Genomic DNA, 62517 nt, shown 5'->3' with positions numbered 1-62517 from the left:
CCCACATTTCCCCTACTACTTGCTGCTAGCAGTCCCAACCCCATCATCAGTGACCATGCCAGCCCCTCTCCTCCCCCCCAGCCAACGCTCAGTAGGAACATCAATCAGCCCACCCCATTGGTCCAATCAACCAACGGCCCCCAGCCCCCGATGCTAGTTTGAGATCTCAGCCCCACATTGAAGATATACATCACCTCTTTTCCCTCAGCAAGATCGTAGTTGCGGTTTGGACTCACTTTGCCACTCTATTCCAAATGCCAATCAGCCAAAACCAGTCTATCCATGCTTTAATTCACCAATGGTCAGCAGTTGCCTCAACGTCTTCCCTTCATCGCTTTCTCATTGGCTTGGCCTCAGCTATCATTGTCTGGGAGATCTGGGTTGGCAAGAATGGAGCCAAATTTGACAACAGGACGTTCAAGGCAGATGCAATCATCTCTAGAATATCAAACCGGCTCACAGAGATAGGCTCCTTACTCCTTAATATCGATGACTTTCGATGGCAAGACATTGTTCGTAGAGGCCCCCAAGCAATTCATTCCGCCCCTTCATCGTTTACAAGCACCTCTATTGTCAAGTGGGTAAAGCCGCCTGAGAACTGGATCAAGCTAAACATTGATGGATCAGCCAAGCGCAATCCTGGAGCAGGAGGTGGGGGAGGCATGTGCCACGATCACCAGGGTAACATGATCTTCGCTTTCCACAACCAATTTGGTCAGGTCTCAAACATGGTGGCAGAAGCTCGTGCCATCGCTGATGGCGTCCACTTATGCAATGTCTTGGGGTTCTCCTTCATAATTGTTGAAATGGACTCTCGCACCCTTTATGACGCGATCTATTCCTCATCTTCTACTTGCGGCTGGAGTCTCTGGTATATCCTCAGTTACATCCAACAGCAATCTCACCCTTGAACATACACTTTTCATATACGCTACACAAAGGGAACGTCGTGGCTGATGGGCTGGCGAACCTGACTAGCAGTGGTTCCCCGAATCACCTATATCTCATGCCATCAGAGCTTCCTTGTGTTTTTAGAGGCAACCTCGTTCTAGACAAAGCTGGCCTGGGCCGTCTACGACACCGCAAAATCAAGAAGGGAGTCGGGTAAAAAGCGCCTTCCTCACCATCTAGCCCATCTCAGCCCCCGTCTCAGCTGTCCACACTAGCGCTAGCCTCTGTTTCCATCTCGCGGCTCCATTTCCTATCTCCAGCTATGTTTTCGTCCCCCCTTCTTTTTCTTTTTGTTTTGTTTCGTATATGATAGTCGGGGGCCGTCTATTTTTCCTGTCTTTTGAGGCCCTGTCCGAAAGATTGTACATTGAATCATCAATACAAATACTCTTTCTTAAATAAATAATTTTAAAAAAAAAAAGTCGACCACACTATACAAAAAATGAGTCCGAAAATGTAGCAGATTCGATATTCAGGTGGACCACACTGCTTGAAAAATGAGCCAAAAAATGTAGCGGATCTAATACTCAAGTGGACCACACTACTTGAAAAATGAGCCCAAAAATGTAGCAGATCCGATACTCAAGTAGACCACACTACACGGAAGAGTATGGAGAATAACACCCAAAATGCAGCAGATCTGATACTCATGTGGACCGTGCCATACGCAACAGTTTGGATAATAATACCACTGTTGAAACCTTCTTAAGACTCACCCTAATGTTTATTTGGCATCCAGCTAGTCGATGAGGCCAACCGACATACATAAAGGAAAAATACAAATATCAACTTCATCTAAAACTTTTGTGGCCTTCAAAAAGCTTCTAACAGTAGACGTTCAATCACCGCACTTGAGTTTTAGATTCACTTCATTTTTTGATTCATGTCAAGCTAGCAAAATGAATAAACTTTGATAAAATACATGTAACATGATGGGCCCGACGGGGCCCTAACTAACATTGTTGTTGCTTTCTATTCGTTGCTTTCCCAACTTGGTAGCGTGATAAGTGTAGGTACGTCAGAATTGAATTTGTGGATCAATCTAAACTAAACAAGTATAACCCCGAGTGCCGAGATAGGAAAATATGCAGTATATGATCGAGATTGAATGATATCCACCACTTATTCAGCCACTCGCTCAGTATGTAAACAGGATTAAGCGATATTCAGAGGATATCTATACAAAGAGACTTTTCAGTACAGATAAAAGATTCAAAAAGAAATCCTTATAGTCGATCATGAAGAGCAATTGTGGAACGACTTCCTGAATGGTGAATTGAATCTAGCATATGAGTGTAGATTTAAATTACAGCGATCACTACTACAGGTTATACTATGAAATGTAAATAACCGTTCTTCAACCGGTCATTTAATGGACGTGGTGCCATTACTTAATGCGCTTTAATTATATTACGGTAAAATCTTCTTCATGTACCCCCACAAATTTCCAAATATTCAGATCACACGTAACTTACCAATTAGCTTTCATATGGATTGGGATTAACAACCACTTCGGAATAGTTTGCAGCATAAACTATGCAATTTATTCCATATATACATATATTTATTCGTTGCACGTGCTCATTCGCATGCCATGCCCATTGATCCAGACCGTCCAATCGACCATCTGCCATTTCAATATCCCTGGCACGGCCGCATATAGGGAAAGGTGGATTGGCATGACTCCACGGTCACTGAGGCCTCTCAACGTGTTTATATTTTCATATTCTAAAGTACACGTGGCATGTTCAAGTATCTATCAGTACCGTCCATCAAATGTTATTTTATAATGGATGGTCCACTTTTCAAATTCGCACTAATCAGAAAATCCCAGCAATCGATTTGATTCACTTCTTCTCGACGAATTCCTGACCGTTAACATTTCGTTTTTGATACAATCATACAATCCATACAGTATCTTAGACCATCTTCCATCCACACAAAGGAAACTAAATCGACGGTCTAGATTAAGGTACTCTGCCACATGAACGGTGAAGATACGAGCTATCTACCATTTTCCCGTTCTACCCGTTCCACCATACTACAAACTCATCTGAAAATCCAAGAGAAGGGTAAATTTGTCATTATAAAACATAGCTTTCTATGCTGTGGTCCCATTTTCATCTCACGTCGCTTTCGACATGTAATGAATACGGCCCCATCCCTGTCGCCGGGAATCTTATCTAGCGTCAGATCACGGCGACTTAACTCTCCACAGGGGAAAGTAACCGGCAACTGTGTCAGATTCCGGCTTTTTTTATTCCAATCATTGCACCCGGACGTCAGCCCATTGTTTTACTGGAGATTATTATATCATACTCTGACAGACTATGGAATGTAATACGCACGCACTATCTTACTCTTTATCCTTGCTTCTATATAACTCAATCGAGACCGTCCAATTTGTTTTTTTATGTACAGAGACGTTATTAAAATACTAGAACTGATACAGGATGATAACCCAGCGATGGATGGTCATCAAATCAAAAGGAATTGTACTTCTGTTGTTGGACAAGGTTAGGGTCTTTTAATTCATATGAATTTTGATAATATTTATATGTAGAAGTAACATGATTTGGACGGTTTGGATTAATATTTTCAATGAAAAGTGTACACTTGCGGTCTGTAGTTGTATGTATCAAGGTAATCTTGAGGAATACGGTATAGTTCCTAATTTTCATGGACAAGACCGCTGATACTACGGAAAAGCGAGACAACCCATACGCGTGCACACAGCTCCCGTAACCTAAAATAGATACTGACAAACTAAATGGTCCAGATTTTTGAAGCCTTTACGCATCATTTATTCAAAATTATATAAGTTGGAAAAATATATATACATACACACGGAAACGCCCATCTGAGAACCAGTTCGTACGTACTACATATCAACTTTTCTTCGTACGTACTACATATCAACTTTTCTCATCATAAGTGATGTGGATACAAAATCTGAACCGTTCATGTGAAGCAGCACATCGTGAAACCTCCCAAGACCAAGTTTTACTTTGATCTAAAACTTTGATGAGCCATGAAAAATGAAAACAGTTTTCTCTCTTGATTTACATTTCTCTTTGCTATGTTCCACCAGAATTTTAGAGCAGCGTGAAAATTTATCACATGTTTCATGGGATTCCGCATCACGTGGACCGTTCATATTAGACACCCATGACATGTGTGCAAAGGTGCGCACATGCATAGGTGCACAGGGGAGCATGACTATATATATATATGTGTGTGTGAGAGAGAGAGAGACAGCTTAATTTACATTGTTTTAATAAATTTGAAATTATCCATACAATAAATGTTCTAAAATATGGATAAATAAGAACATCTTTTTCTAAATTTTAATAAATCAATTCAAAAACCATATGGACTACTTCGTGAACGGTTTAGATTGAGTTAATTAGCTTCCACGTATGAATTTTCTGCGTGCACGCATGTGTAGGTTCATACTCTTCATTTATTTGGAGCAGTATGAAAAAACCTTTGATACTCTGCCAGACTTTGATGGATGATACACATGCACTTATAAATTACTTAGAAATTGAATATTTAAAATAAATAAAAACTTAATTAAACTGTCCAAATTGTGTATCTCAGTTTAAATGCATTATAAACCCAATATTACACTTATTTAAGTATCTGAGTATCCGATTGGTAGATATTTAAGTAACGGTTAAATTAAAAAAATCCAACGGTCTTAATTCATCCAAAAAGTGGCCATGCATCAGAGGATAAGATTACTTGAACAATCTGATTTTGGCATAGTTATCTATTCACAGGAATTTCCACAGTATAGTCAGTTTCATTTGAGTTATTATATATTGCATGACAATTTATAAGTGCATGTGTATCGAGTGTCATGCCCAGGCAGAGTATAAATGAATTTCCTTCGTCCTTTGTCTAATCTCACCCTATCTATTTAAAAACTCGGGCAATCATTCTGCAATAATTCAAATCTGATTGGAGGAGCTTCCAACTTCAATTCCTTCACAAACTGAAGATTTTCGAAGGAATTGAAGAGAACCCAAATCACGATTTCTTCAAATTCCACTTCTCCAATTCTAAATTATCATCAATGCTTGGCAAGCGATCTCGACCGTCCGTTAAGCGGGTACCCGACGCAATAATCCCCGGCGATCGGGCCACCTTCCCCGATACCGTCTTGAGCCCAACAAGGCCACTTGAATTCAGAATCCAATCTCCGAAGGGTTGGAAGAATCACGATTCGGGTGCGATCGGGTTGGGAATTGTCGTCGCCATGGAGAAGGCATCTACCGGCAGCGATTGCGAAATTCGGCCGAAATTCATCGTGGGTAGCTTGAATTTGAGCCGTTCAGATCCGATCCCGATTGCTTCAGCGAAAATCAACGGTGGATCAAGGGATTTCAATGGAATTCAGTGCTCTGAGAGCTATACATGTGTGACATCTCATGGACCCGATAAGGCTACTCGGACCCGAGTCTACTGTGATGGAGGTGGTGAATTTTTTGGAAGTGAATTTGATGGGAGATCGAGGAATGTGGGTGTGTTTTGCGCGTCCCCACCAAGATTAACGGATGAATTTCCACCGTTCCGGACTGCTGATTTCCTCAAATCTTGCTACTTGTGTAGGAAAATGCTACATGGGAAAGATATATACATGTATAGGTATACTTCTATCTGAATTTTCATTTTATTTTATCATTTTTATAATTACACTGTTTTATTTATTTTTTAAAATTAGAAATAGGAGAATTTCAGTAACATTTTGTCCTTTTATTTGATAGATTATGGTTATTTGTATTTAAACATGAATAGAAATTTATTTGAAAATTTTGGGTGTGTGTATATATATATATATATATATATATATATATATATATATATATATATATATATATATATATATATATATTCTTGGGTGTCTTCCTATCTTTATGAAATATGCAAATTTTCATTGTTAAGTCATCTTTCTTGATTTAGATGTGTTATTTTATTTTTTTTAATTACAGTTTAAAAAAAATAATTAGAAAGTGTCCATTTGAAATCTTTTATTTTGGGATGGATGGTTTTGATTTCTTTTGTAATTTTTTGGAAAAGACTGGTTACATTATCAGATTTTGGTGTCCTTTTGATCTTGGGACCATTTGATTTTTAATACATGCATCCAAACAGGTTGGAAAATGGGGGTGTTTTTATGTACTTTGCTCCATCTCAAAGAAAACAAGCATAACAATTCCTATAATTAACTATGAATTACATCTGGACACTTGGACATCCCAATCGATCAATCTAGGCCGTCCATTAGTTGCAGCACAGGTTTCATGAGCTATGACACGAAAATCATGCCGATGGAACGATTCCGACCGTCCGATCAATAGCTTATAACCGGACAGTTGATATTGTGTATGGAAAGTGGACAGTTAAGATTGTTTAAATTGACATATCATGGATTGCTTATGGTTCCAAAGGATCACTTCTATCAAACGATCCTAACCGTCCAATCCATGGCTAAGAAAAATGGATGGTTGTAAGAAAATTGGGATCATCTAATGTCCAAGGAGCACTATCATCTCTCATAAATGAACCCCATAAACCTTAAGAACCAGCTAACCTCAGCCGTTGAATAGAGAGAGGTCCATAATCATCTTGTAGCTGATATACTCCCACATTAAAAGGCAACTTTATAATTTTCACTTTCTGGGAATTTTTAAGAGATTACAAAATTGAATTGGGGTGTGTTTGGGTACTGCACTATTAATCTGGATTGCTATACTTAGTACAACAAAGGAAAATTGACCAAATTGCAATTACCTTCCCTAGCATTAATATAGAGGTGTTTGGTTCCAAATCACAATTATTTTACTTTCAAGTTGGACTTGAAAGGAATTTAATTACAATTTCAAGGTTCTCAGTCTTTCAAACACTAGCTAAGTCCCCAATTTGTGTATCCAAACGTGCCCAAGGGATTTTTTATTTTTTTTTTTTTGGAAAATTTAAAATTTTCTTTTAGTATTTATTTCTTGCAATGGAAAGAGTCATTCTTATGTGAATTTTCATTAAAAATCTAAGTTTATGTAAATTTTAATATAATTTTTTTATGGTATGCAGAGGGGAGAAGGCATTTTGTAGCGTGGAGTGTCGGTACCAACAGATTGCGAGTGACGAATATAAGGAGAAATGTGGATCCGAGGCGTCCAAATCTTCGGACATTTCACCATTGCTCTACTCTTGGAGCCGACTCTTCTCTCCGGGCATTGTTGCAGCTTAGTGCCACTGGAAGCAGATGGAGATGATCTGGATGATGATAATGGCACGCGGGCATGGAAAATGCGCGGCAATAACAATATACATATGAGAATATAACATAGGGAAAATTTTGCATTTGAGCTCAAAGCTTAAATTGTAATAAAAATTATAGAACTAAATCAAATGAGGTGGAGATGGAAATTATCCTCTCTTTTAAGTGGCAAAATTAAGCTCTTCATGTGGGTATAACCAAAAATTAAAAAAAAAAACCACCTAAATGTGTCAGATTGGTCATCAAAGGAGGCCATTTTGGGTGGGCCCATCATCGCATGCTTCAGCTCTCTCTCTCTCTCTCTCTCTCTCTCTCTCTCTCTCTCTCTCTCATGTTACTAAATTCCCATTGATATAAATCTCCCTAGGGTGAAGAATTTTCACCATTTCTCGAGGGATGTATGGATTAGGCAAAGTTGCATCTTGACAAGCAAGCAGAGCAATTGCACGTATTTATGGCTTGTCAATCTCCCATGCGCAAGAATCAATGCAAATTGTCGGAAACATCTGACTTATATACTATGGATTTAGTATCTTTAGTGAAGAGATGTAACTAATTATCAATAATACTTTATGATTTTGATATGCACAAGAATCACAATTATCTGTTTAAATGCATGATTTGTTCCAATATGCCATATGAGCAATTATCCAAGTTCATGCTTCTCATGTGTGCATGTGTCACCCTCAATCTTCATTTGCTAAAAATGTGGAACATGTCAAGCGTGCACATGTAGATGTAAATGTTCCACCCATCAATCTTTAAACTCCCCACATGTGCCACAATTTATCTTCTTCATCTTTAAGGGTGTTTGACAAGCTAAGTACAGAACAACTAGTCAACAATAACATGTCCATTGCTAGCTCTTACAGCATGCCATGGTTGCTATTTGCAATACAAATTCGCTCAAATCCAAACAAGCCCTTAGATTCGTGAACTATATTCAAGTCAGTGAAATCTTCCAACTAATCCTTTTTTTTACTAAGAATGTTTTATGAAAACATTCAACCTTGGTGTTTTGAACATCATACTTAGTGGTTTCCTCTCTAAGAAGAAATTAACTCATTTTCCATTTTGGACTGGTTTTGCTTTCCCTACTCCATCTATTGTGAAACATGTTTGATGAGTATTGAGAGTAACACTCATTTGAACAGTTTTACATATGGAGTTCCTTTCAGATTGCAAGTTAGATTATTCATGTTTGTCAATATATAATCCAAATTTTTTATATAGGATACCGTGGGACTTTAGACTTTGGATGCGGATTATCTTTCAATAATCAACACCATTTATATGATGGGCCTTAATTTAATTGTGATAGTGAAAAGATCACAAGTCTTTATTTGAAGATTATAGCCTTTTGATATTTTACTTTTTTTTCCATTGAAAATAGAAGATTTTCTTAAACTTAAAATAATTGAAAGTTTGAAACATTTCTAGTTGAGAGTGCATTGTCCATTGGGGAGATCCATCATATGAATGGTTTAGGTCATTGATAAGACCCTAATCCAATGGCTAAGCTTCCCATGTATCCTATTGCCATAAGGACATTATATTATAGCAAACCTCTAGGTTATTAACATAGACCAACTTATGAAACCCTTAGTAAAAATCACAAGTTAGAGAGTAGGAAGGGTGTCTACAATATGATATAAAAATAAAACAAAATAAAAATAAAAATAAAATCCCAGTTCAATGAGGATCAGCTAGATAAGATTAGATTCGATTGGGTAATATTTTCTCTTTATTATATTCTTCGGAATATCCAAATCTTATATGAATTCTATCCTTATGAATTCCAAATATTGAATAAATCCTAGGTTTTTTTTATATATTAGTTTTAATTTTTTTTTATTTTTTTTAAAAGGAGATTGATTTTCATAAACCATTAAAAGGGATGTTTGGCGCAACGTATTAGATGGGATTAGGTGGGATAGAATTGCCTTTGGTCCCGTGCAAATTTCATCCAGTATTTGGGGAGGATGAGAAAGGTTGGGATTAAGTGGGATGGAATTGCATTTGGTCTCATGCAGTATTTTCATGGATTTTGAAATCCATTACACATGGCCCTACATGGATGCATGCATTTATCCATGCCATCCATCCATATACACCATTTACACATGACATTCTAATTATATGTGTACAAGTAAATAACATCTGTTGTGAATTTGGTCAATTGATTACAATTCCATGGTCCACCAAACAAGATTTTGCTCAATCCAGTAGCCAGAATTTTATCCCAAACATGGGATTGGATGGCTAAAATGCTACGGTATTTCCAAACATGCAATCATTGTGCAATATCTATGTTAATCCCATCTAATACAATTCAATACCATTTTATTCGACGGACCAAACACGCCATAAGTGTCTTGTGCACTAGGAGGTATACCATGGACCAATTTTGAAAAGGTCTTGTGTGTCATTTTTAAACCAACCGAATATAAAGATTTTGATGGTACATTCTTAAAATTACAACAAATGGGAACCAAAATTCAAATGTTCCAACCCACTACTTTGGTGGCCACAACTAAGCTGGTGCGCGTGCAAGAATAAAAACTCTAGTGAATTTTTTGCATATTGGAGACCCAATTGACATCTAACAGTAGATTACTATTCAAGTAGGGGCCACTTCCCTATAAATAAATAAATAAATAAAAACCTCTCATGGGCAAAGATGCAGGCACGTTGCTATAAGAAGTTCACCCTAAACCATCATTGTAAGTTGTAAGAACTGTTCCTGCTACATCGGATGTCAAATAGGAAATTGAGTAGGAAGAATAACCGAAGAGAGAACGAACGTTAAGGACAAGGTTCTTCAGAGAGGGGTAAAATAGTAGGATCCAAAAATTAAAATAAAATAAAAATGTAAAAATAAATCCCCAAATGGATGGGGACGATTCTATTAGGTGATGTTTTGTATTAATCATTATGGAATATTTAAATCTTAAATGGGTTTTTATCTTTGAAATTTCTAAATATTGGAAAGATCCTATATTTTTTTTAATGTTTAGCTCTTATCAAATGATAAAGTAAAGAGTTATTCCATAAATTATTAAGTGTCCTATGCACCAGGAGGCAGATCCTCCTTGAAGAGGATTAAGCACTTGTCTTTGCTCCTAAAGCAAGGACCATATATATCAGGCTGCAACTTGTGTTTTGGTCAATCCAAATCCAATTGACCCAACCCGAGCTCGAGTTTGGTTGTCATGGCCGTTAGTTGGGTTCTTATTGGAAAATGCCAACCTGATTTCACATGTATTTGGGGTAGGTTGGGTCAAGTATACATGAATTCAGGTTGAGTTTAGGTTAGACTTCGAGTTGGGTTGGGTTGGGTTGTGGGTCAGGTTGCAGCTTGGGTATTCTTGAGATCGAGTTGGGCTCAGCTTAGCCCTCAACCCGATCAAACCTGCTCGAGTTGCACTCCTAGAGAATGTCATCGTCGAACACACACGGAATTGTTTGCTCTAGAAGGAACATTTTAGCCCATGGACCATGAAAGGTGTCATTGCCAATAAGGCCATGGAAGGAGACTCTTCGTCCTCAAATCTCCTTATCTATTCTAATTAGTATTATCCTTCTCAATCAATGAATTGGTTGTTTGGGTATAGAAATCATTTTAAAGTTGGTTTAGAAGGAGATATATCTATATATATATATATATATATATATATATATATATATTAGAACCAAAAAATTCAACATGCTCTACTCCTAGTGTTTTAAAATCTGAAGTAGACATTAACCCGTTTATGTCAATGGTTCAATCCAAACAAGTTCAACTAAATAAGGTGATGGTACGAGTTAATGTTAAGGCCTTGTAAAACAAAACAAGACAACACGAGTTTAAAATAACTACAAAAATCTCAAAGATGGAATGATTTAGATTCTGTAGGTTGTGATTGATATAAAGATAGGTGATAAGATACAAATAATAAGAGAGATTTAAGAATTTTCAATATCTAACCAGTACTACCCCCTCAAGGTGATGGGTTGATATGAGACCTTCAACTTGCATGTGTCATGGTCATGTCTTTGTAATGATAATCCTTTAGTAAAAATGACTGTAATCCAATCCATAGTGAAAAGGTACTCGACTTCAAGCTTTTTTTAGCAATAAATTCAAGAACAAAGTGAAAGTCAACTGTGGCATGCTTTGTGTGAGAGTGAAAAATCGGATTGGTCTTGCGGTAAATGGTGCTTAAGTTGTCACACTAGAAGGTTAGTGGTCACGACACCTTGCATCCTAAGTCATGAAGGAGGGAGAAAACTAGATAAGTTCAATTGTGGCATTGATCAATCCTCTATATTCAACTTCAATTATGCTTGATCGTGTAACCCTAGTTTATTTATTGGAGCTATAATAAATAACATGTAGCCCAAGATATATATATCCCATAACCAGAAGGGATTTGCAATCATCAATGAAACCATGAAGAGTGGTAGAATGAAACGGTTGTATAAAAAGACCATATTGAATGGAATGCTTGAGGTAGCAGAGAATTCTGTTTCATGGCAACCCAATGATTGATCACTAGTGGGACGGTACATGAATTGACAGACTTCGTTGACCACAAACACAACATTGGGATGTGTGAGTGATAAATACGTAAGGATATCCATAATATTTCTATATTCAGATCCATCAAAGAGAGGTGTTGATGCATGACAATTAACCACTTGCTCTAAATGCTCGGACTGTTAGAGTATGGCGAATCAATCCCTTTATCTCATAGCCCAAGCCCCACATCTCATTGGTTAGGACCTCGGCCGAACCCCCCTCGTGGGCCCCAGATCACATGGGTACCGCCTCACACAAGCCACCCGCCTCACACAGGCCACCCATCCCTAGTGTGCTCCTGCATCCCACGGGCAACCCCACTTGATCCTGGTGTGAAAATGCTCCTGCATTAGGTGTGCCCGAGTTTCTGAAAAGATTATTTTTGCTAGCAATAGGTTTGTGACATGGTTTCGAACCATCCATCTTAAACAGCAAGAGTAAGTCCCAAATATAATTTTTTTGACAGAGATGAAGGTTTAGTCTAAGTCTTATAATTCCACACCAAGAAAGTAGTGTAATGGACTGAAATCCTTATTTGAAAATTCTTAAAAAGTGAATGAAGCAAGCGATCAATATCCATTTGATGTGAGCCAGTAAGGCTGATGAGAGTACGTTTTCCATTATGTTGAATGAAAAGAGGGAAATTATTTTTGGACCCATGAAAACCCAATTCAAGAAAAGAGATTTATGAAACTTGCAAACATGAGATGAAGTAGTCTGATCATAGAAGTCTGGTGGTTGGGCCATATAAACTTCATCATTCAGAACGCTACGTAAGAATGCATTTTGAACGTCAGGTTACTTGATGATCCATTTGTTCATAAGAACTTATGGTTTAACAACGGAGTTGAATGTTTTATCATAGTCAATGCCTACTTGTTGGTGAAAATCCTTTACCACCCATAGAGCTTTGTACCGATCAAGAGCACCATTTGCCACTTTTTTATACGAAAAATCCATTTACATCTAATAACATTCATACATAGATGACAAAGGATGAGAGTCCAGGTACTATTTTGTATAAGTGCATTATATTCCTCCAACATGGCTTGACATCAATGTAGATGTTTGTTAGCGTCAATAAAGTATATTAGTTCACTTATTTCGGTGAGACATTAGTTAGCGAGAGCAACAGGCAAGAGTTGCTTAATAGCCAAGAGGTTTCAAGGCTTGGTAATGTTGGATTTTAGGCTAGTAATCATGGGATGTGTATTGGAGGAATCAGGAGGTTTGCAGAGAAATGGGCGACCGTTATCGAGTGAGCATGAGTGTCGGGGTGTCACTGTAAAGGAGGGTATAAGTTTGAGAGTTTGAAGTGGGTGGTCAGATAGGATTATGGGAACCATGGACAAGGTGCTCGGTCGAGATGAGTTGGCGTGGTCAGTTAGGGATGAGGTAGTATGGTCATTTGGAGGTGTAGTAAATGGTTCATAGTTGAAGAATCAGCTGTTTCATGTCTATAGATCATGATTTGAATATGAAGTGGATATCAAGGACATTTGCTTCTATAAACACAAGAAATGGTCTTGTAGACTTACAAAACAGATTTGAGTACTTGCCAGTACACGCTGAGCCTCCTCAATGAGATGAGGTACCTCATCAAGGATTACAGGAATCAAGGAGTGGTGTGATGGGCAGGCAAGGATGAGGGGGAAAGTAACTGTGAATTAAAAGAAGGCATGTTAGGTGAGGGTGAAGGATATGATGGGATTATAGGTGGGATTAAGATATGGAATGGAGGGGATATGAGTGAGGTGGTTGATATAGAGGTAGAGGGGAGGTTGTGACAAAGTGGAAGATATATTCATAAAAAATAATATACCTTGATATTATAATGCGAACAGTTTGGATATTAAGGCAGCAGTACCTACTATATGAGGAATTATATCCCATAAAATGCATTTAGCATAGTGATATTGTAGTTTATGTTTGAGTACAGTCGAAAAAGTGGATGACTCGAATAACCAAATATTTTAAGTATTGTGTAATTGGGCGTGCAGTGGAATAAGATGTGAAATAGGCTCTTGTTGATTTTAATCGGTGTGGGTAGTTGATTTATGTGAAAAACAATAGTTTGGAAGGCTTCATACCAATACCCATGCGGCATTGAGGTATGGGCCAAAAGTACGAGCTCAGTTTCAACAACATAGCGATGTTTACATTCAATGGTTGTATGTTGTTCAGGTGTATATGGGTAGGAAAGCCGATGTGTGATTCCATTAGCTTCTAGGAGAGGCCTAAATGACAAATATTTGGTACCACCATCCATTCGGAAGAATTTTATTTTGCAATCAAATAAATTTTTAACCTAAAGTTTAAGCTTGAGAAAAGTATTATATACATCAGATTTTTGAACCACTGGATATAGCCATGAAAATTTACTGAAATCATTTACAGATTGAATGTAAAACTGATATCCGCGAAAAGAAGTTATTGGCGTGCAGAAGTTGTGAACTAGACTAAGTATTAAATAATTCAAAGGACGTTATATGAATTTTTTCAAGCTAACAAGATGGAGAAAAAGAATAAGTCTTATTTTGTCACATTAATGGTAACTTATTATTAGTAATAATAGAATGTACTATGCATTCCATAGGAATGCCAAAGGTGTCCATGACTTTGTTCAAGAGATGCTCTTTTACCAATAAGCGTCCATTTGGTATGTGTGTCATAGGCAAATGATAGAGACCGCCTTTAGTTTTTCACTGAAGAAGGATCCGTCCCATGTCCCAATTCTTAATATATGTAAAAATCATCTACATGAAATTCACAATAAACATTATTAACCTTGGTCAGCTGAGAAATAGATAATTTTGGGAAGAAAATAGTACGAGTCTGGAGACTTGGCTATGGAATGGACCAACTCTACTAACGCCGCCCGGGATCCCGAGGCAATAGGCTTGACCGAGGGAAGCATACCGAAAGCCTAAAGGAGAGACTTAGCTCGGTTTATAAGAGACAAACCTTGATCGAAGCTTACAAAGTCCAGAGCTATAAGGCAAAATCTGTGAGATGCACGAAGTTGACTCGGTAAACGAGGCAGCAACTTCCAAAGAGGCCGACTAAAGCCCGAAGCTCAAATGCCACACAACCGACCATAAAACCAACTCATTTCAGGGTCGGTTACTAAGTCAACAATCATATTAAGAAAGTACACTGGTTACAGATCAGTGTCATCTCATCCGACAGAAGGTAAGTAGCTCTACCTTTTATAGCTAGCCAAGACTCACTCATCAGTTGAGTCGGCCAGGCTTGATCCGAGCAAAATAGAAGCAGTGTAAAATATAACACTTTCCCGGAAATCCAGTAAAAATATCTCCGATCCCGAATATCTCAGGATCAGCTGCAATTCAAAATTGGATTGACATTGAATCTCCAAGAGATTAGGAAAAGAATTCTGACAAGATGGAATCCTCCCCTTTCTATAAATATGAAAAACTTTAAAGATGAAAGGTATGCAAAAAACTATTCCTAAAACCCTTTTAAACGATCCTAGTCTTGACTTTGGCATCAGAAGGTCCCCGGCTCTAGCCAGGGTGTCCTTTGTCTCCTTCTTGTGCAGGTAAAAGATCCGAGGAGGGGTGCATCAGATTTTTGCACCAACAGATAATAAATTCTTTGTAATATAAGACACATGAATGATATCTTTCAATTTCAAGAAAGATAGAATTTTCAAGATAGATGAACCAATATTAGCAATTCGGTTTAGGGTTTGGGCGGTCCAAAAAGGCCAAATGCTTGATCAGGTTGTGTGGACCAGTTGGAGCATTGAGTTTGAACTTGGAACAGTACCTTGCCCAATACTGAATTATAGGCTGTTAAGCCATTTCGATAGCAGGTTCTGGCCTACAAATTTTAACAATTGCATGTGTCTAAGGGCATAGCAAAATGCCACTTTAGCATGGGCGTGTGAGAAAAAGGTGCAACCACACACTTTGATTCGTTCCTATAGCAAGCGGTCGAGTAGCCTTAGCAACAATTGAAAAAGATTTTTATTAAAATTTTCAAGATTTTCAAATTTTACAAGCTTATTTCTCTACTTTATATTTTTCGCTGCAAATTTTCCTAAGGAATATATATTTTACCAAATAATACCTTTAACGGTTGGATGTTATACACATAACGCGTAGGACTACTTTTCACATTTTTGTAATTTCATCTGTCAAAGAGCACTTCTAGTCATCCAAGGCGTTTTTTGGTAAAATATAGATTCCGTTGGAATTTTAGCCATATAACTCCCTTGCATTTAACATTATATTAGTGAGTCGTTAGCTTTAAGATCTTCCGAGTTTTCGAGGCTACTCGGCTCGATGGGCTTCTGATCCAACCCTTTCTTTCCCACCAACCACTAATGCTTAGCTTGAATAGAAAAAATCAAGCACGGTGCACCAATAAGGCAGGCTACACCATGCAACTCAATGTACAACACTTAATTTGTTCAATTCCCATTGTTTCTTTATGACTTTTACATCATCTCTCTCTCTCTCATGCAACTCAATGTACAATTAATTTATTCAATTCCCATTGTTTCTTTATGACTCTTACATCATCTCTCTCTCTCTATTTGTTCAATTCCTATTGTTTCTTTATGACTTTTACATCATCTCTCTCTCTCTCTCTCTCTCTCTCTCTCTCTCTCTCTCTCTCTCTTCAAGCCTTTTGAACTTTCTTTTGTGGACCACACATAATCATGGTCAATGGGATGCAGGGCCCATCCAAAAGATCAGCTCCGAAACAAATGCCAAGCCTTCATAAAGGGAAGATCCGAAGTTCCATAGACCACATTTACATGTCAACGTGTTTAATGAGGTTTGCTTAATCCCACATGCGTGGGATGAGCCAGCACGTGGGTACAACATCCAAGTCATAGATCAGGTGGGCTGCATGCGTAGATGCACTTAAGGGCTAGTCCACAATTTTACAAAACAAATGGGCTGAAAACAAGAGATCATGGCAGCAGTCTGATGTTTTCAGCAAGAGAGTAAGACCCATGTGATGGACCGCTTGGAAATCATGCCGATGTGACGGACCACTCAGATCTCATGCCTGTGTATCACATTAGCGCATGGCGTGAATAATAGCAAACCTCATATATAAAACTAGAAGAGATGCTCCAGTGATCACAGAGACCAGTAAGTTACAGTGATCCCAGTTGCATCGGTTCACTATACAGTCGAACTGATCGATCTCAACCGTGTTGCATAAGAATCATAAGCAGTCCATGATGGTCCCTAACAAGAATTCTTGCTTACACCTATTTTTATGTAACTGATCTAGACCATCAATATCTAGGGCCATTGATCAAATGGTTGATATTTCTTAGGTAAGGAACAACATGTTCATAGGATAAGATGAGTGTAGCTGAAATGGATTAAAAATAATAAAAGGTGTATGCTGCATTGAGGATGTTGAGATGGATGAGTGGTAAGAAGAGGAAGGATATAATTAGGAAATGAATGCGTTAGATGAAAATTGGAGAAGCATGAATGTGTAATAAGATGAGGAAAAGTAGACTTAGATGGTTTGGTCATATGTGCAACAGAGACCAAAAACAGCACAGGTTGGAAAATTAGTAGTGCGAGTTGAGGGCTCTGAAAAGGGCAAGGACAGTAAGAAAAGACTTGATGACCTATGATCTAACTGAAGGTTTGGCCCTTGATAGAGTCAAATGGTGGAACAGGATTCAAGTAGCCAACCCCAACTAATTAGTACAAGGCTTTTGATGATAGATGAGATCTATTTTTTTTTTCCCTTGTAGCCAATGAAATGTGCCTGGACCTAATGAACAGTCTAGATCAATGGATTGGACTGCCTATGTGTCCCAATTCAACTAGAAGCACTATAACTTACAGTACTCTGGGAGCACTGGAGCAGTTCTGAAACTAGAAATTGAATTTACTTTTTATTTTTTTCCTCTTTTGTATTAACCTTCCGATAGAAAGGCAGAAAACGAAAAAGAACAACCATATATCTGAATTCACCAGCTTTTCTGGAAATAAATGTCCAAACCAGCCCAAATAAAATGGATTTAGATTTTCATGTTGAATACTAAATTATCCAAGTATTGGATCAAGAAAAAAAAAAAAAAAACTCAACAAAACTAAAATAGCCAAATTGTCCTACAATCTCTCATTCCTACAAATGCTTCATACCAAAAGCATATATGATATATCCGTACAACCGTAGCAAATTATGGCAAGCACAGCAAGCAGGTGATACAAACTCATAGAACATAGAAAAAGAAAGACATTTCGAGGCTATTTAAGGGTAGGTGATGTTGACTGTCTTTTTTTATGGAACCATGAGAATAGTAATCAAACTTATCTCATTACTGGTAATACATGAGCTGCTGGGCCGCAGCGACGTTCTGGAACCCGCCGTCGTAGATCGCCTGGCTCGCTCCAGCGCCCATTCCCATCGCTGCCTGCTTGAGAGCATGCTGGCCTTGGGCATGCATCAGAGCTGCCTGGCCCGAACCCATCTTGGTCAGAGCAAGCTGGCGCTCGTAGGCTAAGAGATCGTTTGCAGAGAGTCCAGGGAAAGGGGCGGCGGTCGGTGGGGGAAGGGGGGTTGAGCTGGTTCCTGGCGGGGTGGGCTTGCTACCCCAAGAGCACTGCAAGCATTACATGCAACAGTAAGTCTATGAAGCAACCAAGTCACAATATCCAAGCCTTAGATTCTAGATGAATTTATACGATCTCCCAACCCATTCCTCAAGTTGTATGAGTGAGGGAACCATGGTTGGGAGACCAAACTATTGATCTGATGGACCCCAAAAAATCTCCTTGATGGAATAATCTGATCCTATTGGTCGGTGGCCCGCGGATAGATGGTTAAAAAAAGAAATGGATGGCTAGAATCTTCCAATCTTAAATGTCTCTAGGCCATTGTCCATCCAGACTCTAGAGTAAGACCCACAAGATCAACAATCTGCTCACCCCAGCCATGAACTATACTCATACAAACTGAAAATCCGAAGGATAAACCGAAACCACAAGTGCAAAAATAACCATGTGAGAGTGCGGTAAAAAGCATGATTTTGTCAGCAAAAATCAATGTTGATGAGGTATTAACCTCGGAAGATCCTAGCTCACAACAGTAATATAGAATGAGAAGAATCTGAGCATGGAAACCAAATTAGACAGCTTTAGGCCCTGTTTAGTAGATGCCTAAAAATGAGTTCATCTTATTTTAGCTGACAATAATTAAATAATAGAGATCTTGATCTCTAATAAATAATTACTGTTAACATGAACTCATTATGTACTAGAGATCAAGATCTCTAATACATGATTACTGTTAACAGGTTGATCTCTAATAAATAATTAATGTTAACATGAACTCATTATGTACTAGAGATCAAGATCTCTAATATATGATTACTGTTAACAGAGTATTTACAGAGGGTTTGAAAAATCAAACAAGCCCTAGAATAAAAGTGCCGAAAAAGGGTTTTCCAGTAAAAGCAAGTCCAATTCAACTTTGTTGACAGTCGCTTTTCTGAAACCAATCTGATTGGTTTTTGGTGAGCAGGGAATCGAATGGGATTTGCAAGAGTGCATCCAAATGCACAACACCAAGGTGTTTAAAAACGGTTACATAACAGCATTGGTGGTAACCATTATGCATTACAAGACCGTAACAGCCATTACAGCGAAAAAAAAAAGGGGGGCCTGCAATGACCTGTAACACGGCCAGAACAGGTTTTTTCCACACAAAAAAAGGGCCACAACGGCCATTATGGCCAGTGTCGTAACAGTAATAGCAGTGAGAATTACAGCCACCTTTACCATTATGGAATACCTTGGGTTTGGCTCAAAACAGCATTTAGGCATCAAACATCCTTTTGAGGATGCATCAAAATGGGCCCTAAACCAAGCTCATAATTTCTCCACTAAATAAACGGGTCAAAAGATAGAGATATCTTTCATAAGGTGGAAACTGATTTACAAAGGCCATGGTCACTGGCAGAATTCTCAAAGGTGAATTTGGGCATGCCACTTGACGGATTTTCCTGTCCAAATCACAAGTGAGATAACCACGGAGTGAGATCAGGGGAGAATGAGCTGGCTCTTTCTCAATTGTGTTTGGGCCAACCACCAACCAGAAACCCTCGTGAATTTTTTACGAAGGGTTCTGCTCCCCATGCTGTATTGGCTCGCAGCACCGAAACAATTGTGATTCAAGTGCATCCAAAAGGGCCCTACGATAAAAACAATGAATTTTTTTAAGGTAAAATGTTAATAAGAGAACCAATCATCATGAAATTTCTTTTTCGTCAGTAAGGCATATAACTAAATTTTTTAGGACCGAGATTAACCCTGCGCGTCAAAAACATGTTGCCATATACAGAAGTAGCATGCCAATGTGACCATGCAACATTAAAGGTGTTAAAGAAGCATACTTTAATTGGTTTTCCACAAAGAATTCGGGCATTGCCCATCTGAATGGCAAGAGCTGCTTCTGCATGGGTACTGTATCTTACAAAACCAAAGCCTTTGTCTCGCTGTACACGAACTTCCTCAATTACTCCAGCACCAAGTGAATGGAATTGACGATGGAGATCCAGCTGGGTAACCTGAAAATGACTCGCTCATAAGAAAACTTGAAAAGTGAAGAAACTTACACATGAAGAGCAGAAAGATATTAAAAACCAGAAACTATAAATGCGTGCCAATTCGAGTTACGGAAAATAAAGCTTTACTTCCACCGGAGGTTGGCCACAGCTGGAGGTATAAAAGATGGCAACAGCATTCTAACAAAATTCATAGTAGAGAAATGCAAAGGGCTAATGGCCACAGCAAAAGGGGCATCTAGTCCAAAGTTTTTCCAAAGAAAAACACAGGAAAAGAACGACACTTACAATGCTGAAACATTTATAACACTATATACACTAATGGAACAATTTTCCATTTTGATTAACTTAGGCTGTATTCGGCTGCACCATATATCAACCAAAAGGTATTTTTCATGATATTCAGTGCAACCAAAAGCACCCTCTGGTAAAATTACAACGCTTTAGAAATTTTAGAAGGAGAAGTCTCATCAACGTGGATTGGGTGATGCCAAATTCAGTCAACAAATTAATTTGGAAATGGCACGTGAGACGAGTTGACAGATTCGGAAAGGCTGTGTGGAGATTGCTCATTTTTGGCTGTTTTTTGGACCTTGTGGGGAGCTAGGAACGGGTGCTGTTTTAGAAATGAGTGTATACGTGTTGAGGAGGTCATTTGTAAAGTGAAAAGTTTAGTGTCTAGTTGAGTGGCCCTTCTTATGGCTTCTGGCGGCAGCGTTCCTTTCTTATCGTTTTCGCTGCTTGGAGTTGTAGTCTTTGCCCACCTTTGCGGCTTTTTAATTAAGTGTTGTTGCCTTTCAAAAAGAAAACGGATACTTTTTCCCTTCAACACCCACTCCTCAATCCTCATCTGTTTTTTTTTCTTTCTTTCTTTCTTTCTTTTCTCTCTTAATATCCTCATTGTTCTCTCTTCAAACAATTTCTTGAAATCGCAGGAAAGTGGTTCATTTTACTTCGGAAAGCATATTTTGTATGGCCCATTTCTACACCATTTTTAATGGGAACTGGACCATATAAAATCCATAATTATTAGCTAACCAATAAAACACCTATTTCTTTAATAAGCATATCGAGGCACCTGCAGCTACTGGTTTAAAAGTTGCCAGCAGGGACATTACAACAAATAGAACAGGTGTATAACCGAAGGGGCTGTAAGGGAAGACAAGTGGTTGCTTGCCTCAGGAGCAAGGTTGCCCACATAAACAGTGGTATATTGTGGGTTATTCTCTGGAGCATCATCGTTTGTCGTCTCTTGACCATCCTCTGCATAAGAAAAGAAAGAAAATTAAGTTAATTGATTATCAGCATTACAGGATGTCAAAAAATTGAGGAAATCCACCAAGAGTGAAAATTAAATAGAGCCGTAATTCAGTGAGGGGTTCCTCACATGAGGGGGTGGACAGCATGTCAAGATGTGGATGTGCAGCTCACATGTCGGAGATCTAGCCATTCATGAGGTAGGGTATGCTATGGCCATGCCGTGGACCAAAAACTTATTGGTCCTCTGATTAGCCAGGTCAAACTTGTATTGGAAAAAAGGGCAGACGAACAAAAATCCAACAGTCCATATTCAGAATACATGAGTGTACTATCCTGATTTTGGTATATATAATATGTTCACTCCGTACTACCTAATGAATGGCCCAGATGTGGCATGTGTACCATATGCCGAGATCTCTGACACGTTTCTGCCGCCTTACATGAGGGGCCTCTCACTGATTCACAACCCAATTAAATAATCCAAATTCGCAAAATAGAAAACATTATGCATTTATCCCTTCTTTTTTCTTTTCTTTGAAAGGCAGAAAACATTATGTAAACTTGCTTACAAGGTTTCGAAAAGCACCGAGAATTTAAAATACCAAAAGTATCGAGGGATTTAGCTAGGGAAAACATTATGCATACTTGCTTACAAGGCTTTAGAAAGTACTGCAAAGTTGACACCCCAAATTTGCCAAGGGATTCAGTCTAGCTGAGAGAGTAGCTCTCAAGGAAGGAATATTGAAGCCAGTGGATATTCAGTGCTCTTTTGTAGTTTTCAGCAAAATGGAAAATGGAAACCAAAGCTCCTTTTCTCTAATTTTGTGAAGAAGAAGCAAAATAATCAAACAACATACTAACCAAACCATGATTTACTGCGTAGGATTATTTGAACTTTGATGCATCTCAGTTTGAGAAAAAGCATAGGTAGGGATTCCTTAGACTGATTTCTCATATCTAAAAGATTTGTACAATTGGTAGTTTAGCATTAACACCATTAAAGAAAAATCTTGCATATACACACACCTGATGTTCCATTTGTTAGTTCCACGACACTTTTGGTATCTGAGCCTTGTTTTTCGTCATTGGGACCAGCACCTTTTGTTGCCCAGTTGCAACGGATTTGCCTACTACCAAGCCACTTCCCTACATGGATAAATCAAAGCAGCACAGAATGATAAAAATCAATGGTCCAAGGCGCCCCCCCCACCCCCCCAAAAAAAAAAAAAGGCGAAGCATCATGACCGAACTATATCAAGGCATAACACAGTTTTACTTACCAGTTAAGTCATTGATAGCGCTCTGGGCATCCTGCCAGGCAAAACATAAATAATGAATGATGAAAAAAAGTTAAGTCGTATAAAGGAACTCAGACTGTCAGACATGTAAGCATTTCACCTGTTGACTACGGAAAGAAACGAATCCAAAACCCCTCGAACGCCCAGTTTTCTGATCCCACATAACTCTTGCATCTCTGCAACATACAAAATGGTTTATTAGGTAGTTTCAGAAGTTCAGTATCAACCAATCAATTAATAAGGCTTCCATCACAATCGTAGAAGCAGGTATGCATATTTAGGATTAGGAAGCTTATAGTGGCTTAAAGTCTAAGCACTTGAAGATGACTTTATTGAATTTAATTAGATATGCATTGCAACAAATTCAAAATGATTGAGGAAAATGAGGGTCTGCTGGTTGGAGCTTACGAACAACTGGGATATACAGAGAAGCATGCAAACAAGGTTGCATCTGTAACCTCAGGGCTAAGATCGCCAACAAAAATATTGAAATGACCTGCAGACAATATTAACAAAATTAAATGAGGAAACAGACCCGACCTCTGTCCAACATGACAAACTTTTTTTCTTTTTTTTTCTCAGGAGAATTTCGGTCCACATCTAAAATTCAAAGAAAAGTTTAAGAAGATAATGAAAAACTATGTAAACTATAACCTGATGTGTCCTCTCTCTGGCCACTTGCGTATGCCCAATTAACTTTAATAGGCTGGCCAAACCTGAAAATTTATGAGGATACTTATTTTTCTTTTCTTTTTTTTCAGGGATTATAAGGAGCATGACATTCAGGAATGAAAACACAAGTAATTAATAACCAAAAGGATTGAGCTTACAGATGCCTCCCATTAAGAGTCAAAATAGCTAGCGCAGCTGATCTGCGATCATAGTAGTCAACAAAGCCAAAGGACGACTGAACAGCACCACGCAACAATGTTGGACCAAATTAGTAAAAGACACTAACATGACAAATTGAACAAAAGCCACTGAGAAGTGCTCATGGCTGTATGAATTACTTGGCATCGAATATTGCAGTGAATAAATGCCTTGAAAATAATAAAAATAACAACAAAATAATAAAAATAAAAACTGACCTTCTCTTTCCTAATGAGCTTGCATCCTTCAAGGGGGCCAGTACTCTGGAAGACCTCCTGAAGAAGTGCTTCAGTTACTTGCACATGGATGTTACCCACATACCTGCATTTCCTCAAAAGCAAATGTCATGAAATAAAAACCAGGAGCATTATTTCTAGAAAAATGAAAAAATAATAATAGTCATACAAACACGCATTTCACAAATAATTCTGATTAAAAAGAAGGTTAAATTTGAGGGACTAATTGGGATAAGAAATATAAAAAGGAATGGTTTAGAAACTGTACAAAGTAAAACCATTCGAAAGGTCGACCAATATGGCAACTAAAGGCTTCCCACATATTAAGGGAGATAGTTAAACGCCTGGAGCATAATATCTAAGGATAAAAGCATAAACTTAAAATAAAACAAAAATAAGAAAAAGAAAATGTCCCAACGACACTCACACACTGCGGCATGTACTCGAATCAAACCCAGGAGGCAGATTTCCGCTTGGGATTGGCTCTATCTGCAAAATACAAATGTGAAAAAACAGGAAAAAAAAAAAAATAGCTCCCTAAGGAAAAAAAAAATCTAGACTGGTTGAAAAAAGACCAGATCTAAAAGGCATGCATAACTTAACCTACAAACTACCAAGAAAAAAAAAATATAAACACCCAAGATTCCTCAGAAAGAAAAGCAAATGTACTCTCCAAGTAAAAAAGAAAATAAAAACAATAAAAAATACCACTCCCTACTATTTCAAGCAAGATAGTTCCCTCCAAACTCAAATCTGGATATATACCCAACCCCAGTCTAATGTGGCATGTGCTAAAACCATATAAGTGAAATGGGGAATGATATCAACACACCACGCAGGAAGTCTAGAAAAGGATTTTAACCCGTCTCCAGTGTCCACAGCTACAAACATTAGTTCCCAAGCATGCATCTCAATTGGGATGAGTTCAAGCACCATTCAACCAGAACTAATAAATTATCGTGTATGGGTCAATTAAAAAACCTTGGCTCTCCCTCATACCTCATGCAAGCTAGTACTTGGACACTCAAATACAAACTTCAAACCAATCCCTATCCTACGGAATGCATACATTAAACTACAAATCAAATGGTACTCTTAGATCTGTACATTGATTGCCAGGAACTAGACAACATAATCTCTGTACACTCAAGTAATTTATGACACCCAAATATAGATAACATGGATACAATTCTGCATTTCCCAAATTGTAGGGACTGCATCATCATCATCATCATAGCCTTGTTCAAACTATTTGTCACTTGGATGATTGCTTGGAAGAAGTTAGGCGACGACCGTCCTTTCCCCAGGCTTGGAACAAGCTAGTGTGTTACTTATAATTTTGGTACCAGAAACCAACTGCTATAGTTTTTTACACATGCCAAATCTAATGGAAGTATTAATGGTTACAAATGATCTGTTTTGCGGAGAGTGTCAGCTTGCCGCTTTCTCAGCGGCTCCTCTCCCTGTTTTGTTTCGTTCTCTTTGTTTTAATGAAATTGTGATTTTCCTCTCAAATATATATATATATATATATATATATATATATATATATATATATATATATATATATATATATATATATATATATATATTTGCATCACTCTATTTATTTATTTATTTATGTTTGAATGGTTTACTTACATCATTCCTTAACATGCACAAACTTCATTCGAATGCATCAGAGTTTAAGAAGATGATGTAAAACCATAGGAGTTTCAATGAGAAACAGGAGATTGTATTTGGGGAACACCAGAATATTGTCAGGTGTTCAAAACAAATTGTATGTGTTCCAAAAAGAAAAATACCACAACATACTATCATCTATCGTAAAACCATACCATACGAGTATTCACTACTCTTATCTAGTGAGATCAAGATGAGAGGCCAATACAATAAGGCCCAAGAAGCCAATACCACCTACTGTCATTACATACATGGCCTAGACCACCCCCAAACACTCATCTATTTTCTCTCTACTTTGAACCTGAAAGATTTTGAGCCCCACCGCCCAGCTAAAAATCGTCACTAGCCTTTTGGAAGAAACCTCCTGCATTCCTACTTTGTTACAGAATGTCCTATTGTTAAGTTCCTTCCATATTGAACATAATCCGCCAGAAGGGCGAGGGGCCAAAGTGACCTTTTCTTTCTCCCATCCGAGCCCCGTACCATGCCTGGAGGATGTCTTGAATTCAACCTCACATCAACCACTCAGAGACCGAAGTTACCCAAAGAACCACATCCATCAGAACCAAACAACTTACAATGCATGAAAAGATGTTAATCCGACTCATCATTCCAAAGACATGATACACACCTTAGGGATGACCATATTTCTGTTCTCTTGATGATTTATGGCTAGGACTTTATCCCTTACCACAAGCCAAGTAAATGCAATCACCCTTGGGAGAAAAGAAATAATTCATCTGGCCTTTTTGGATTACAAATCGTGTTTCCATTCATTTGAACATTTAATCTAAGTTATCAATTGATTACGCTTCATATGGTTCTTAATGTATTAATCACACCTTTTATTGCACAATTAGTCTGTGTATGAAATTGCTTTTGACTAGAAGTGGCTTTTTTTGCTATCATTAAAAAGTACGTGGGTTGGTTGTTTTTTGTCTGCATTTGGGCCTCCATGTCTTGTGTGCCCAGCACCTTTAGCTACATCGATTCTATTGTGTCAACACCAACATGCTAATCACATACCAGATCCAGGTTTGCCAGATAGTAATTCTACCCGTGCATTAAGAAGTAAATATCCACTCTCCCTTCTCGATGAGAGGGAATGCCCCCCACCGCAATGAGTGCAGGGGAACCTTCGATACATGTATTTTTATTTTTATTTTGGAAATTAGGCAGTCCACATTATTGATCTAGACTGACCATTTCTTCCCAACCAATTCCTCAGATGCCATGTTGAAGAAAACATACTGATCCAGCGACCCAAATAGTGGCAGAAGTTTGATGCCGGCTGCCAACCTGATGGAGTAAATGAATAGTGGCTTGGGCCATCAATGAGAGCACAGAACTCCCACTGGCAGAGTTCAAAATCATCTATTCAATAGTGTCCAGAATGGATGGCCATTGAAAACTATAGGTCCAATCATCAATATCAAATCATTCATTCAAAGAGGCATCAATATCAAATCATTCTTTCAAAGGGGCCAAGTTCGGACTGCTTATAATCCTAATGAATCACTTTGGTCCAACCAACTCTTCAAATACTGACTCGAAAAACCACATTAATCTGGTGATCTTAGCCAATCCAATCAATGCATCCAAAATGAATGGCTAGAATCTTTACAAGAAATAGGTCCAATCGTCAATCTCATTCATTTATCGGGAAGGTCCAATCATTTCAACCTCATCATCACCATCACCACTACCACCATCATCATCAAAGCCACTTTCCAAATATTTGGTTCAGCTCCCAGCCAATCATTTAATGCAGCCTAGGAATCTGACGGAAACTATTTGGAAAAATTGAATAACATGTACCAGAACCAGAGTATTACAGTCAGAAAACAAAGTAAAATCTAAGTGCAAATAATTCTCAAAAATTCAGCAATCTCCCGACAAGAATCAAAAACAAAACCAAATAAATTCCCCCCTTAATCTGCTGCTGTGATAAAGAACCCCCTTCAATCAGCCTGTAAGGGATAAAGTTAAAAAATAAAAAAACTGAAATGCAATTCACTTCAAATTCCATAGATATAACCTCCTCACGCATGGGTAATTCATTTCCAGCAGTTTTGCAGGTTTGGGTTTTCCAAAATCAAATGCAAACAACTGATGAGACTCCTATACAATAATAAACTACTAATAATAAGGAACATATATTAATAGATTCCTACGTGTCATGTGTATGGACCATGGAGAAGTATCCACAATTTTATTTTATTTTTATTTTTTTCCGAAAGGTAGTATCCACAGAAATATGAACTGCTAAATAAATCATACACACAATACACTTTGCTCAAATTTGCTATCTTTTTAAATTTGTCACACACGCGATCAGATGGTGCCTGTTGAGCTTTCCTGACCCCACTCATGTAACTTGATTGCATCACCATTCAATGTAAGGCTTAATTGCATCACCATTCAATCTATGGCCCAGGAAATGGATAATTATATAGAGAAGAGCCATTGAACAGATGATTAGAAACATTCAATGGGGCACGATTGTTTGCCCAAGGGCCCCAGTTTCATGGGCATTGCCGAATATGAACTCTACCCAAATCCCTAGCTATCATAGCATGCATTGAAAATAAACCACTTGGCTCCCTGCTATTCCCTGCAGCCATCTACTTGAGCATGGTCTGATGGCATGTAACATGTATACGCATCAATGCCAACTTGGGTCCCCGTGTTTATCACCTGATGCGAGAGTATTCATCTGCAAATGCCTCTTTTGCCTCTTGCTCTCTTCATTGTGTGTGCCATGAGGCAGATCTTGAAGAAGCAGTTTTGCATCCATGGGTCAGTCAGTTAACTATTGTTGTGGCTCATAGAACCTATCTGTACTTTCAGAAATGGAGGATGCTATTAGCTGAGCTCTAAAACCAATTCCAAGAGCCTGGGTAAAAGAGGAAGATTGACAACTGGTGGGCAAACAATTGCAATTTCTGCCAACCTCGCATTTAAAGGCGGCTCACGCAAATTGCTAAGATAAAAGCTAAGATGATGATGATGATGATGATGACAAGGATATAAATATCATGAAAAAAAAAATGGGGGGGAAACGCCATCTCCAGTCCAGTCTTCGAAGTTGCAAGTAAACAAGTGGGTTTCACAAACATGCACCACAAGAGCTCATTTGGCATCCGAAAAAATTGGATTGTCCACCAACCATAGAACAAACTAAATTTTGATCAAGTTCATTTTTCAGTTCCTGGAGGCTTTTAAGCTACATTAGTCTTGGGATGCAAGAGATACATGAGTTTTGAGATTTCTACTGTTAAAAGAATTTCCAAGAATCGTGAAACAGTGCCCCTGGGGCTATGCAAAAGATCTTTCTTTCCGATAAAACACAAAGAACCTCATTTCGAGAATTTTGGAAATTCTACTGAGTATAAATTCCCAAATCAGAAAATATTTTTCTCCACTCTTGAGATGTCCATGACTCTTACTGAATGAATAGAAACCAGAACAAGCAAACATGCATTTCTTTTTACAGATAAAGGAACTTCCATTAGGGCCTGTTTGGTTTTCCAACCGCAACAGTAAATGGATGTAAGTGGGTAATAATACTTGTAATTGTGTAGTGACATCACTTTACATTTGACTACAATGATGATTTTGCTACACTGTTTGTTTCATCCAGAAATTACTGCAAAAGTGGTAGTTTTATAATGTGAAAATGTAATGATTACAATTTACTTTACCTACTTCCTTTACAAGTGTATTTGACCCTCGATTTATGAGCCATAATTCATGTTTAAACAAACACCTAGAAATAATAATGATGACTCATTTACATTGCATTTCATAGGAAATTGGAAAACCAAACAGACCCTTAAACTAGAGGATAGCTAAAAACAGAAAGAATTCCCTAATACAAATCGAGCCTTGTTGGACACCTATTCCCAAGGATAAGAGTGGGAAGGAAAACAAAATGCTTATCCTATGTGCAATGTCCTTAAACTCAACCAAAATGAACCCCAATTTCTACGGTTCTCAGACTTAGCAACTCCAAAAAATGTTCCCTCAATATTTAACAACCGTCGGAAAAGAATTTGACGAACAAATATTCAAACTTCTACGTAAAAACAAATTTTGATTTTGAGTAACATGGCTTCAAAATACACACACACACACACACACATATCAAAAAACACAATTCATGATCCAGCATATTTTTATTGCTATAAACCATCGCTCACAATAACAACTGCTCTAAAGTTTTTTACGTTAGCAGACCAAAGTGGGATGTATAGCTCACAACTTTGAAAAAAGAAAAATGATAGGCTACATTCAAAAACATCGAATAGTGGCTGTTGAAACATTATAATCTATGCTACCGCATGCATATATACATATGCATGTGTGCATTTATGTGTGCACCTATGCATATGTATGTAGCGTTTGAGATTTGCTGAGACCACGCTTGTGTACAGTGGAGCCTATCTACATGCCACCTCATATGCCAAATCGGCATATGTGCACAACATCCAGGCCATCCATCAGATGGTCCCACCATGGAGGTGTCCTTGACCAAAAATCAAGATCAGTTGGGCTACCATTTACAAAACTGCAAATGACCCAATTTTTCTTTTTTCTTTTTAAAGTGACAAAGATATATTAAAGGAGCAAAATTTCAAAGAAAAGAGGAGATCTCCTGCTGATTTTTCTTAGCTATCCTTTTGCTTCTAGGGGCTGTTTGATGGGTGGACTGACCTGATTTTTAAGACAGTTCATCTACAAGTTGGGATTTGAGACCCACCCAGACTGACTGGATATCAAACAAGTCTGCCACCTTGGCACATGGTGTACCATGAAGATGTCTCCCTTTTGCACTCGTGTGCTACACACACGGATATACATACATACATACATGTATATGTGACCTATGTACACAAACACCCACTGGCGCATGTGTGTGTTCACATATGCTGGCACCAATTTTTCAAAGAAAAAGGGTAACAAAACAGCTATTTTCTACTATTATATAACAGAAAACCTTTTGGCCATCTCAGCTGGATACAGAGAAGGGGGTTACAGTCATTGTTTTCCCCTTCTTTTCATATTTTCATCATTTCTGCAGCAACCACCAATGTCGGCCGATATAAAGGGCATTCAGTCATTTTTTGCCATTTCTTCTCATTCCGATCACTTAAGAAGACCGCCTAACAACAGCGCATATAAGATTTCCCGTCACTGGTGAAAAAACGGCCCCGAAAATCAATTTAGATATCTCTCAATCTTCATAAAACAATAAAATTCCACTTAAAAAATCCATTTCTAAGTAACGGATTTCCACGAAATTCCAAATACTGGTTCCAAATCCAACCCGTAAAATCGAGATCTAAAGGCTTTCAAACCCCGCCGAACCCTAGCAATCGAGAAAATCGAGCACGGAGCAGACGACGGAGAATCGAAATCCGAACAAGGACGTAACGGAATCGAATGGAACTTGAGAGGGAGGATGGGAATACCTGAGGAGGAGCCAAGAGGCCGGGATGGTAGAGGGATTGCTGCTGCTGCTGCTGCTGGAGGAGAGCTTGCTGCATCAAGGCCTGCTGTTTTAGCCTCTGCTGCTGCTGCATTTTCCCAAGATCTGCTCTTCTTCTTCTTCAAGATCAGAGCAGCGAGAGAGGGAGAACGATGGGGTTTGGGGGAGAGAAGAAGAGAAAAAGGGAATGAAAACCCTCGGAGTAGGGATTTTATAGAGAGAGAGAGACAGAGAGAGAGTTTTAGAAGAGATATTTGATACTCTGGCTGCACGTCTCTTGATACTCAGGCACACGCCTCTGGTACCCATTTAATACATTGACTAAATCACAACCGACTAAATTATGAAACCCATAGTGTTTAATATAATTTACTAAAATCATATTATCTGAATCATTTTACCTCTGATTTGTGGACACTTGCTTAATGCAATAGGACCATTGGATTTTTTTCATTCTCAACCGTCCAATAAATGTCCACTAATCTGATATTCAGATAAATAATTAAATAATTTTCAAGTTTGTCTCATGATACATCTAAACTGAGTCCCGTGATTTGAACAGTTTAATTTGAATTACTTGTTTATCAAGTATGCAGTGCCTGTGTATTATTCATCACATTCCGCAGGAGTATCAAAGCTTTCTCTCAGTTTTATACGATGGGAGTCACGTGATACTCTGGCTGAGTGTGACGCTTAATACACAGGCACTTAGAAATGGCATACATTGCATATGTTAACTAAAATTAAAACGACTAAACTTTGGAAGCCGCTGTCCCTGAGTTACGGTCCAAAAAATCGTATTGGTTAAGCAATCCTAACCGCTGATTTTAGCATAATTACTTGTGGAAACAAGATCATTGGATATTTTCATCCTTAACCGTCCAATAATTGTCCAAATATGTACAGTTAATCATTTTCATGGTTACCGTCAATTATATATGAATTAATCAAGATTTTCAGACTTCATCTAAATACGATCATTCTTTTATAAATCATCTATAGTGAGAACCACTGTCTGTACAGTTTACTTTGAGATATACATATGACACGTGTACAATTTTAGAGGGCCAGTGTATTATCCATCACAATCCGCAGAGTAGTAAAATGTTTCTCTGTAAAATGAGCTAAGTCGTAGGTTGAATACTATAATCGGTGACCTGCCTACCCGATGGCAGGTTCAGTTAGGCCCGGAAACACCGACTTCGGTGAGGCTGTGGCCGTATGGCCCACCTTGATGTATCTGCTGTATATCCATGCCGTTCATCCGTTTTTTCAGCTAATTTTAGAGTGTAAGCCCAAAAAAGAAGTAGATAAAAATCTTAAGTGAACCACGCCAAAGGAAGCAGCGGCTATTAAACCATCACCATTAAAAACTTCTTAAGACTATCTGTAATGTTTAATTTTCATTTAACCCGTTGATAAGGTTACACAGACCTGTAAGAAGGGAAAGCACAAATATCAGTTTGATCTAACTTTTGTAAGGCCATAAGAAGTTTTTAATGGTAGGCCTTCAATCAGCATCGTTTTCGATGGTGTGGTCCACCTGAAATTTAGATCTAGTTCAATTTTGGGTTAGTACTATAAATTGATCTGTAAAAATGGATGGACGGCGTGGATACACAAAAATACATCAAAGTGGGCCCCATTGTTACGGTCTCCCCGAAGTCGGGCGGCCTTGCCGAATCCAGTCTATGCTTATCCACAGTCAGCCACGTGTCGATATGGCACAGGTGTGAAAGATGTAGCTTTAGGTAGGGCTGTCAATGGGCCGGGTAGCTCGGACGGGCCTTCGGGCGTGGCCTGTATTGGGCGGGTTTGAGGTGCTGTATCAGGTCCGACGATCAGGCTCCGTTCTTAAATCAGAGAGCCCGATTATAAACCGGGTCGGATCGGGCTTAACACCCCGTAAGCCCAGAAACTTAGCCCACCCAATATTTTTCTCACTTTCTCATTTTCTCATTTTCTTCGTTCTCCCCTCCCTCTCTCTCTCACAAATGAGATATGTTGAAATATCATTTATCCACGGAAATATTCAGAGCTTAGGCTCAGGCAAACACAGGTCAGGTTTTGTGTGAATGTCTTGCGCGGGACTTGAATTGGACTATTTCGGCCTGTCACAAGCCCGCTAAATTTTGGGCATAAGTTTAGAATTGCAGGTCAGCCTCGGACAGAGCTCAGCCCAGCCCTAACCTAGCCCAATGGATTGGCTATGTAACAGCTTTATGCTTTTCATTTCATTCAAAGACATTATCTCAAAACTCGAGCATATTTAAATCTCAAATGGACCACACCATTGAAATAAGTGGTGAATGACCATTAAAATATTTTTAAGGTTATGAAAGTTTTGGATTGAGTTAATATTTGTATTTTACTCTCATCTCCATTGTGGTTGACCATTAAAATATTTTTAAGGTCACACCACATGAAAGAGTGAGAATAGAAACATTAACGTTAAAACTTTCCTGAATCCGGCCATGATGTTTACATGCCATCCAAACCGTTTATAGGGTTACTACCACTCAGATAAACTGTAGCCACAAATATCATCCTGTTACAAAGCTTCTATGGCCCCCACAAAGATTCCAATGGGAATTGTTCAATCCCTGCTGTTTCATATGGTGTAGCCCACCTGAGTTTTGAATCTGCCTGATTTTTGCACTCATGTCCTATTGTGGTCTAGAGAAACTAATGGACGTAGTGGATTTGTCACAGGCATCTCTGTGGGCCTCAAATAGCTTCCAAGGAGGGCACAGGTAATAAAGAATTTGGGCTGGTGGCACATCTGGATGGGGCCCTCAGATGAATGTTTTGATCACCACAGAAGCAATCAGTCCCATAAACCCAAGGTCTCGAGTCCAACCGGTTGGAGCATAAGTTATGGTCCACCTGATGAGCAGATGGGGCTAATTTTTGCACTAGGTACTCTGGTGGGGCCAACCTGTGGGAGGTGGGCAATAGGTTGGACTCACGACCACTTTAAACTCATTTCTCATTAACTCGGTGGCCAGACAAGTGACTATAAGTGAGTTGACTCAGCTCAATGGATTCTCATTTCCAAGTCATACATCATCGAAACTGGAAGATTGAAGATTCAACCAAACCAGCCGAATCACATAGCAAGTCAGGCCACAGCATCACACTCAGGAGTATACCCGTACCATTATGCTATCCCATTCGTGCCCCATTTCCAATAAGGCAATAACTGTTCAACCCGGCAAATGACTCAACCAGAAGATGACTCGGCAAAGAGTCCCACAGGTTTGTGTCAACCCAATATACAGATTATCAAAAGGAAAGCATGCCATCTTGGAATAATTTGAAAATTCCAAAAACCCAACTCAACTCAATCTTCACTGGATCAACTCAGCAAGTCAAAATTGAGAATAAACCTTTTTCTTGCCATAAAACTCTGTCATACTGAGTCAAGTTATACAGCCTCATTTCAGTTCCACTCAATGAATACTTCAAACCAAGCTGTAGCTCAAGTCAAACATCCCAAGCCAGCCTGAGTCGGACTGGATCCGACCAATCGGCGAGTCAAGACCTGGTACGGGTTTGATTCGACAGTTATATATTCCAAACGACATACATTCATGATATAAGTTGCAAGTGAATGATTTCCACATTTCAATTGTTAGGCCACAATGATTCTCTCTATCTTGTACAAATGACTGATCAAATGATCTGGGCCTTTCATATACATCCTTCCCTGCAAAAGATTTCGGGTCTTAAGATTCGGACATAAGAAGAGCAATCATGGCATCGGCAGTCTCTGGGCCGTCATTGTTTACGCTTGGGATTATGTTCTCAGGTGATAGAAACTGCACGAATTCTCTCAATTCCGTAAAGCTGCAATGCTCACTGTATGGGACCTCGTACCTGAAATCGCATGCTCTAAAACACTCAGAATCAACTCAGATTGGGTAGAGGGGAAAACTATGTAAATCCTTCAAAATTTTGGGATTGTTACTGCAAATTCCTGAGATTTCAGATCTCCTGCCAAATAATGCCTAGATGATTCAAAATTTTCAAGTGAACCAACCAATCCAACAAATGCATCCTACCATCATGATCAGACAAACCAAAATTCCGGGGTATCCGATCATAAAGTGGGCCAAACCATTCGAAACAAAACAATTCACCCAAAAGATCCAAATCCATGTGCTGTCTATCTATTATCTAATGATTCAATCAGCCAAATTTCTCATGTGTGATCATCATTGTGGGTTGCATATGTTAGATGGGTTGGATGCCATTCACATAACATGCCGGCTCCACAATTCTCCACTTCATCTCTTTCTAAAGAAAAAGGAGATTTCGGGAATTTCTTCCCTTGAGAAGCACTGCCTAGGAATTTTGATTCCTCGATGCATTATTTGGTAAACTCTGAATTTCTAAGGAATTCTGCAGTGAAATCCATAAAATTTTAATAATTTCTGATTTTGAAATTTCTGCTCAGTAGAATTTCCAATATCGTTAAATAGACTCTCTTGTTATGGAAAGAAAAGAACCAAAGAAAGAAAAATTCTCAAAAATCGCGAATGTTTCAACCGCCCATAGCCTAAGCCAGACACAGCCCCGGCCCATGAACTTGCAATCCCCTCATCAGGTAGGCAACATACAGCCTATATTCAACAAACAAACGTGGCCCACTTGATGGCCGGCCTAGTTTTCAGGACGGAGCATGCTCACAAAGAACCCCACCTGTTACATGGTCTGGATCTTGCATACATGTGCTGTCATGCAACTCCTCAGTCTCTCCTTTGAGTAATTCAATTTTTAGCATTTTTCATATGCTCAGGTTATACTATCTGGTCTTCCACTGTAAATGGTGTAGATTGAGATTCTTAATTTCTACAAGGGGAGCTCATGGTTCAATTACCCGAACCATTGACATGACGAGCCCCACAGTAGGTGGCCATGCACCAAAAAACTTCCAGATATGCAATTTGAGGTCCATATTTTTTTAAAAGGTAACACTACCGGATATTGAACCCTGGATCACTCGCACACATGGCACTATCTCTACCAGCTCATCTAACGAGTGTGAGACCAATTTGACATCCATATTCAACCAAAGAAAGGCCAAAGATTCAACGGCTAGGATCCATCAATCTGGAAGATCATTGGCGCATGATATATCCAAGGTGGGGACCTAATATCATCATTTTAGATAACTAAACCATAAGCCCCACTTGTACAAGCTGAAAAACCGGGCATGGACACATGCACAAGCATGGATTCAATGTACGTGTATATATGTGCAGTACATACCCATCATTTCCAAAATGTTGAAAACATCCATCTGTTAACAACACATTCTAGTTAATCTCTCCCAGGACTCACTTTGGAGTCTCCTCATGGCATGGTTTTATGACTCGACTCAAGGGCATATGAGGTGAGTCTAAAAAATGTGTCATGGACATCTTTTAAAACCATTTCGAGGAAATCCCAGATTCTGCATTTTTTAAAAAAATTGAAAATAGAAGCCTTCGACCAAGATGGTAGTAATATAGGAAGGTCCTGTGTGCATAAAGAAAGATGAAAATTCATACAAACATCACCTGATGACAGTACCCTGTTGCCACTTTCTCCCTGGAGATTTCTTCTTCCCTTTGCCGAACGTCCAACCGGTAGGAGAGAACGCAACAATCAGATTGAAGCGACCCTAATGAGATGAGAATGCATCAGAAATACAAATGGATATGGAGTGTTAGATCTTCGAAGCATAAAGGAAATTAAGAAATAGTCATTTGTCCGAATGAGTTTTGCTAAGCACCCATAAACCTCTCTTCTAGAACACCTCTAAATGTAGACACACACCAATTTTGCATGTGTATAATGCACTAACAAGGACTGGAACCCTCTACAACACCTGTTGGATGCAGCAAGTAAAACACATTAGTCTTTGACATCCACTCTGCCCAACAGGCATGCCTTCTATTATCAACCACACATCCCAAAAAGAAGCTCCGTTCAAAACTCAGGTGGGCCACACTGGGGAGAGCAATGTAAAATCACTCCTAAAATGTCAAAGTTGAAGCAGTGTTGCCACCTTAGCTTTGGATCAGGCTGGCTTTTGGAGAGTATGTTCATCCTGTTGAGGCACACCTGAAAAATGGATTGGATGAAATATGCAAACCATGGTAGGCTCCACACACTAACCTATGTTCGTTGTCTCCTCTCAATTGGTGGCATGGCCCATCTGAGTTGTGGGGATAGGGCTTTTTAGGCCTCAGGGCCTAACATCCAGAAATGCACCTGATAGATGGCATACATGAAACAGTGGGCCCACAGAACTCAATCAGGTGTCGTAGAAGATTATGGTGCCACTAGCAAAGCCCCACCACACACACGACCTGGCTGCAAATTATTTATAGACATTGCATACTTTCCTACATGTGGGGCCCACCTGATGCATGGCAAGGCGGCCCTCCCACATGTAGAGGTGCCTGTGTGTGCTTGGTAGCGCTCTATCTGTATACTATGGGCCTCACAGAGTATTGATCCGATATATGTTTCATCCGTTTGAAGCTGGCGATCGTCCACATGGGCACAACGTGAATGTGACTCTCGCATTCATTCAGTGTAAGCCACTGCATGTCTTCCTCAGGAAGGTCCAGGCATTGGAGCAGCCGTAATTTTGCTGCGCCAACATATATCTTCTTTCGCAGGCATCGAGCAACTTCCAAAAACAGTCTCTCTTTGCCTGTCTTAGAATAACAAGCACCGCAGCACAGAACATTAAATCAGCAGCGAGAGAGAGAGAGAGAGAGAGAGAGAGAGAGAGAGGCATTACCAATTGTGTAGCTACCAATTAGAAATAGAGTTTTTGGGTTGAAAGCTTCTGCTTGAATAGCGTCGACCACAAATTGTATCACTGCCTCCTGCTTCGGGAAGTCATACTGCACAGAATCATCAACTAAGATAAAACATCTGACACTTCTACTGGTCTCATGCCAAACCAGGGTGCTCATTTAGGCCACTTTTGGCTACATAATCAAATTAATTATAAATGTTTAGTTAAATCAAGTGGCACTAAATTGTAATGACATTTCCTCCAAATAGTGCCTAGTTCCCTACAAAACCAATTTCAATGTATCGCAGTTGCAATTTGGAGCGTAGTTTTTGAATACTAAGGGAATGATTTGATGCAAGCCAAGTTGTGTCCTGCACAGGTTGGCCGAGGTAGACAAGTTGTCCATGATTTGTCTAACCCATTTATGCAAAGGAACTAATGGCAATAAGGATAGTCTATCCCCAAAATATGGAATAAAGTGAGGATAACAATTAGCATATCTCTTGAAAAGGTGAAATAAATATGAAGAAAGCTTATCCTTAATTCAATGCATGCAAGAATACAAATGTTTCGTACCCACATATCCCATGTGTCAAAATGTAGTACATTGTTCAACCATCCATATTCAAGCATCCCGCATGTGCCCCCTGTGCTGCCACCAATCTTCAAACGTTGTATGTGCTGGAAGCAGATTGTGTATTGAGTAAACTGTGTGGGGTCCACCATGATTTATGTATCTTATCCACTCCGTCCATCCATTTTACTATATATTTTAGGGCTTGAGCCCAAAAATGAAACATATCCAAAGCTCAAGTGTACCACACCACAGGAAACGGTGTGAATTGAACGTCTACCATTGAAAAATTCTTGGGGCCACCGAAGTTTTGGATCAAGCTGATATTTGTGCCTTACATTCATCCAGGTCTGCGTGACCTTATGAACAGGTTGGATGACAAATAAACATCACCGTGGGCCCTAACAAGGTTTCAACAGTGGAAATCATTATTCCCACTGTTTCCTTGGTTTGGTCCACTTGAGCTTTGGATATGCTTCAATTTTGGGCTCAACCCCTGAAATGAGCTGGAAAAAGGGATTAACCACATACATTCACAGTGGGCCCAACAGTGTTTACTCAGTATACAATTCGATTTCATATGTGCCACAAGTGTCACCATCCATCTAAGTTCTGCACATGTACCACAGTCCCTTTCGACTCCCTATTCCATGTTTGACAAAAAGCAAACATAATAGCTAGTCTAAGACAGTATAAACCTACATAATGTATCCAAGAAAGCATGACCTAGACAGTCTGTCCGGAACACAACTTTGCTTGTATCCAAATGGCCACTAAGGAATGGTACCAATTTGGTCGTTTTCACTTTAATGAACTGGGAATTGCAATTTAATTTTGTAATGCATCCAAAAAGGGTCTAAAATAACATTGCTTATCACATACCTGAGGGTTGCAGTAAGTCGTATCGAGGATGAGAGTGTGGATGGAACATGATTGAAAAACAGGTATCCTTGTCATTTCCTCAGTAAATCGGAAATCCCCAGTGTGTAAGACCACCTGATACCACAAAATGAGTAAGAGCCAATTTGAGAAATTAAATCATGAAGCATATTTGATATTTTTTATGGAGGAATGCAAAGGTTTTCAAGCAAATCCAGATTGAAGAAGAAATTCATATGAAACATGCCAAAGTGACAATTGGTGCAAGATCTAGACCATTCATTAGGTGAGGCACACCGTGATCATCATCGTCATCATTCAAGCCTTATCCCAACTAAATGGTATTGGCTACATGAATCTTGTTCTGCCATTCCACTCTACCAAGGGCCATAACTTCAGTTAGAGCATAGGTCATCAAGTTTTTTTTCTTAGCACCTCCACCGACATCCTTCTCAGCCTTCCCTTGCCCTTTTAGAGCCTTCAACTTGTACCAACTCATTCCTAACCAGCACAATTCTCAGTCTCCATTGCACATAACCAAAACCATCTAAGTTTATTTTCCTTCATTTATTAACTATATGGGTGTAAGTTTCCTCAGATGCATTTATTTCTATTTTCTATCCTTCTTCGTCTTGCCACTCATCCATCTCAACATCCTATGAATATTTTGCTCCTTAACTGCCCAACATTCTATCCATAAAGCATGGCTAGTCTTGTATTGATTCTATAAAATTTTCCTTTCAATTCGAGTGGTAGAGACAATCACATATAACTCCAGAGGCATACCTCCATTTCTTCCGCATAACTTGAATTACTGGGTAACATCCTTCTCAATCTCTCCACTGTCATGAATCTCATGAATGTTATGGGCACACCTTGAACATGCACTGACAAAAGAATCAGGTTGGTCCACTCATTGGATGGTGTACATGTGCACTATGAATATAGACCATTGGACATTTGTTCTGCCTGCTCATTTTTCTCATAACATGTGTGGCCCACCTGATGTGTGGACCAGCCTTTTTCAGCCAGGCATGTTCAGACTGGCTGCACCTAGTGGATGGCACAGACCTCGTACATGTTTGATGCATTGGCATGTATGCCACAACAAGAGGTCATACAGGAATATCTTAGAGCACATCACCTTGCTGTTGGGTGGTTCGAAAAGAATAATTACCGAACCAGGGCAGTGGTTCGCATCCAAACATGTGACATTAACACCAGCAATGTTAATTTTCTCGTTGAGGGGTAGGACTTGCAGCCTATCCCATGGAACCCCTATCTTCATATTTACAAGGCATGCTGTGATTGAGGAGCAATAGATTTTCCCGCGGCAGAATCCCCTCGTAAGACCCTGATAATCTGCATAACAAATCCATTAAGGTTAAGAATCATGGAGTAAATTTTAGTACAATGCCACTTGTGAGTTACCTGTGGATGGACCCAGCCTAGAGATTGTAGTAGTGGGGCCCATGCCAATGTGATCCAGATTATTGATCTAATGTACACACAATTGATTGGATGCCCCAATGCCCCAAAATGTCCCTGCCCCAACATTTCAACCAGTGGGCAACAAATACATTGATAAGAAAAATATACAGCAATGTTTGATGCAGAGACTGCAGACAGGATCTTTCAATCTAGGAGATTTTGGGGCATGGTCTATTGATGTTTAGGATGCCCATTGTGCAAGACAATGCCCTGAAAATGTCCTAGACCGGACTATCCTAACCATCCAATCTTTGGACCTTTTCAGTTGCAAGTGACCCATCACTGTATTTTTCCTTGCCTGTATATTTGACTGGATGCAAATAGAAGAATTAGGATTGTCCCCTCGAGAAGATGTTTGAGGCATAGTCATGGTTTTAAAACTAGACAACTCGGACTGACTCACTCCGTCCTGAGTCGAATCATAACTCGGCCAAGTCAGGGGGTAACTCAATCAAGTTGTGCCAAGTCACCCATACTTTCAGTGTTGACTCATGGTGCCGGACCAGATTGAACTTGACCAAGTCTGAGTCAACTCAGACAAGTCGTCAATCCTTGGGCATAGTCCATTCACAGCAGGACCGCATAGACCAACAATTTGAATCATTGTACCATGGCCCCACATAACTCGAGGCCCAGGGATCCAACCCATGGCTCAGTGGTAGACAGAGTGCGTTTCAAAACTAAGGTCCTGGGCTCGATATGTGGGGTGTGTAAAAAAAAAAAAAAGGAGAAGAAGAAGAAGAAGAAAAAAAGGCCCAGGGATAGCATACAAATCATCAGACCAATGATCATATAGTTCCTCCACAACACATGGAACTTGAACTAGAATAATGACAAGGTATAATTGAACTTACGGTCTGTATGGAAATGCGAAAGAAACCAATGGGAGCAATCTCCTCTTAAATAGCGGAAAGCATCCTACAAATGCAAATCAAGCATATACTTAGCAGGAAAACTTTTTTATTTCTTTTGAAGAGTACTTAGCAGGGAAACTGACTGTCTTAAAATATAAAACCAGCACATGTAAAAGAATGGTTATTCAAATGAAAGAACACAATACCACTCGAAATGGTGTTCCTGGTATGCAACACCATGGAGGTATGTCTCTGAGTCTTCCGCTACTAGCACGACGTCTAACTGTAGCCCTCTTACGGCCAGAATCATTATTACTTCTTTCTACCCTATGCTGTGATTTGGGTGGCCCGCTGTTTCTATTTCTATCAACAGCAGATGGGCCTTCAAAAAACTGCGTAATCAACTTATTTCCAGGTAGAAAGAGACTCTTGTTCTCACTGGTTCTAGTTCTAGAAGTATCCATGTTTGATTCATGCCCATGGATGTTTCTTTTAAGCTCTTTAAGTGCATGCACAATCTTCTTCCTCGGACCAAGTGCAGTAATGCCTATACTGAGTAAGTCCTGCAGCATTTTGCAAATGATTAAGTGGGACTAGTTCGAGAACACGATAAATTACAGCAAATGGGTGGTTCAAAAAGAAATGCTATTGTGGTGTTTGCTTCATAGAAGTTTCATGAAATGTCATCCCCGCATAAGGTCGGCAAACATTCATTGCTATCAAAACCATTGATCTGGCAGGCAGCCATGCAGATGGACAATAGACCAAAATTCATAGTCATCTGACCAACATGACAATCCTACTATTGTATCTTTTGCCTGCTGGTGCAGACAAACGATCATTTTTCAAGTTAACCATCCCTATTTTATGACAGTAACTGGACGGCTACCTCAGTTCTATTGTCTTAGTTTTGGTGATGGGGCCCACCAAATTAAGGGTCCCATAGCTGTATATGAGTGCCACCATAGAACAGAGGTGTTTTGGTGCACGCTTCATGGGACTCCATAAAACACACGCATTATAGTAGGATTCCTCTAATTCAAGAGACCAGCTGTTCATGTGAGTATAAAATCGTATGATACAAAAATAACCTACAGATCCTGTTTTACACATGGCATTCATCCTCACAGGTGCAATCACACAGACCATGGAATGTGACAATTAAGAAAGCATACCTCTTCTGACAGCCATTGTAGGGTGTCCCAATCAATCTCTTCTTTAACAAAAGCATCCTCGTATTTGGATAAACCCAAATTACGCAGCCATTCGAGAACAGGGGAGACATCAACAACCTGTTGTTGCGGCGAATCAGGGCCCACGCTATCGCTTGGAATAATTATCTGCAAGAAAATGCATTGATCAATGATCACTATAAACCTCCAAATCTCATTATTTTGGGTTATCAAGTTTCATCAAGATAGCTGATTGTTATGAAAGGGGAACCATATTTATCACCATTCACCCATTTTATCCTTAAAATGATTCCAAATTAAAAACACTACACTCGCACATACTTTGTGATTTGCCCATTAACTGTAGGCATATTTTGAGATGCTGAATCTTTTCATCTACATGTATATAGATACATATACATTTATATATACACACATACACATATACATATATACACATGCACATGCACACATACGCATGCTTGTGCGTACATGCACTCGCATATACTGATGTAGGGACATGTGATGACCTAATCCTAGATGCATGTATAATCAGGTTAAAGAATGTTCAAGTAAATACACAAATCAACTAACCGTTTCCAATCAAAGGGATTAGGTAAATTTCAACACAAAGATGAGGTCATTCTGTCAGGATCATGCCCCTTAGAATAAAATCGCGAAAACAGTAAAAAGGGAGGACATAGGGATATGAGGATATCTCAGATCTAGTGTAAGTCAGTCTACCGTCAAGTTTGGATCTGATTCTACTGACTAACCGTCCCTCTTTTCCGTTCAAACTAGAAAGGGGGTATTAAGAGAGGAACGAAAGGGGTGAAGAATGAAGGGTTCGAAATGAAGAAAGTATGGGTTTTTTGTCGTCAAGAGAAAAGGGGGAGGATGATTCTTAACTTTTCCTACACCTCGAAGATCTAGAAAGAGGGAAACATAAAATCGAGGTGGAATGCTCAACACCCAAGGGCCAATCTTGAAACCCTAATCTCTTGAATAAAGAGGAAGAAAAGAAACGAATTTCTATTTATTCAATAATAATGAAAATACAATTCTCACAACGTATATATAAGCTATGGAAAAAGTAAAAGTGCACTAAAGCCCCTAAAAACAAGAAAAATAACAAAAAAAGACGAAAAGTTAAAGAAAGTGCAATAAACTCCCTGAAACAAGAAAAAAGAACAAAAACGCCTAAAACTAAAACACTCGTGTGGTAGGATGTGAAATCCAACCCATGGATCTATAGTCAGGGTGTGATCATGCTGCTCCTGCACTGTAGCGCATCAGAAAATGGGTCCGATGGACCCGACGTCCATCCACATCAACTCCTCCGCTCCAGTACTCTATCGGCGATGCCTCCTCCTCTGATACACTCCAAAGGGTGCACCACTGATATCCGCATCATATACCTATACTATTAGGTGTGGCACATGCAATACACATGAAGAGATAGGTAGGGGTTTTCCATGACAAGGGAGAGTTAAGGTTGAAAAAGGGAGTTGATACTCTAGCAGAGTATGAGGGCTGATACTTGGGCACTTCGAAACTGTACACAGGCATATATTAGCTCAGAGAACTTACATGAGGGGTAACTTAAAGTTATTTGTTCCTCCTTGGCCGTTTGATTTCTCCTTAAGGACTGTTTGTTTTGCCAATTACCTAGACGATGTAAAGGAAATGTGTCCTCATTGCAATTTTACCACCGCCAAACCAAACATAGGAATCGGCAGTGAAATGCAAATGTATTCCGAAGATAGTTAAAGGAATTTGTGATCATTGCACATGTTTGTGGCATTATCGTCCATTTGGAAGGAATGTGTGTGCAGTCCATCTTCTTGGGTGGGCAATTTTTAACCCCGTAAAATGTTGCTACATCCGACTGATTGTATGAAGTGCGCCTTTGGACTATGCACTTGTACGCTCTCCATTGTATGGGTAGCTTGTGACCAGTGTAGTAAATCAAACCATGCCATGTGATACACAAACAGCTAAAAACATCTACAGATATTTAGCACAGTAGAGCATCATAATGATTTTTGCTGAATGCTTGGGGGTTAATCACAGCAATCCAAGCATCGAAATCCAGGTGCCAGGGATGTCGGTCTGTGTTTTACACTTTTATACAAGCAACTGAATTTGACCATTGAATGCAGATGTTTTCAAGGGATAGGTATTGTAATTTGTAATCATGGTGTTTTTTACATTATAATACTGAGGTAATTGCAATCCAAACAGGCCCTTAGCGCCTATAAATACCATCTTACTCTACCAAAGTATCGAGGGTTTTCTCTATGTAAAAAGGAGATGAGAAGAGTTGAACACACAGTCAATGCGTCATACATTTCTAAATTCCCTAAATACACTTTCTTTTTATGAAAGTCATCCCCATATCCTTTAATTAAGGCAAAGCTTAATCTCAACCAAGAACTAATTGAGTGGGCAAAAATGTCCATGGCTACTCATGTAATATATAGTAGAGATATAGATGCTGAAAAGAGAGAATAATATAATCAAACTAGAAGAACTACAAACCAAATTGTATATCTGCCACAATCGCACTTTTCATTTTACTACGATCCAAAGGAAGTTTGACTCGCAATCAAAGAAAAGTAAAACTATGGTACAAGAACAGAATGATGTATGGTTGGGAATAAGAAAGCAACTTTATATGGATTTCTTGAGGGGGATGTACACATTTCCTACAAAATTTTCCTGAAATTAAGAAAACCTTCCCAAAAGGATGGGAATTTATAGTGGGCAATACAGATACGAGTGCACATTGCCCTGCACTAGAAATATGCAATTAGCCTGAAAGTGTCAAGGGACTCTACCAGCATCCAACACGATTACATGGGCCCTGTTTATATACCCATGAGAGAGAGAAAACTGCTGGCCAGTCGATGTTTGAGCATTAAATGAGAAAAAAGGCAGTCACAATTTGAGATACCACAAACGTTTGTATCTTGTTCTTTGGTTGCTAACTTTTGCTTTAACGTAGACAAAAGGCAAATCAATCTTGTGAGGGATTATAGGCATGGTATTAAAAAACAGTTACATTATGGCCGTATCGGCCATTATGCAAAGGAAATGGTCACCCCTGTTACATGATACAGGGGTGAATCAGTCCATTATGAAAAAATGGGCTGTATCAGGCTATCAGCCCATATCAGCTGATACACCTTGTATGTGCGCCATTACGGAGCCGACATGGCTGTTGTAAGCCGACCTGGCCATAGAGGGGCCATTATAGTTCTTATTTTCAACTTCGCTCTTGTTTTTTCACTTCTTTATTCATTTTAACCCTGAAGAAAGCTTAGAAACTAATTTTAAACTAGATCTAGGCATATTTTGAGGATCAAAACACAATTTGAGTGGGATTCGATGAATGGAAGCGGAGTGGACCATTTTGGAAAATATGGAAAAGGGGGTCAACCATCACCTTTTTTCCATCTTTTTTTGTTGTATTTATATATAAAGGGGCCTAATCCACCAAATTATGTTTGATTTGTGTTCGATTAAGGCCTATGTGGTTGACTTTCAATAGGTTAAGTTGACACTTCCTGACAAACAGCATTCTTACCAAGGAATGGCACGTTACACCATGAAATATATGTCTAAAACCAAAAAGAACATGCATATTTGGGATCCTCCCATTTTCTAGACTTTTGCCAATAATTTTTTAATTTTTGGCACCAAAGAAAAAAAAGTTGTTACAGGGCTGCATCAGCAGATATAGTCAGCCAATAACGTTACATAATACCTTGATTATAAGAGCACTCAGCTCAGGTCCTTTTGCTTGTTTTGGCCCTTCAAATGCTCGAAGTGGCAGGAAGAAGGACAGGTATTGAAGGTAGAATTGCAATACCAGTAGAAGACCAGTCATTTTAGGACCTGAAGAATCCATGACTCACAAGATTCTGAAAAAATGAAAGTCATGCCCATGATGCCACACTATGGCCGAATTGTATGTCTCAAAATTCATGATGTTGAAGGTTTGCCGGTAGAGTGCTCTAAATTCTAAAGGAACCTGACACTAGTAGGCAATATTCTATGGCTGAGGCCATTTAATGGCAGCCTATTTCCTTAGCCTTTTATCCTATCAAACATATGACTGATATGGTTGACACTTGACACGGCATCTAGGTGCACCATGGATCGTGATAATCAAATCCACAGCATTGCATTTGAGGTTTTACAGGGTGTTTGGCGGTTGTCATTCCACATCAGAATCAACAAAATCCATACACATTAGTTTCAACTTTCAAGTCAAACTACTAATGATTTCTATTACAATTCAAGCTGGATTGGATCATATTCGCTTTTCCACCAAATGTGCCCTAAAAAAACCATTTGATGAGTGGGGATTCTCGGTCAAATCCTTCAACTCAATTCTTCAAAACGAGACTCCCGTCCAAAAAAAAAAAAAAGGATTCTACTCGTCACACATGGAAATATTAGGGCCCTTCTAGAGTGGTGGCTTCCACGTGGTTGGTAGGTAAGAACAAAATCCTCACCATCGACAATGTACGGGAGAGGCATATGGCCATCCCTAATGGTTGCATCCTATGCTTGCACCTCAATGGGCCACCTCTACATTGATGTGAGTTTTTACTACGGCAATTTTGGAGAATTTTCTCTTGTTGTTGGACACTGCTTGGGTGATGCCTCAAAAAATTGGGGACTTTTTAGCTATGTGGCATTTTGCATGGTCAGCAAGGAAGAAAAAATTGATTTGGTGCCTTTCTCTAGTAGCTATATTTTAGGCCACTTGTCTAGAATGTAATAAAAAGACCTTTAACAACAAGTTGGCTACTCCGGAGCAGGTGTTCTTCAAAGCTAGGTGGCTAGTTGTGGAATGAGTAGAGCCACCTGTTGGAGAACCGACCCTGCGAAAGCACCTTAATCTAGACTGAAACAAATAATAAAAAAAGAAAAAAAGAAAAATCCAAGCAACCACATAGAGAACACATGATTTTTTACGTAGAAAACCCATGCGGGAAAAAACCATAGCACAAAGCGACAATCAATCTACTATTCAGAGAAGATTACAGGGATGGAAAGAAGTTACAACAAAAAACCCCAACTCTCTCCCCTTAGAGGCTCTCAAAACACCAAAAAAAACCACCCCAAAATCGAAACTCTCTCTTAACCCTAACATAACTAACCCTAAAAGTCACCCTTTCAAGATGAAAATGTCAAAAATACCCCTCCAAGGCTCCATTAACACTTGGGCCTTGTTAGCATGTAAAACATGGGTCATATGGGCTCATAAAAGTGAATCAAGCCATAGTGATTTTGGTTTCACAATTTTAACAATCTCCACCTTGATAGCAAAATCACTTCCTTGCCTTGCCAATATTCTTCTAAGCATCGCCATCATCGCTTTGTGCACACTCCATCTCTATTCCTTTATTGCGAAGCCCAAGAAGTCGAGAAAAACTTGAACTTCTCTGAAGGAACGACCTTCGTAGGCATGTCTGTCAGATTCCCACTAGTGCGAATATTCTCAAGAGTAACATCTCATTCTTCTAGCATATGCCGGATAAAGTGATGACGAACATCAATGTGCTTAGTCAAGAAGTGATATACTGAGTTCTTCACCAAATCAATCGTGCTCCAAACAACTCATTCATCATCCCTTTCAACCAAACAACTTCCTTGAATGCCTCCGTCACTGTCACGTATTCAACTTCGGTAGTGGAAACTACAACCACAAATTGAAGCTTAGACATCCAATTGATAGCTCCACCCGCTAGCATAAACGAGTAACCGGAAGTAAACCTTGCATTGTTCACATTCCCTGCATAATCCGAATCAAGATAGCCTATAAGTCTCTCCTCCGAATCTCTGAAACACAAGACGCAGTCCATCATACCTCATATATACCGAAGTAACCATTTCACCTCTTCCTAATGTTGCTTGCCGAAGTTTGACATGTATATGCTCACAACACCAACTGTATGTGAAATATTCAATCTCATACAGACCATGGCATACATAAGACTTACCAACTACGCCCGAGTAGGGCACACAAGACATATACCACTTTTCTCCATCTCACGTAGGATATAATTTTGAAGAAAGCCAAAAGTGAGTAGCGTGGGGAGCGTTAACTGGTTTCGCATTTTCCAATCTGAACTTGACTAAAACCTTCTCAAGATACTCCTCCTAAGACAACCATAGCCTGCTCCTCTCCCTATCCCTGTATATATCAATGCCAAGAATCCTCTTTGCAGCCCCCAGATCTTTCATTTCAATAACATCCTAGATAACTTAGCCTTCAACATGTTGATTTCAGACATGTTAGGGCTGGAAATAAGCACATCATCAACACATAACACTAAAATGATGAATTCTCTGCCACTAAGTGCTCCAAAATAAACACAATGATCAAATTCACTTCTAGTAAACTCTGGCTCAACATGAAAGAATTAAACTTCTTATACCTACCTAGGCAATTGTTTTAGGCCATACAACGACCTCTTCAACCTACAAACAAGATCTTTCTTTCCCTACAATTCGAAACCTTCTGGTTGGTTCATGTAAATTTATTCTTCTAATTCCCCATGTAGAAATGCAGATTTAACACCGAATTATTCCAATTCCAAATTGTATTGGGCAACCAGAGCCAATAGAAATTTGATAGATACCTGTTTTACCACCGGCGCAAAAATCTCACTGAAGTCAACACCTTCCTTTTGAGCATATTCATTCGCTAACAATCTGGCCTTATACCTTAACCAATTTCTTCCGAAATATTCACTTGCACCTAATCGCCTTCCTCCTAACAGGTAACTCAACTAGCTCACACATTTTATTTTAATATAGAAAATTCATCTCTTCATGCATAGTTGTCATCCACTTTTCTATATTTTTATCTTCTAAAGTTTCCTAGAAAGTAGATGGATCATCCTCATCTGTAATGAGAGCAAATACAATATTAGAGTCATCCTCGTATCTCAATGGTAACCTACGATCCCTCAATGGATTTCCCCTGACATGTGGTAGCTCCACCTCTTTCTTTACCTCAACTTGCGGCTCAAGTTCCTCAAGTATTTCACCCTTGTCTAATTCCACATCAACAACTGACTTTTCCGTTTCCTTTTGTTCATTTTTCCAAAACAAGGAACCCTCATCAAATTTAATGCCCCAACTAATATGATCTTCGATGAAGCACCGTCTAACAACCTGTAACCTTTCACGGCATCACCATAGCCAACAAAGGCGCACTTTTTTGCTCTTTGGTCTGACTTATCTCTCTCAACAGATGGTATATAAGAATAAGCATCACAACAAAAAATCCTCAAACACGAGTAATCTACTCTATACTTCCTCAGGAATTTTACAACTAATAACTGTAGAGGGAGACCTATTCACCAAATAACAAGCTGTAGAAACAGCTTCAGCCCAAAGCTCATTGCCCAACCCAAAATTGCCAACATACTCCGAGCTCTTTTCCAAAAGAGTCTGGTTCATACATTCCGCCACACCATTCTGCTTTGGCGTATGCCTTACTGTGTTGTGTCTAACAATCCCCCAATTCTTGCAATACTGATCACATTCTCTTGAAGCAAATTCACCACCGTTATCTATCCTTAGAACTTTCACTTTTCATCATGTCTGTTTTTCAACCATCACTTTCCATATCTTAAAAGTGGCAAACATATAGGATTTGTGCTTTAAAATATAAGCCCAAACCTTCGAAGAGAAGCCATTTATAAATGTGATAAGGTAAGAAGATCCTCCTCTAAAAACAATAGGTGACGACCCCTACACATCAGAATACACATAATCAAGTTGCCCTTTACTGACATGTTTTCCAATTTTAAAATGCGACCTTGATTGTTTCCCATATATGCAATGCTCAAATATATCCAAATTAAAGCTTTTAAAATTAGGAATTAATTTACGATCGAGAAGTACCGCCATACCCCACTCGCACATGTGGCCTAGTCGTGCATGCCACAAAGGCGCCGATGTAAAATCCACTTCAGAAGTTGCGGCTCCACCACATATAATATTTCTGATCAACCGGTAAAGATTTTCGCTCCGTTGTGCCTTCATTATTGTAAGAGCCCCTTTGAAACCTTCAGGACATGATCATGATCGGCGAACTTGCAACCAATTGCATCTCGAGCTCCCAAAGAGATCATATTTTTCTGTCAGAGTACACTCCACCTCATCAAACATCTTGATGTGAACCGAACCAATTCCAATCATCTTGCGAGCATGATCATTGCCTATAAGAACCAATCCACAATTATACTCGCTATATGTGGTAAACCAACTCCATGAGAACACATATGGTATGATGCCCCCGTATCCAAGATCCTTTCCTAATTAAAAAAATTTCTGATCTTGGTCACTACAAATACATCACAACCATCTAAGCCTTCACCAGATTCAACTGAATTAACTTCCTTCGGCGAATCACCCGACTTCTCATCCTTCAAGGCTTTGGAAAACTGACAGTCCTTTTTTAAATGCCACATCCTTTGACAAGTCTAACGCTTCAACTTTCATTTGCCTTTTGACATAGATCTAGATCGCGGCTTTCCCTTCTCTCGCTCAGACAGTCTTCCCCAAGCAAACAACACATCCGTAGATATACCTTCATCATCGCTTTGTTGTTACAACTACTTCAACTAAAGGGCTACGATAACAGTCTTGATGTCCAAAGTATTCCTACCATAGCAAACAGTATCAACCAAATATTCGAACAACTTGGTGAGAGATATCAACAAAATTATGGCTTTGTCTTCCTTCTCAATCTTCACCTCAATACTCGTTAACTTGCAAACCGGTTTGTTAAACGTTTTAATATGTTCAGATAAATCCAACCATTCGCCATTTTCAAAGTATAAAACTACCTCTTTAGAAATAGACGATTGGTGAGAGATTTCGTTATGTAAATACTCTCCAACTTCACCCATAAAGCTGCAGTAGTCATCTCACCTATGACATTGTAAAGGACTTCATCGGCCAAACACAGTTGAATTGTACTAAATGCCATTTGATCCAGTTCATTCTAATCTTCTTCCTTCACAAATTCTGGACGGTGCACTTTCACAAGGAGTGCATACTACAACCCTTGTTGAACTAAGAGGGCTTTCATCTTCAATCTCCATATTTCAAAGTTGTTTTTACCCGTAAATTTCTCTGTCTCGAACATCACATTCGATCCCCTTGACACCATATCTCAAATCCAAACTAACAAACCAACCTCGCTCTGATACCACTTATTAGAGAACCAGCCATGCAGAAACACCTTAATTTGGATTGAAAAAAACAAGAGAAAACGAAAAATTAAAAAATTAAAAATTAAAAAATCCAAAACCACATAGAGAACACACGATTTTTTACTTGGAAAACCCTTGCGGGAAAAAACCGCGGCATAAAGCGAAGATCAATCTACTATTCAAAGAAGATTACATGGGACAAAGAGAACTTACAGCAAAAAACCCTAGCTCTCTCCCCTTGAAAGCTCTCAAAACACTAGAAAACAACCCCAAAATCATAACTCTCTCTTAACCCTAACATAACTAACCCTAAAAGCCACCCTTTCAAGAGGAAAATGTCAAAAATACCCCTCCAAGGGTCCACTAACACTTGGGCTTTATTAGCATGTGAAACATGGGTAATATGGGCTCATAAAAGTGAATAAACTCAAAGTGAATTTGGTATCACAATTTTAACACCACCACCATCTATAAGGACAATCGATTAGGGCTTTTTCGGGGAAGTTGGAGGTTTTTTCTTCTTTGTATTAGCCAAATGATCTCTCATCATCCTTGTTCTCCATTTTTTATTCTTTTTTAATAAAATTTTGATTAACCCTTCAGAAAAAGTAAAAAAGAATTGTTGACATCACCACGAATTTATCTAATAATGGAATTGTGCATATTCGCCACCATTTACTTGTGAAAAAAGGTTGTAGCTATACCATTCAAAAAAAAAGGGTTCTAGACATTTATTATCAGTCTTTTCTCCTTCACTCCCCTAATATGGTTTCAAAGCCAAAAGCCTTTTCTATTTTTTCTCATGGAAGTATCATGCGTGCTTGGGTGTAGAGTTTGTGCAACATGTTCGGTGATCCAAATTGTCATTATGATGGGCCCCATCCTGGATGACCCATGCACCAAAAATTCCCAGGTTGAAGATCCTAGCAATATAATTTTGGAAGATGCAAACAAATGGAGACGGGAAAACCAAGGAAATGGCTACTTATTCAAATTTCATATGTGGGCAACACCTGTTTCCACTTTAGTTTCTTTGTAAGGTTTTTTGAAAGCAACAGTTTTAGTATATCAATGCTCATACTCTCATCTGCATAACCATTTCCCCCAACTTTGTCTTTGGAATGTAAACAAACACAATTATTCTCCTTTGGAGACCAATGATGAAGATAATGGAAAATTAAGGATGCAATTTCAGGTACCTTTTTTCTTTCATATTTCTTGTATCAATTGCTTCCCCATAAAGCTTCAACTATGAACTTAAAGATGTCATAGGCCAAAGGTTGTATAGTACAATTTGGTTTGCAATTTGTATAACTGGGGCACATGGTTCAACTATCCAGACCATTAAAATGATGGGCTTCATGGAGCATGGCTTGCATAAAAGAATCCCCAGATGGGGAGATCCTTGCTGTAATATTTGGCCTTCTTATCTTGTTTGCATATGAGCAATTGCTGTTTTTTATCTCTTAACTGTCTATTTGTTGACCACCTACTGAAGGTTAGGATCCATCCCAGCTGAGGGATTTTTGGGTTCATGGGCCATCCTCGTTGGACCCATGACCTTAACTGTTTGGATAACTGAACCATGGGCACCACCAGTATGAACTAAAAAATGAAAAACAGAACAATACTCTGCAACCTTTCAACCCGAGAACCTAATAATGGATAGCATAATGATACGGCCTCAAAGTGTTTCATCGTAAATAACTATGGGGGAAATAGATGTTGGCCTTTCTTCCTAAGAACACCATTTTTTTTTCCAGATAACAGCCATCATAGAATGGAAAACACCATATCATCCATTATATCATTATCAAAGCCGAAATAATAGGCATTGTAGATTTGTCTTTTCTTTTAACATCTTTTTGGACGTCCTTTGTAATGGCCACTTCCATTAGATAATGGAACATACCCATTGGCCATTAAAATCCCTTAAGGGTGTGTTTGGTTGACCAAATATCATGAAATTTCATGATGCACCAAAAATATCATTTAATATCATGATATTTGGTGCAACCAAATGCACCCCAAACTAAAATATATGAGAAAGAGCTATGTAACAGTCGCTTCCATTAGACAACAGAACACACCCATTGCCATTGGCCATTATATTCATGTGAGGTTGTGTTTGGCTGAACCCAATATCATGAAATTTCATGATGCACCAAAAATATCATGATATTTGGATTTGGTGCTAAAATCTATGAGAGGGGGAGAGAGAGAGAGAGAGAGAGAGAGAGAGAGAGAGAGTGTGTGTGTGAATTACCTTCGAAATCTCATCTCTATCGAGACAATCATTTGTGTGCAGCTGACGTGATTCCTCACTCAAATCCGAAATATCGGCCCCACACAATGGACACTCAACAACACTGCTCCTCATCGTGAAATTGTTGGTACCGATATCTCCTTCTGTAAAAACACCCCCATTCGGATTTTCTTCCTCGCCCATATCCGAGCAAAGGTTCATCAGATCATTCAACTGTGTACCTGGCTCAAAATCTCCAATACTGTCCCCTCCCAATCCGTCATTTTCAACCATTGGTTCCAACAACCTTGATTCAATCGAATTCGAATAATGCCCACTTTTCCACTTAAATCCAGTTTCACCATTGCCTCCGATAGAAACTCCAAAATCAACATCTGGGCTTTTCGTAATTTCACAATTGTCTGCCGTGCCTGCGTCCCCCAGCTTTGGTTTCTTCAACAATCCCACATTCCCAATTGCAGAACTGCAACTCATGCTCGATTCCAACACTTCTGCTTTGATCGTATTCATAAAATGCTGATTCCTCGATCCGTTCCCTGTTTCCTTGCTCGGTTCGGTAGCGATTTCGAAACCAACAACTGGGTCTTTCTGGGTTTCCATAACTCCACAATTCTCCTTCCCCACAGACGCTGCTGGCTTTGATTTCTTCGGTGCTCCTGCAGCATTCAACGGTCTTAGAGGTCGCAAGCTCGGATAATCGTCGGGTTTCCGGCGATCCGCACTGCATTCGCTGGAAATGCCGACATCGAGCTCTGGTCCTTTTGGATTTTTCGGAATTTTGGAATTATTCTTCCTACCGGTGGGTGCGGACTTCGGTTTCTTCAGTGGTGCTGCGGAATTGGATAGTTTAAGAGGCTGTGAGGTGCGGTTTTGGAATGAAGAGAAGATGAGATTTTGGGTGAGGGAGATGACTTGGGTAGGGTTCTGAAAATCGTCGTCCGAAGAATCGCCGGACATCGCTAGGGTTACGGAATCCAATTGGGTTGCCCTAGATTTCGAAGGCATTGTGGTAATGTTGGGTTGGGGTTTTGTGGCCTATATTTCTAGGGTTTTTCTTTGTTTTCACAGGTCTGGATCACTGTATGGATTTCGGAGTATTTGAATTGGGAAAATGGAGGGAAGGTCGAGGAGGGAAGTACAGATATCATATCACGGCCCGGAAGCCCATTAAGCGGACTGAGTAAACTCTGTGGGGCCCACCATGGATGTTTTTGTCTTATCCACTCCGTCCATACGTTTTTTTAGATAATTTTAGTGGACCAACCCTAAATTAAAGCATATCCAAATTTCAAGTGGACCACACCGTAAGAAACAGATGGATTAATGATTTCCACCGTTGAAACCTTCCTAGGGTCCACGATGATATTTATTTGCCATCCAACCTGTTCATAAGATCACATAGACATGGATGAAGCGAAAATAGAAAATATCAGCTTGATCCAAAACTTCTGTGGCCCCTAAGAAATTTTCAACGGTAGGTGTTCTATTCACACTATTTTCTGTGGTGTGGTCCACTTGAGCTTTGTATATGCTTTGATTTTGGGATTTTGAGATAAAATTATCTGGTAAAATGGATGGATGGCGTGGATAAAATATATACATCAAGGTGGGCCCCACAGAGTTTATTCAGTACACAATCCACTTCCTCATGGGCCCCAAGAAGCCCAGTCCAAACACATCATTAGCCGGGCCCACTATTTATACTCGGCTTAGCCCATATCTTTGAAAGTTAGGCCCAAGTCATTGAGCTTCATGCTGCCCAATCCCAACCCAAAATTCTCTAGGCCATCACCATCCGACCGTCCAATTAATATTAAAAAATATAATCTAAAACATTGCTTTTGCCCAACTAATATGACAGTTTGTGGGCCCATTGCTGACCCAGGAAACTTATAACCATTTACACGTGTCGGGTGTGTTAAAATGAGTTTGAAATATCAAGGAATGTTTGGATCCCAAGGTAAATAAGGGTCATTTGTGTCTTCAGTAGCTTATCTTGATTTCTTCTTATTAAGCTAAATGATTTAGGGCTCGTTTGAATACCAACAAGTAAATTACTTTTTCTATTTATAATAATACATAAGTAACTTATTTGAGATCAATAAGTTTGATTTATAATCAATTATAAATAGCTTTTTACTTAAAATTACATAAACACTTTAGGGCGTGTTTCGATTCATGTATAAGGATGTATTGTATTGTATTCGGGTACTGTTCATGTATACGTTGGATGGTTTTCACAATACATCCAAATCAACATGCCATTAATCAATGTTTGGATAGGAGGTATTGGGCGGGCAAGTATACAATATCTTATACATATCAATGTTTGGATACAACGTATTAGGCCTGCGTATTGTACAAACGTACAACATACAATAGTTGTTGTACGGATTGTTCATATATTTTTTTTTTATTCTCGTCCATTGCATAGGTGGTGGTGCCCACCGTCAGTTGATATGCTTCATCTGATCTATCCAACATGATCGTCATTGAAAAATTCTATCCATCCATTCATACAATTGCTGCTGTACAGTTTGGTTTTTTTTTTTCTTTTGCCAATTCTCGTCCAGTTCATAGGTGGTGGTTGTAAGACCCGTATCCTAGTCCATACTGTTTCGTCGACTCCCGCAATCCTTGCCGTCGAATTCCGGCAATCCTCGACCCATATTCGATGTTTGCGCGCGATCCTAAGCCGGGTCCCACGTACCAATGTCGGCTCGATTCGAGACTTATACCATTGCGACCGCACCGTCGCCGCGGTTCTAACGCCGCGTCTTACACACCGATCCGATACCCTGGCAGGAAGATGTGAGACAGCGTTTATTTCGAAGAAAACGCCGTGCGTTTGCAATCCCAAGAGAATCTCTTTAACATGTCCCATCAATCAATCAATCAATCACTTCATGTCAAGTACACATCACCTTTCACCCCATCCCCAGGCAACCACCAAGTCAACTCTCCCTCACCCTCTTTCTTACACACTCATACATGTCAAGTACACCATCACCTCACCCATCACTCACATCCATCACTCTCTCCTTACAACTCTCTCTCTCTCATTTCTCAACACAACTCCCAAGCTAGCAAGAGGTGCACATGTCCAAGCCTTCCTATGGAGAGAAAAATGTGATTTGTATGGCCCACCTTTCCATCCCAAAAAGCCATCATCCTAGCCATTCAAACCTCATCTTCCACCATCAAAGTGAGACACAAGGAGATTGGTGTTCCAACGAACCAAGAAAATCGAACGGTGGGTACTCATTAGACTAGAGTTTTTCATGTTTTAATGATGGACCAAGTGAGGCCTACCGATTGATGGTATAAATCTCACTTTGAGACCCTAAGTGTGGCCGATAGCCCACCTTGATGCTCATGATCATTCCATGATGGGGCCATTCTCCATGGACCTCATCATGATGTTTTTTTTTTTCTTGTATGAAAAGAGGTCATCTAGACCGTCCATTTTAGGTGGAGAAGGGATCTCTACCGTTGATTCTTGATTTGGTAGGCCCACATGTATTGGGACCCACTTGATGTATGATCGATTTCAAGGGAGGGCTCATAGTGGCGGAGCCCTCCATCACACGCGTCTCTCTCTCTCTCTCTCTCTCTCTCTCTCTCTCTCTCTTTCATTTTCTTTGTTCCTATTGTATGTGATGATGTAGCCTTGTGGCCCACCCGGATGAACCCCACCATGAGGCATGACTTTTACTCAAGCCATTTATAAGTGGGGCCCACCTTATATATGTTGCACTCAAACCATCTTCCATGTGGTGGCCCACCTAAGCCGGGCCCACCTCGAATGTATGTGTTACGTCCAACCGTTCAGCATCCCTGGATGCTGGACGTGGATTGGGAAAACACAAATATTAGTTTGGTTCACAAGATTTTTGGGGTGGTCCACTTGTATAGGCCCCACATGGATGTATAAATTCAATCCACGCCGTCCATTCCCTTCCACGGCTCATTTTAGGCGTTGAGCCGAAAAATGATGTTAATCCGATTTTTCTGGTGGGCCATAGCATAGAAGATATTGATTTTTACCGTTAAAAATCGACTAAGACTCACCTTGAGCTAAAACATACTGGATATTGGACTCCTTTGAACGGTATCGGGCCATAGAATCCAGTGGCTGGGGTGGATTCAGCTTAAGCGGGCCCCACGTATGAAAAACCGTGATAAATCAGGTTTTCAAAAAAAAAAAACCAACAGCAGCATTGCTTATGGTGGGCCACTTCTAGCAATGGGCCCCCTCCAAATTTCAGACACATCCAAGACTCAGGTGGCCCACATCTGAGGAAACAGTGGGGTTGAACTGTCTGCCATTGAAACCCATGTTTGGGTCCACAGAAGTTTTGGATCAAGATGAAATTTGTCTTTCATTTTCATCCAGGTCCACCTGACCTTACCAACAGGTTGGATTGCAGGTAAGCATTATGGCGGGCCCCATGTGGGACCCACAGTGATGCATGCGTTTTATGCCTGGACGGTGGAGCCTACGGTAATGTATGTGTTTTATTCAAACCGTCCAGCCATTTTACTGGCTGCTGGACAGATAGTGGACCCACCCTGATGCATATGTTGCATCCAAACCGTCTATCCATTTTGAAAGACCATTTTATGGCATGAGTTAAAGAATGAGGCAGATTTAAGTTCAAGTGGAACCCACCATTTTAAGTAGTGGTCAATGATGCCCACCGTTCAAAAACCTCTAAGGGCCATAGTAGCTTCTCATTAAGTTGATATTTGTTCCCCACTTCATCTATCCCTATGTTAATTTATGATTAGATTGGATGGGAAACATATTTTATGGTGGGCCTTAGGGATTTTAAATGATGGAATTCATTATCACCACTTATCTTGTGTATGGCCCATTTGATATGCATAGGGCCCAGTTGGGGTAGCCCATTTAATATAAATGGCAATGTTATTATGCCCATCTTGACGTAATTGTGGCTGTTGTTGAGGCCCACCTTGATATGGATAGAAGGCCCAAGTTATAAGGCCCATTGTGATGTATTCCAAGGCCCATGGGTTATGGCCCATTGCAATGTACATAACGCCCATTGGTGCGGCCCATTGATGTGGCCCACTTGATTATATAAGGCCCATATGATACGACCCATTTGATGTATTTGAAGCCTATGGGTCGAGGCCCAATGAGATGTATATAGGTCAATTGCAATGTGTGATTCATTCATGGTTTGTGTAATGATGTTTTATGGCGGGCCATGCCTTGGGAGCAATGTTGGTTTGACGTCCACGTTGTAAAAATAATGTTGGTTAAATGTCCGTATTATAACTCTCCCTAAGGCCCATTGGTAGGCCCATATTTGTTGATGGTTCACCACTTTGTAACATGCTTAGTATATCTCCATGATTCATGCCCATACACATCATATGTATGCTTGATATGAGGAATGTTTAATCATAGTATAAGCCGTTGGGTTGAGACATTTACGGGACTCCTTAGATGGAGTGCCCCACATGATCGTGTGGCACACGCAGGATTGCTGCATGACTGACGGTGTGACTCATGTATTTCGCATTGTGTGTCATAATCACTACATGCCCTAGCGACATCAGGGTCGTGGCTCCACAAACACATCGTGGATGGCCGTATTGGATACTGGAAATGCTTGGTTCTAGCACTGTGAGCACTTAGGTTGTCCTTTGGTGAAAGTCTCATAACCTTTTTGGTACCAGGAGATGCTTCAACGTCTAGACCGAGTGGATACACGAGCGCCCGAGTGTCGAATACCAGTAGGCCGCATCTCCCACTATTTCGTGGTCGGTTGGAAGGGGGTGTGGCCTTATCTGCCCGAGTGAGGGGGCTATAAGCTAGGCTGAGTTTAATTAGCTCGCAAATGAGTCCGCTATTGACGAGCCGAGTAAGTATTGGCAGACTACTGGTCAGGCGGATAGTGTGGTTTTTTCCACTTGCTTGATTATTAGACCCCGGTGATATTCAGAGAGGAACTGTACTGATATGTGTACTTGATGAGGACTGACATGCTTGCTTTTCATCTCGCATATGACATTTGGCTACATAGGCCTCACATCGCATGGCCTTGGTATGGCCGATAACATTCATGCCTTGCATCACATCGTTTTGGTATAACTGATTACATTCGTGGGCTTACCCGCATATTTCTGCATTACTCTGATATTGTACACTTGGCGCTTGCTTTGCGCACACACTTACATCACCCTCTAAGCTTTTGTAAGCTTATGCACGACCGTTGCGTGCAAGTGTCGTTGGGCAGCAGCAGCGTTGAGGCAGGAGCACGCATCTGATCATTTTGGAGCTTTTTGATCACCTTGTATTTTCCTTTCCGCATTGTACTTAAAAGTTTTTGATATAGTGGATATGTGGTGATGTTGTTTTGTGACTTAGTTATGCTTATGGTTATGCTCCATTACAAAAAAAAATCATACTGAAAATCCTCTTTATAGAATTTCAGGATCGGAATCTGGCATGCGAGTGCCGGGATCTGAGAATGGAGCACTACGGAGGCTGTCGGCGCCGGATTTGACGATCGAAAATTTTGTGAGCCCGTTTTTCGAGTTTGGGGAGTGACAGTGGTGGCCACCATCAATTGATATACTTCATCCGATCCGTCCATTGAAAAATCATATCCATCCATTCAAAGAATTCACATTAACCACGATATAGAGGGCATCTAACGTGGCCAAAATCAGCAACATCGACCATGACCTCTAATCAACCCTGAGAAAATGATATGACGCCCACCTGAGTTACAAGCGCAGGAACATGCTGAGAGAAACGTCTGTCCGAAAATGAAAAAAATGGTTAACTGTAGGAAAAGGCTCGACTAATTGGCAAACCGTAGGCCCCATGATGAGGTCAAAGCTCATCCAGACCGTCCATTGGTTTTGAAAGAGCTGACCGACCATGATGTGGGCCACCTTTGTGTCGTACTATATCCCAGAGGAAGAAGATGAGACAAAATAATAGATAAAGTTACCTGAAACTTTATACATAAAAAAAAAAAAAAAATTCCATCTTTCCAGAGGACCCAGTTAAAAAAAAATAAAATTAATTACCAAAATAGTTCAAAAACTTCATCTGTTAATTTGTGATCGATTTATCCATGATACATTCAGAGGACCCAGTCATGATGTTTACAAAAAAAAAACAACTCAAAAATATAGCTGATTCATTCTCCTGAGTAGGGCGTTGGATATCGCATACCATCAAAGTAGGGAAATAATCATACTTGAATATGATGCAGTTTCTACAACACGATCTAGTGTTCGAATGCCGATTTGCAACGAGCAATGGATGATAAAAATGTTATCCTGTCACATATATGTTGATCTCAGCCTTTGGAAGATCACCTTCTCAGCGGAAAACCGACATGCAGAAGGTCGACGACTATAACAGGAGGTGCTGGTGTAGAAACCTGACCGTTCTCCTCATGGATAGATGTCTCTGCAGGGTTTTGAAAGTCAGTCGCACATGAGAATAATACATTCAATCGGCTGTACAAATGGCAGCTGAGACGTCAGGCATTACAATCGTATGGCACGCATATTTCTTGTTTCGTGCGGTATTCGCACGTGTGGTAGTTGATGGTGTTTAACTTCTTAACAAACACCGTACATATCACATCAACACCTTTAATACCATACAATACAACCCTAAACGCGAATCCAAACATGCCCTTAACTTAAGGGGCATTTGGATTATAAGTTACCTAAGATAAGTTACTTATTTCATAAGTAACTTATTGTAGTTTGTACTTATTAAGAAGATAAGTATGTTTGGCAAACAATATACTTATAAGCTTTTCCTATCTTTTATATCCATTGATGCCTATCTTCAGTGGCTTATAAAAAGTCAAAAAGCTATTAAAAAAAATTAACTGAAGTAATTATGTGCTTTGAAATTTTAAAAAAAGCTACCTATAACTAATTATAAACCAAATTTACTTATATGAAATAAGCCACTTATTTATAGTGGTAAGTGAAAAAAAAAGGTAACTTATTTGGT

At 39.5% G+C, this 62517-nt stretch overlaps 3 protein-coding genes across 6 annotated transcripts; 1 reads left to right on the top strand and 2 right to left on the bottom strand.

Annotated features, from left to right (window-relative positions):
• Positions 1–4887: 4887 nt before the first annotated feature.
• Positions 4888–7411, top strand: LOC131227478 (FCS-Like Zinc finger 14-like). Its single transcript, XM_058223266.1, has 2 exons — positions 4888–5604; positions 7048–7411. The coding sequence occupies exons 1-2, from the start codon at positions 5033–5035 to the stop codon at positions 7205–7207; spliced, it is 732 nt and encodes a 243-aa protein (XP_058079249.1). The 5' UTR covers positions 4888–5032; the 3' UTR covers positions 7208–7411.
• Positions 7412–17803: 10392 nt separating this feature from the next.
• LOC131227801 (oligouridylate-binding protein 1B-like) lies at positions 17804–31408 on the bottom strand. The gene is made up of 12 exons (XM_058223623.1): positions 31198–31408; positions 24468–24529; positions 24023–24125; positions 23765–23841; positions 23589–23650; positions 23343–23430; positions 23035–23110; positions 22917–22947; positions 22663–22782; positions 21554–21639; positions 20206–20379; positions 17804–18414 (listed from the first exon to the last, which is right to left on the bottom strand). The coding sequence occupies exons 1-12, from the start codon at positions 31306–31308 to the stop codon at positions 18130–18132; spliced, it is 1275 nt and encodes a 424-aa protein (XP_058079606.1). The 5' UTR covers positions 31309–31408; the 3' UTR covers positions 17804–18129.
• A 3183-nt stretch (positions 31409–34591) lies between these two features.
• On the bottom strand, positions 34592–55599 carry LOC131227689 (uncharacterized). 4 transcript variants are annotated; one of them, XM_058223481.1, is made up of 10 exons: positions 54498–55599; positions 42987–43151; positions 42018–42374; positions 41812–41875; positions 40611–40828; positions 39470–39583; positions 38014–38119; positions 37712–37923; positions 36779–36882; positions 34592–35093 (listed from the first exon to the last, which is right to left on the bottom strand). In XM_058223481.1, exons 1-10 carry the CDS (start codon positions 55500–55502, stop codon positions 34943–34945), a joined length of 2496 nt encoding a protein of 831 aa, XP_058079464.1. In that variant the 5' UTR covers positions 55503–55599; the 3' UTR covers positions 34592–34942. The 4 variants fall into 4 exon arrangements, 2 of the variants coding, with proteins under 2 accessions (XP_058079464.1, XP_058079465.1); XR_009162451.1 differs by having other exon boundaries at positions 35063–35093; positions 37627–37923; XR_009162452.1 differs by lacking the exon at positions 34592–35093 and having other exon boundaries at positions 37712–37927.
• Positions 55600–62517: the final 6918 nt, after the last annotated feature.

The sequence above is a fragment of the Magnolia sinica genome, chromosome 15, assembly GCF_029962835.1.
Source record: "Magnolia sinica isolate HGM2019 chromosome 15, MsV1, whole genome shotgun sequence".
NCBI lineage: Eukaryota > Viridiplantae > Streptophyta > Magnoliopsida > Magnoliales > Magnoliaceae > Magnolia > Magnolia sinica.
The sequence above is the reverse complement of the archived record's forward strand: the minus strand, read 5'-3'. Positions and strand labels throughout refer to the sequence as shown.

Coding starts and splice junctions, on each gene's coding strand:
- LOC131227478 (XM_058223266.1), top strand. CDS start 5,033: ATGCTTGGCAAGCGATCTCGACCGTCCGTTAAGCGGGTACCCGACGCA. Junction 5,605..7,047: donor AAAGATATATACATGTATAG/GTATACTTCTAT, acceptor TATGGTATGCAG/AGGGGAGAAGGCATTTTGTA.
- LOC131227801 (XM_058223623.1), bottom strand. CDS start 31,308: ATGCAGCAGCAGCAGAGGCTAAAACAGCAGGCCTTGATGCAGCAAGCT. Junction 23,431..23,588: donor CCAGAGAGAGGACACATCAG/GTTATAGTTTAC, acceptor TATTGTCTGCAG/GTCATTTCAATATTTTTGTT. Junction 22,948..23,034: donor TTTCTTTCCGTAGTCAACAG/GTGAAATGCTTA, acceptor TTTGCCTGGCAG/GATGCCCAGAGCGCTATCAA.
- LOC131227689 (XM_058223481.1), bottom strand. CDS start 55,502: ATGCCTTCGAAATCTAGGGCAACCCAATTGGATTCCGTAACCCTAGCG. Junction 40,829..41,811: donor TTCGCATTTCCATACAGACC/GTAAGTTCAATT, acceptor TTTGTTATGCAG/ATTATCAGGGTCTTACGAGG. Junction 36,883..37,711: donor ATATATCGGATCAATACTCT/GTGAGGCCCATA, acceptor TCATCTCATTAG/GGTCGCTTCAATCTGATTGT.